This window comes from Pinus tabuliformis, chromosome 6 (genome assembly GCF_031772625.1).
Source record: "Pinus tabuliformis cultivar Carrire ecotype Pingquan chromosome 6, CPIR1, whole genome shotgun sequence".
In the NCBI taxonomy this organism is placed as follows: Eukaryota; Viridiplantae; Streptophyta; class Pinopsida; order Pinales; family Pinaceae; genus Pinus; species Pinus tabuliformis.
The window spans coordinates 63,966,679-64,038,767 of NC_142292.1; the positions used below are offsets into that span (position 1 = coordinate 63,966,679).

At 37.8% G+C, this 72,089-nt stretch overlaps 1 pseudogene across 1 annotated transcript; it reads left to right on the top strand.

Annotated features, from left to right (window-relative positions):
- The first annotated feature begins 801 nt into the window (after nt 1–801).
- Nucleotides 802–56,845, top strand: LOC149257246 (putative LRR receptor-like serine/threonine-protein kinase At2g16250; annotated as a pseudogene). The gene is made up of 4 exons (XR_016256693.1): nt 802–4,009; nt 18,895–19,023; nt 32,055–32,077; nt 55,403–56,845. The product of XR_016256693.1 is annotated as a putative LRR receptor-like serine/threonine-protein kinase At2g16250 (transcript).
- Nucleotides 56,846–72,089: the final 15,244 nt, after the last annotated feature.

The window sequence follows — 72,089 nt, forward strand, 5'->3', positions numbered from 1 at the left end:
TAAACTTGTGATTTCAAAAATTCCTACAATATTTAAAAAAATTAAATTAGAAAAACTTAAAAAAAGAAAAAAGAAAAAGCCTCCATAACTATGACAACCATAGGAAAAATGAGTAAGTGCCACATCAGCAAAATAACTAAGTAACCTGCTAGGTTAAGCATTTTAACCTTTTATTTGACTTTTTGTGGCAATGGGAACGCCGAAATTTATATGGACTCGAGTGTTAAAATGGTTACAAGCAACTATCTAATAGTGATGGTGGGGATAGGTCCCAGTTCCTTTGAGTCACACTTTCCAAAACCTTCTTCTAAAGTTTTGGTTGGTGGTACACAACCAATAGTGTTTTTCCACGTGTCGAACACACGCTTAGAGTGGGAGCAAGTGGTGGCATTGGATCTACCGCCCAAAGTTTAATCACATACCCACTTCTTAATTAAACCTTTTCACACATTTAATCGCTTCCAATAAACAATTCAAATTAATTTTTCCCAAAAAGATCCTGTATACGCCGTATATACGGTCCTCAGGATTTGAATCTAACCGCGGTTTGGGGTTGGGGTAGCATTAACTTGGGTTAGGGTTCGGTTTCACTTTTAGTCAACTCTGACGGAGGCGCGCGCTTGTTACGGCTCGCCGGACGGAACTGCCAGTTGGGGCGACGTTAAGGGAAAGGAAAGAGGACGTGAAATTCGGGATAACGAGAGCCAACGGGGTTTTTTTTCCCGTCAGTTGTCGGAGCAGATGGAGATAACAGAAACAGACTTTTAAGTGCAGTAGTATTTGAATCGCCATGCTCGTTTACTTTGTGGTTTCACATTCCCGACATGCTCGGAGAATAGCAATACCCTGGTGGAATGACACATACAAAAATAATTTCAAAAAAAAAATTAATAGGAAGGGAGCTGGAAAGATGGGAATTGGGAATGGAATGATGATTGTATTGATGCTGGGAGCTTGAGGGTGCATGGGAGAGCTACTTAGCGAACAAAAGGGTGCTGGAATCTGGTCTCAAAATTACGTCTTGTCCTCTACTTTTGGAATTACAGGCCGCTTTGTGGGTGTGTTTTCTCTGCCCTTTTTCACTGTACGGTGGCCTATTAGTTGCGTTTGGATGGGCATTAAACAGAGGGTGTCCTTGTTTTATGATGCGGTCAATGAGAACCTACATGCTGGTGTAGTGGACTGAGTTTAGTGGAGAAATTTAAGGCAGTGAGGCTAGGAGAACAAAACATTACTAGAAGGCTTCTTCTTCATGTTTGAGTTTGTTGGGGGCACTAAGAATAGAGAAGGAATGTGGACATGGAGGAGTCAGGGTGTGGATGTATGCAGGGAGCACTAAATTTGGACTAGACGATCTTTCTCTGCGGCTCCTGCCGAAGAGCAATCTGCATCGTGTTTGTTTCTGTATGTGGAATGATTGAAAGTCGATACTGGGAAGTGTATTAGCCAGTGGGGTAGAAGATTATTTTAATTCAATGGATCTGAATATTTTATTGCCATGGAATGGACAAGTCACGAGGGCAGCTGTAAGTCCATTTGGATCGTTGTTTAGGCAATAGCTTGTTCAGCAGTAACTGAGCAACCAATACCCACGAAGTAATTTATGGTTTGTGAAGCGTCAGGAATTGCAACAACATGAATGGCTTCTTGGGGTAATTTTCTGGTAGGTTTGGTTCGCAGGAATGGCCTATGTAGCTTTAAATCTGATGGAAGAAAACTAGGACGATATATTTCTTTCACAACTGGATCAGATTGATTAAGGTTGCTCAAGGCATAAAGGCGCTCTGCAGAGGAACAGATGGCGTTGTGGTCACCAGGTAAACTACCAATGTCTGATCTACCAGCAAAATGCCCACATTTATTGTCATTAGTAGTATTGCAATGGCAGTGGCAGTTGTTATGCGCGATAAACAAGAGTAATAGTGCTGTAAATGCTGCTTTTTAGAGCACATAGGCAGAGTAGGGGATCAGCGGCTTTCCTCCTACTACATGGTTTCTATGGCACGTTCAAAATGTTGGAAATGGGCTCTACTGTTATTGTTGCCTCTTTTGATGAATTTGGGAGGTGAATGCAGCACCTTCCATTCGACCCCACAATGTTTTTGTTGGCAGAAGGAGGCCCTAGCCAACAGTCGGTCTCAATTAACAGGTCAGAGCTAAGTTCTCTTTTCAGGTTGAGGGCTTCCTTGGGATTGAGGAGCAAGGAGTGGCCTAAGAAGGTCAATCCCTGCCAAGTATGGAAAGGGATTGCATGCAGGGAAGGGCATGTTATATCTATAAACTTGTCTGGATTCAAAAGGACAGTAGTAGGGTCACGGAATCCACAATTTGCCGTTGATGGTTTGCAGAATCTTACGTTTCTGGAGACCTTCAATGCTTCTCGCTTTCACTTGCCTGGCTCCATACCGGTATGGTTTGGCGAACTAAGTGCATTAAAGACTCTGGATCTCAGCGCAGCCTCTGTCAATGGTGATCTTCCTATTTCACTTGGTAGTTTATACAATCTGAATGTTCTAATGCTGTCGCAGAACAATATCACAGGACCCATTCCTCCAACGCTTGGGCAGCTATCCAGTTTGACAACTCTGAATTTGTCATTCAATAATTTGACCGGACAGATACCTAGTACTTTATCGAATTTGGCAAATCTGACTTATCTCGATCTTTCTGCAAATAACTTGCAAGGTCCAATTCCTGAGAGTGTTGGAGGTCTGTCAAGTCTGACACAGCTGAAGCTGGACAATAACTATTTCATTGGTTTGATTCCAAGTCAGTTGGGCAATCTCTCTTCGTTGAATAACCTTGATCTGGGTTCCAATGACCTCTCTGGTCCTATTCCAAGTGATCTGGGGAGACTTATCAATTTGAGTAATTTGGTTCTCGCAAACAATTTACTCAGTGGCGTTATTCCCGCTGACATTTTCAAATGTATTGCACTCCGAGCACTTAATTTGGCTCATAACAATTTGTCTGGAAATTTGTCCACATCTCTTGGTTCACTGATTAACCTGCTTTCTTTAAACCTTTCATACAACAATTTGACACAGCCATTGCCAATTTCCATCTCAAGTTTGGTTAATATCACGGATATCAATCTATCTCATAATCTATTTTATGATTCCTTGCCATCTGGACTTGCAAGGCTCCCTCAATTAGTTGCGATAGATCTGTCATATAACTACTTCGAGAAAAGAATACCTACCTTCGCCTCTTCCACACAAGTGGTCGATGAAGAAAACTGTTTACAGGGACCAGCGAAGCAGCGGACGCTTGTCAAGTGCACATTATTCTATGCTAGAAGGGGTCTACCTTATCCTGGGCCTGGGCCTACAAGTGCTCCAGTTTCCCCTCCAACTCCATTGGAGAGCCCTTCTACAAAAAACACACGGCTGGGACCAATATTAGGAGGGGTGTTTGGTGGCTTGGGCCTCGTCCTACTTGTCATCGTGTTTGTTTTCTTTGTCCTTAAACATGAGAGAAGGGTTGTCGTTGGACACACAGAAAGAGATGTAAATCCTCCAGTTCGCAGAGGAGGCCAATCAGTAGTTGGAATTTCAGTTAGTTTGTCAAGCCTCAGAGAGTCTTTTTCTTATGAGCAGTTGCTTCAGGCTACAGAAGAGTTTAATGCTTCTAATCTCATAAAACATGGCCACTAAGGAGATCTCTATCAAGGGTTGTTGGAAGGTGGTGTTCCTATTGTTGTAAAAAGGATTGATTTAAAATCATTCAGAAGAGATGGATATCTTGCAGAGTTAGATATATTTGGGAGGGCTTCACACACAAGGTTAGTGCCTCTTTTAGGTCATTGTTTGGAACATGAAGATGAGAAGCTTCTTGTGTACAAATACATGCCAAACAGAGATCTTTCTTATGCCCTTTACAAAAAGGGTGGCTCACCTGAAGACACTTTACAGTCACTGGACTGGATAACACGTCTCAAGATAGCAATTGGAGCAGCTGAAGGTCTCTCATTTCTCCATCACGAGTGCTCACCACCCCTTGTTCACAGGTTTTTTCCACTTGTTCACAACCTTAATTGGAGGATAAAATGCTTGCAGTTGGTACTGATATTTTCTGTTGTTTGGAAGATGCTCAATCTCTGCTCTGCTATGCCTATTAAATACTAAATTTGGAAAGCAATTTGTGTCATTTTATTCCTAAAACTGTATACATGTGTTTGAGTTTAGTACGTTCCCAAATCTTAAAGTCACATGATTGCAACTATGTCCATTTATTTGAATGCGGCCTATGGGAGGATTTCTGTTGTTTTTACTTATTCTAGAATTCCTTCTTGTTCCTTTTTTCTGCATATCTTTAATTGCAGTGCAAGCTGCCATTCTTTTTCATCTTTGAGGTAAAATATTATGCCCACAGATTATTGTGCTCGAAAAAAAATATATCTGATAATCGTTGTTCTTTTCTATTCAATATTAGTACATGCGTTCTTTATCTGATTTCTCAAGTATTGAGACAACATTGAAATCCACATAATTCTAGTATTTGCCAATAGTTTTAGTTTTTGATGTACGTTCCCTGGAGTTGCCAATCAGAAGTGACCAGAACATAGGAGTACTATACCATGCATACATGTTATTGTATTGTACAGGATTCTTAGAGAATTCAGCTGGAAAAAATATTATGTATTGTTAGAAAGGGCCCTACAATACTAACAATCATGGAATTTTTTTTTGAATAATCTTGCAACTAATCCTGTGTTGGAACTTTTATTTCTTTAGAGAAGATCCATTGAAAACCGGAAAAATTGTCCTTGTTGATTATCTATTCTACCGTTGATGTATTCAATGTTCATGGTCAGGATCTGCATAGAGGAATCATATCTTATGAATGTCAATTATTGGTAGTGAGAAGTGTTTATCACAACTATTAAAACTTGAATGTAGGACAAGGTGCAATTAAATTTTGGGATTCATGTCTGTCAAACCTAAGGATTTTTTTTTCCGCAGATAAAGATTATATTCAAAAGAAATAATATGCAGGATTATGTCATACACACAGCTGTTACTTGTCTTCTGTAGTGTCTGATATTGAGATTTTGACCCTTTAGCTTAGATTACAAGAGTGAAACATTTTTTCTTTGCGTACTGTTGACAAAAGCTAGAGCTGCCAAACAGCAGATGACTAGTTATAATGTTGATCTAAAACCCCACATTATGCATGTTTTAGAACCCACCTTTTTACTTTTCAGTCTTCAATGCTGGGTAGAATTGTTGTGAAGATGATCATTTTCAAGGACTACTATTTTCCTTGAGCAGAAGGTCATATAATGCAGCATGAGCTCCTTCCCTCCTTCTCTTTTCTTTTCTTCACTGTAGTCTGACAGTCCTGGTTGCTTCACACAAATCATTTTTTCAGGATAGATTGTCTCCTTTCCTTTTCTTCTCCCACTTGAATCTTCAGCTGATCTTGCACCTAGGTATTAATGTCATGGAATTCCTTCATTAAATCTTACTTATTGCTTGATGCGTTCCACCAAATGACGATGGTCCTTAGCACCTTGCCATCCAGTGGGCTTGCAGCTATTTCCACTTTCTGCACCCACCCAAAAGATTTATGGGGTTCTTGATATCCTAAGGAAAAGATTAGGACATGAAGATGCTAAGTGCTGGTAGACAAAACATTATCTACATGTGAAGGCAACCTGTTCATAGTCTAGTTTCCATATTTCTTTGATAATCCATATGTGAAATCCACTTTGAAGAATATCTTGACATAGGTTTTGATATGCATTTTTAGAGTTTTAGGAGATCCATAATGGTTTTTTTCCCAAGTATTTTTAATGGAGGCCAAAATTGCAAGTGTCTAGAATTGTAATGGTAGGTTATGAATATGAACCACATTATTGGAGTCAAGGAGTTTGCAAATGAATTCAAGGTAGTGGTACTCATGCATAAGTTGACATGCCCCAAAGACCAAGACATGAAGTGAAGAATATGCTCCTTGCCTTCAATAGAGTTAAACTTCACCATGAAGAACCCATAAGCACATAGGTAAATGTAGGCTTCTTCCTAAATAAGTGGTTTCCACACATGTGAAACCCAATGATGTAGGTTCAAGTGTTGAGGTGAATGCCATTGGAGTGACACATCAAATGATGGGAGGTATCCTTGTCAACTATGAAGTGTTTATAGGATGAGATTGAGATGCATCAACACTTTTAGCAGTGGGTAGAGCCTTATTAGAAGATTTACCCAAGCTTGCTAGATGGGAGTCCCCTACGAGGGTTGATCAACCTACAAAATGGGTGGAGAAACTTCGAAATGTTCTTAGGCAACAATGCATTCATTCTACTAAGATTTTGAGAAACTTTCAAAAGTAGAGCAATCAAGTTCTTCAAAGGAGTAGCTACTTCCTTACTGGTAGAGGGGGTTGTGATCCTGATATCTAGAGTGCCTTTGAGGGGTCATTGGTCTCACAATATTCATTAGGCCTTGGGAGGAAAGACAAGGGGATGCCATGAAAGCAAAATACTGCATGGGGTGTGCGGGATTGTGGCTAGGGCAACGTCCTAGCCCAAGTTAAGGATTTTTAGAAATAACTAGATATAAATAAATCCTATACATGTATGCATGGCCAAATATTTTATTAGAAATCAATAAGATAAGAGGTTGTAGTTCATGATTGGAACTTTTTTGTTTTTGTTTTAGAAGGTAGAGCAATTGAGTCCTTCAAAGGAGTAGCCAGTTCCTTGGTGGTATAAGGGGATGTGATCCTTAGATCTAAAGTGCCTTTGAGGGGTCATTGATTCCACAATTTATTAGGCATTGAGAGGAAAGAGGAGGGGATGCCATGAAAGCAAAACAGTGGGTGGGGTGTGCGAGATTGTGGCTAGGGCAAAGCTTTAGTCCAAATTAAGGTTTTTTAAAAGTAACTAGATATAAAGAAATCCTATACATGATGCATAGCCAAATATTTTATTGGAATTGATTATATGAAAAAATGTTCATCAATCGATAAGATTGGAGGTTGTGTTGAAAATTCGCAGCTAAGGGATGAATTTCCTTGAACAAAATCCCATTTCTTGCAATTCTAGAGTGACTTTCTAAAAATAGAAAGTCATGTCTATCATTTCAAGCATGAATTTCCAAAATTAGTAAATATCCTTGCTTCAATTGGTAATTAAGTATAGATGATGGAAAATCACTTAATTTATCCTTAATCAATCTTAATTGTTCAATTTTTACTTAATCATTAATATTAAAATTATTATCATTATGATACTATAATATTATTATCAAAATGGAAATACATGTCACATTTCTTACTTAGCACTCTATCATGCCACTTCGCACCTCTCTCTCTCCTTGATGGCACTCGTTCCCTCTCTCTCTCACTTAATGATGTGTTACCCTCTTTCTGTCTCTCATAATGGATTTGTTGCACTCCTATTACACTCTCTTATGCACATTAAAGACTCGTCATAAAAGATTCCTCTTACGCACTCTTCAATGCATAAGTTACTCTCTCTTCTTCAAGGCATGCGTACTCCTCTTTATGGCATGAGTTACAAATGCAAGCGTACCTCCTTTATGACATGAGTTACAAAGGAAAGCGTACCTCCTTTATGGCATGAGTTACAGAGGCAAGCATACCTCCTTAATGGCATGAGTTACAAAGGCACGCGTACCTCCTTAAATGGCATATGTAACTCTCCCTCGAGGCATGCGAGTTACTCCTTCACGACTCAAACTCGTTGCTCCTCCTATATATGTGCCTCTCATCTTCACTATTTACTTGTGCATTGTGAAAGGAGACTTCGAACTTGTGAAAGAGAGAGTTGGAGAGACTAGAAAAGGATTGAGAGAGTGAGAGAGAGACTTGGAGAGTAAGAGCAGAACTTGGTGAGCCAAAGTGATTCAGCGTTTGCATCAGCTGTTGCTATCAAAGAGCTTCTTCAGATTTGGGTGAACTTCTTTAGTCTCTCATTGTATTCTGTTTCTCTGTTGAACAATTGATTTCTAATAAAAGAAGAATCTGGTTGGGTTTTCTCCTTGTGGGTTTTGCCCTGGTCATTGGACCTAAATTCTTTGTGTTTCATTTTGTTCTTGGCTGTCTTCTAGTTTTCATATGGTTTATATGGTGTATGCTCTAGAGTCTATCTACAATTGCTTAACTGATATTGCAGCTTGAAGGAGTTTAATTTTTGAAGTAATTGTTTCAGCATAGACATCAAGTTTCAACAGGTTGCAGTTCATGATTGGAACTTTTTACTTTTAGTGTTTTAGAATAGTTACCTTAGGGTTTCTAGAGAACTTTTAATTTAGGTATTATACCAAGTTCTTTTACTTTCCTTACTAGTAGAGGGGGCTGCAATTCCCAAATTTGCTGTCACCCCCTTCAAGAGGTCAATTGTTCTCGCAATATTCAATAGGCCTTAGTAGGAAAGATTGGGGCTGCCATGAAAGAACATAGGTTGTTGGTGTGTCAGATGGTGGCTAGGTGAAGTCTTAGCCCAAATTAGGATTTTTCAAAGTAAATATCTCTAGGTAATTCCTATACATGTATTCATGAGATGCCAAATATTTTATTAGATTTGATTATTATGAAAAGATGTTCATTAATCAATAAGATCAGAGGTTGTTGTTCATGGTTGGAGCTTTTTACTTTTAGGGTTTAAGAATAGTCATCTTAGGGTTTTAGAGAACTTTTAATTTAGGTTTAATAATATGTTCTTTTTCTTTGAGGATTTTTTAGTGGTGTGATTTAAGACCATATATTGTTTATGACCTAATCATTATGAACTTGGCATTTGTTTATGACCCACTTTGTGAAAGGGTGTTTGTGCTTCATAAGAGAATTGATAATTAAAAAACTTGGGTAGATTTTGTTTAGATTGGTGTGTCAAAAACTATTTGTTTGACTGGTTTGACCCTAAAAGAGGACAAATTGGCCCATGAGCTAGATTGATCAATAGTTTTATAATGAATTGGTTAGTTTTGTATGGTAGTGGTCAAACTGAATTGTTTATTGTTTGTATGGAATTGGTTAGACCAATCAATCCACTGGTTTACATTGATGTACACATATATTTATATATTATATTTAAATTATTTATATTTTATGTGCTGGTTAGTAAACTGGTTCATAAATCAAGTTGTTGGCCAATTTTGAGTCGATTCTAATCTGACCTACTCTGACCTTCAATTGTTTCTGAGTTTGATTTTGACTTTTAGAATATTGATTTAGATATTGTGGTTGGTTTGAAGGATCTTCTAAATTGTATTTAAAGGATAGTTGAAAGGCATTTTAGATTTTTCTAGGTTTAATGTGGTAAAACCCTAGTAAGGTTTTTATTAAATCACTGAATATATAGGCACCATAGGTAACTTCATGTTTTCACTTGAAATTGGAATTTGGGACTTGTTACTTTCCTTTATCATTGCCACTACCTCACTTCTTTTCTAATTCAAGTAATTTGCTAATGACTTTTTATATATTCATAATGTGGATAGGTTCAACTAATTGAGTAAAGTGTTTTTCTTTACCACCTTATACCATAAGATATTACAATTGCCTTCGTGAAGGATCTCCATAGAGTCTCCAGGGTTGGAAATGATGACTAGAGATTAAGATTTCTTCAATTAGTGAGGGGCCTGAACTACTTCTTGAGGCCCCTTTAGGGAGCAGCTTTATTCAAAGAGACTATTCGGAACTCTTGTTCTGAACCCTAGATTAAATGTCATAGGACCATTAGATAAAGTATCTCTAAGAGATCACAAAGCCAAAGATAGTTTCTACCTTTTCAGAGTACTAGTCCCTTGCACTTCGTTGAGTATACTATCATTGGTTCAAAGTCCCTACACTTCAAATAGTTCCATGCTCCAATCTCGATGTCCAAGACTTGGCAGTCTTTTGTAATGACCATATCAAATTTTTATTTTATATATATTAAAATTTGATATGATCATTACAAAATACTGCTAAGTCTTGGAGGTCGAGATTGGAGCATGGAACTATTTGAAGTGTAGGGGACTCTGAATTTAAAATATCTATATATATATATATATATATCTATATATATATATATATATATATATATATATAGTTTGTCGAACTTGATGCTGAATTTCGTTACCAAAATTTGCATTGTTGAATTTTATTGAACTTCATTTTTGCCGAACTCAAACTTGAATATGAACCAAGTGACTTGGCTGCAGTACCTCCTATCAAAGTCTTTCAAAGGATGTTCTCACGTTTGTACTCATTTCCTTTCATCTTAGATCCTTTTGTCTTTACTTATTGTTGGTAGCTTAGATCTAGGAGTTGCCACAACACCATTTTGTAATATACAGGGTGTGCTCTTTTAGCCCCATCGACCTACTTTTGTGGTTATTTATTGGACATAAATAATATTACTTGTCTCTCCATAGGGATGTTGCATGCTTTTCAATTGCTTTTCCACTGTGCTTTATTGTTCCATTTGATTCCATTGTTCCATCGTACACTAAAGTCAACAAGAGAGAATGTCTGTACGTAACTTCTATACATGTTTACAATACATAAATAGGTTCAACATATTGGCTTTAGATTTTTTCCCCTGTTTATGGATGCCTTTAAGCCTCAAGGTCATACCTTTCTATATGTAATTCCTCGTTTTTTTATTCGTTCTCTCTCATAATCCAAAATCTTGCTGCATGCTATTCAATTGTCTTTCCACTGCTCTTCATTTTGGCTTCCTTGGGTCTATTAATATGCTGGCTTTAAGATCATGGAAATTTGTGTATATAGGTTTACTTCTCTTATCCTATTTCAATTTAGGTCTGCAAAGTACTGACAAAAATTGTATTTGAGATAGTCAAAATATTGCTTTTTTACCTTTCAAGGAATATTGCTATCCACATCTGCCTATAAATTTAGATGTTTTTCCTTTGTTATTATTGCCTGATTGTGTTCAGGTTCTTTAGGCTATCTTGATGAACTGTAAACAGTTGATGTGTGCTTCATATCAGCAATATCATGCAATCAATATGCACTTGATTTATATCACAATGCTAAAATATTCTTTACACCTCTCTTGTCTGCATTGACAACTGCAGTAGTTTTTCAGGGTTGCTATATTTTGAGGGAAAACCAGTATTAGGAGGACCATTCTGATTTTTTAAAATTCAGTGTTTCTAACTAATTATGAATTCTTGGATGCTAATCTCACACCAAAATTCAACATATATATATATATATATATATATATATATATATATATATAGTCTATTTAGAGTCTTGGCTTATAGCTTATAATATTATTTTGAAGTATGCAGGATTTATCCCTGTAAGCATGGTACCATTTTTGCCATGTCAAGAAAAGGCAGTCTTTGGTGTAAAATTTCCTATATACAAAATAAATAATTGATTCGAACTACCTTTTTTCATAAATATTTAGTTCTTACTTCCACGTATTCAAAATATTGCCTTTTATCTTTCCAAGGAATATTTTAATCCAGATCTGTCAATAAAGTTTGATTTTCCCTGTTGTTATTGCCTAATTGTATTCAGGTCCTTTAGGTTATCTTGATGAACTGTAAGCAGTGGTTGTTGTGTGCTTCATTTTCAGCAATATCCTGCAATCAATATGAACTTGATTTAGATCACAATGTTAAAATATTCTGGACATCTCTCTAGTCTGCATTGAAAATTGCAGTAGTTTTCCAGGGTTGCTATATTTCGAGTGAAAACCAGTCTTAGGACGACGCTGAATTATTAGAATTGAGTGTTTCTAACTAATTTGGTGTGTTCATTATTCTCAAGGTGGATATCTCTTTGGGTTTTGGGACCAATACAAAAGTTATATTATAAATTATTCCAATTTATTATGGAAAATTAGAAGAGCAGATTTAGCTATTATTCTTGTAATAATTCAAACTTGAATAGGAGAAAAATAATCTCAGGATTAACTCTGTTATAGTTTAACTGCCCAAGATAATAGAATTTATAAGCCCCATTATACACTTGCAGTCAAAATTCCATTTGACTTCTTTTTTCTAATATATGGCAGTGCTTGCAGTTCTAGCTGATGGATCAACTCTATTTTTTTTAATATGAGACCAAATTTCTTCATTCGATCTAGTTAATAAGAGAACCAAAATTTGAGATTGGTTTTACTGCATGAGCTTAACCAATGATAAAAGGTCAGCCTTGTGGTAACATATTAAAATGCATGATACTATTAATAAAGAGTGAAGATTTTGTATATTATTATTGTGTTGATTATTATGTGTGAATGATCTGATTTATTTTCTGAAGTTAAGGATTTCTCTGCTTATTATATTTCAGCTCTAAGGTACATAACAAGAGAAATCCTTAACTTCAGAAAAATAAATGATTCACACATAATAATCAACACAAGAATAATATAGAAAATCTCACTCTTTATTAATATCAAACCTGTAAAGTACGATAACACCTCACTATTGATCCTTTTATGGAAGGAATCCACTCCTGTTCACTTGCTTCTTCAAGGGGGTAACCCCTTAATGAGCTAATGCTACAATAACAATAGTTTTCCACACGCCATGTAAGTGTTGGAATATGTAACTAGGTTCGGTCTTCATAAAATTCTATGTACTATTGATTTTATGTATTTGATGTAAAAGAGAGAAAATTTATTATTATTATTTTATAGCATAGGTTTCATGCTCTAGGTCAATTTGTTTTAGGTCAAAGCACCCGTTGTGTGATTCTAGGGTTTGTCATAGAGTCAAGGAGTCAAAAGAATCATTGTCATATGTATTAGACCTTATTGGGCATTTTGTATTAAGTCAAAGAATTATTTTGAGTCAAAATACGTCAAAATATCCCTCCAATACCAAGTCAGCCTGCAAAAGAGGATGTCGTCCTCATTAAGGGCAATTCAAGCCTCATGGAAAGGTATATATAAGAGCATTTGACCTCATTTGAAGAAGAGCATCCAAGTAAGTTCGATCACAAGCAACAAGAAGTCTAAAAGGTAAGAAAAGAAGAGGAAAGAACAAGGAGAAGGAGCAAAGAATATGGGATAAACAAAATTGAGTTTTTGGGTCTCTCTCTCACATGTGCGAAGGAAAACTAGTGTTTCTGAAACTATTAGGACGAAATTGCAGATCTCCAAAGAAAGCCGAAATCTTTGATAGAAGAAAGCAAGACATATCATCCATATGACTAAGGAAGAAGAAGCAAGTTAAGCGAAGCAAGAAGCCTAAAACAACCTCTCTATCCGACACGTGTGAAATTGTAGTAGTTGCAGAAAGGTCAAAGTTGCAGTAGTTGTAGAAGGGCGAAGTTGCAGTAGTTGCTGGAGGACCGAAATTTGTTGCTGGAAGCTGTTTGACTTGTTTTTGACTTTGAAGGAAAGCTCGTCAAGAAGGAAGGTTGACTTGGTCTTGGAGGGGTCTAAGTCTTGGGTCTATAAGGTCTTGGAATTTATCATTTGAAGATTCTATAAGAAGAGAAAAATTTCTTATGGGTTTTCCTCTCTAGGAGAGGTTTTGGCCCTGGCTAACAACCTATATCTTGTGTCCATTTGTTCTATCGATCTTCATGGTGTGGTAGCTTTGATGATAAGAACACTATAATAATCAATAGAAGAAGTCAATTATAAATACTACCAGTTAAAGTACAAGAATATCACAGGGTGTTATCAAATTAAAAACAAATCTCCCTAACCTAGCTGCCCTAGATTTATCAACATGGTATCAGAGCAAAGGTGACGAGAAAGGCAACTTGAGGATCATAAGGGCTAAATATAAGAGGAAGAACGTCAAGGAGATCTAGTCATCACATCACAAAGACCCTATCATCTTGAAGGAAGAAATCTTGGAAGGAGAAAAGAAGACTTCAAGGACCCCACCTCCATCTCAAAGAAATAAGGACTCTACACATTTGAAGTATTTTGGGAAGCCTTCACATTCTTTAGCATCTTTGAAGGAAGAAGAACATCTCTCCTTATCTTTAAGAAGAAGCTTTACCATTTTGAAAACCCCTCTCTCATTCTAAAGTTCACACTCTAGTGGAAGACATCATCTTCAAGGAGGCATCTTCATTTATCAAGTAAGTACTTTATATTTATGTCTCAACCTACAAACCAAATGACTACTTTCTGCAAGGAGAACATTAAACTTGTTGATGTCAAACTACCTTGCATGGAAGAAAATAATAGATTTGATTCTCACAGAAAATGAAGTTTTTGATTATGTCAAGGGCTCCATCACAAGCCTCCTCAAGAACAATCTCAAGCATTATCAAAATATATGAAAGGAGAAATAAGGGCTCAAAGAATCCTCATTGAATCTATCAGGATTCTCTCATTCCCTTTGTAGCAAAATTGAGACATCAAAAGAGATTTATGATAAGTTGTACTCTGTAAGTACAACTGGGGAAATAATATCATTAAGAGCTGAATTATACAAAATGAAAGTATCAAAGGTAGAAGGGGTAGCTTCATATCTCATGAAGATATCTCAAATTAGAGATCAATTACAAGAGCTAGGAGAAACATTATTAGATCATGAGATGACCACTTGTGTACTCAATGCACTACTAGATCAATGGGGCAACATTGTATCAAGCATCTATGGAAAGAAGGAAGCTACACCATTCAGTGATCTATGGGCATTATGTAAGATTGAAGAACCCTGATTAAAAGCAAAGAATGAGGTTGGATCAAATGAGCAAACAAAAGCTTTTACAACTATGACTAGGAAGAAATTAAAGTTTGGAAGATTTGAGCCTCGGAAGAAATTTCAAAAGAAAATTGACACATCTAAAATTCAGTGTTATAAATGTAATGAATATGGGCACTTCAAGAGCAATTGTCCTTAACTCAAAAATGGTAACTAGAAATGGAAAGAAAGAAGCGAAGCCCATGTCATTGAAGAAGTAAAAGAACCGAAAGAGAAGAAATCTAATAAGGAAGGAGTAAAAGACCTCTACTATTAAAGGTCTCTCATACATTAAGCTTATTTTCAAGACAACAGTCATGGTAGAAAGCATTGAAGAAGAGGTGGGATGCATTGCAGCAGTATTGGGATGGCATCATATTAGAAGCACATAAGAATAACATAAGTAACAATTTGTATGGTTGAAGTAAGTCATCTAGCAAAATTGGAAGATAAAATAACACACAATTTGTACGGTTGAAGTAAGTCATCTAGCAAAATTAGAAGATAAGAACTCATCACACCTCATCATCATTAGAATGAAGTATTTGCAGAAAAGGATCATCAAGATCCTCCACAAGAATCTTTGTTGAAAAAGGTTCATCACTACTTGAAGAAGCAAAGTGTTACATAGATAGTCTACATTCCACCTAGTGTGGGATCCACAATTTAGAAGGATGAAGGTATGATAACAGAATGTGCAACATGATAATTGAAGTATTTTTCCATCTTCAAGCAAGGGAAAGGAAGTTGCTGAAGGAAGTCTAGATGACCACATGAAGAAAAAGGTATGCATATATTTGGTAACTTTAAATAGATAGATAAAGTCATGTCATCACTAGTTGCAGATAGAATGGTCAGAATGCTCTATCTCATGAGCATGATTGAAGAAGAAGGTACTCTTCCATATGAATGATACATAAAGGCATGATGGAATCAACATACTATATGACCTCTTGAAGAATATAAGGAGGTGGGCCATAAGGTTTCTAATAAGAAGGAACCATGTAAAGAGATGCTGAAGAAAACAATATGTGAAGAAGTTGAAAGAAGAGTTAGTGAAAATACAACTACATAGATGATATGGATAATCAACATCTGATGTTAAAAAGGATTAGCTATGACATCTCCATGAAGAAGCTATGAAGACTCTGATAAGTATAGTGAAGAAGGAGAACCTTGGTAATAGATGTCTTGGAGATGGATTCATATAGTATACAAAAGGATGTTGATCTTATGACGAAGGGCCATCATAAAGAGGTAATTTTTTTTGATGTTCACTTTTGATTTTTGAAAGCAAGCATCTAGTTGGATTGGAATAGGGCTACCAACAAGAAGGTTGTTGAAATTCACCTACAACTAGTACACATAAAATTGAATGGATGATTCTGAAAGGAACATGACTTGGAAAAGGTAGCAGTATGAAGGATAACCAGATGATGACAAAGAAGGTCACTTTCCAATGATAAGAAGGAAGACATGACTAGCAACAATTGGTTCACCACTATAAGAAGGTGATGAGAAAGATGGCTGAAGCCCTACGAAGAAGTTATGGAAGAAGATGGCTCCATGATGTAGAAGTTGAAGTTTACTCATAATATAATGATGCAGAAAGAGGAGCCCTACAAGCAATTGATAGTACCATGATCTCCACGAAAGAATAGATAGCTGTTGTTGAAAACAAGTCCCTAGTTAAGAGGGAGCTTGGGTATATTCCTTTCATGTAAAGGAATGAGTAGATCCTCCCTAGTTGAGAGGGAGAGATAGGCACATCATTCTTGTCTTCACATCGTGAAGAAAGAATGGAGGATTCGGTAAGCATTTGAGACCTATACCGATCCTCTTTGAGGATGAGGTAGGGTATCCAATAGGCAAGAGTAGTCGAAGAGGAGATTCCTTGAGGATGTGTAAATCCAAGAGGGGAATGGTCTAAAAGGACATACTTTGTGAACATCAGGATGGGGTATGTGCCTCGAGAGACAATGATGAGGGTGTCTATAAATCATTGTCTCCCCAGCATTGTGCTCTAATCTAGTGGAGAGATAGCGCCGTTAGTCAAGGCCTTGCTATATGACAATGCTGGTTTATATGATGAGATGCACTGATATATGCTGAAAAGATAACTTATGAGATGGCTTACCAATCCGACTCTTCTTATGAGAATTCTTCAGTATGAGAATGTCCATGTACCATCTTTGTATTATTAATACCTCCGCAGTTAAGAGGGAGTGTTGGAATATGTAACTAGGTTCGGTCTTCATAAAATTCTATGTACTATTGATTTAATGTATTTGATGTAAAAGATGGGTTTCATGCTCTAGGTCAATTTGTTTTAGGTCAAAGCACCCATTGTGTGCTTCTAGGGTTTGTCATAAAGTCGAGGAGTCAAAAGAGTCGTTGTCATATGTATTAGACCCTATTGGGCATTTTGTATCAAGTCAACAAATTTATTTTGAGTCAAAACATGTCAAAATATCCCTCCAAGACCAAGTCAGCATGCAGAGAAGATGTCAGCCTCATGGAAAGGTATATATAAGAGCATTCAACCTCATTTGAAGAAGAGCATCCAAGTAAGTTTGATCACAAGCAACAAGAAGTCTAAAAGGCAATAAAAGAAGAGGAAAGAACAAGGAGAAGGAGCAAAGAAGCTAGGATAAACAAAATCGAAGTTTTTGGGTCTCTCTCTCACACGTGTGAAGGGAAACTAGGGTTTCTGAAGTTGCTAGGACAAAATTGCAAATCTCCAAAGAAAGTTGAAATCTTTGATAGAAGAAAGCAAAAGATATCATCCATTTGACTAAGGAAGAAGAAGAAGCAAGCTAAGCGGAGCAAGGAAGAAGCCTAAAACAAACTCTCTATCCCACACGTGTGAAATTGCAACAGTTGCAGAATGGTTGAAGTTGCAGCAGTTGTAGAAGGGTCGAAGTTGCAATAGTTGTTGGAGGACTGAAATTTGTTGCTGGAAGATGTTTGACTTGTTTTTGACTTTGAAGAAAAGCTCATCAAGAAGGAAGGTTGACTTGGTCTTGGAGGGGTCTCAGTCTTGGGTCTATAAGGTCTTGGAATTCATCATTTGAAGATTCTATAAGAAGAGAAGAATTTCTTGTGGGTTTTCCTCTCTAGGAGAGGTTTTGGCCCTGGCTAGCAACCTATATCTTGTGCCCATTTGTTCTACTGATATTCATGGTTTGATAGCTGTTTGAGATAAGAACACTGTAATAATCAAGAGAAGAAGAAGTCAATTATAAATTTATAAATACTACCGGTTAAAGTAAAAGAATATCACAAGTAATTATCAAATTAAAAAGAAATCTCCCTAATCTAGTTGCCCTAGATTTCTCAACACTAAGGAGTTCTCCATCCTTACTTGTAGTTATCAAGAGAACTCTAATCATAATAAACTTCTAACCACCGAATGGACCTAAATGAATAACATCCCATTACATTTGTCAATACCAATTACTATAGTGGCCCTATTTAATAATATAGTGGATCTAGTCCACCTCACGTGAATGGCCTCCACTATTATTAATCTACTATCTTTCTCTAGTTATCCCATATTATCCATGTGAGTACACTACAAATACCAAGGGAATTTGGTTTCTATGGTGGCTAGGGTGATAGCCCTTGGAGGGTAGCTCACTTGGAAAAACATGTAAACATGTTATGTAAAATATTATGAGTCTCTGGTTCGATCCTCCCGATTAACCTATGCCCATGCCAGGGGCTGGCGTGCTGCACCTAGTGGTTATAGTGGTAGTGGACGGAATTGATTTTGTGTCACGCGAGTACGAGACTGCCCTAGTTGCCGATTTCACTAGCCACAAAAAACATAAAAAAATGAACAGGGTCATAGCCAAACTTCAAGTCACTTGTATACTACAGATATGTTAGTAATAAAAGGATGTCCTGTAAGTACATTGTTGCGTTTACACTTCTGCATGTAATTAGCTTATGGCAAAGCTTATTATAATCAATATCAATGAAATTCTTGTGTGAGACATATATATTAGGTTATTTTGAATTCTTTCATTCTTGTAATGGTTGAATGAATCTATTGAATGGAATGCTTAATATACACTCAGACCAAGTTTGTCTGCTGGACCTTCACAAGTTTTGTTACGTTTTTGCATTATTATCTAGCTACCAATTGTTCCTTTTCACGGGATGCATATATTTTAGGGGAACAACTCTTATACTCTCACAGTTTATTTTAGAACAATTAACGATGAGTACTTTTGTATCACAGGGATGTTCAGGCAAGTAGCATCCTTTTGGATGACAAGTTTGAAGTACGGCTTGGAAGCTTGAGTGAAGTCTGTCCACAGGAAGGAGAAGCTCATCAAAGTGTGATAGCTCGGTTACTCAGGATACCGCAGTAAGTGTTTTTTTGTCAATTTCAACATTTATGTGAGTTTTGGAAGTTTTTGGTATTACATATTGTCAATGACCGTATGCATTAATATATATGTATCATCTATCTACAATATTATAGTCCTGGCTTGAGTTAACTCTACATAACTGTATGTTAGAACTGCTTAGGTGATGCTGTAGGCGCTCCTTAATGCCACTGGCAAAGGTTGTACTTTGTAGTCTCATGTCCCATTGACGTATATGATTATTCATGGACATTAATTTCGTTTCTCATGCCTGGTCATTTCAAGGAGTTTTGAGTAATACTGTTTCTGTATGCTGCAGTCCACTACTACGCTATTATAACTTTCATATTTCTATATAAAGTGCTTATGATGCTCTTTTCAAATACTTCACATGAAAAGAGAACAAATAACATTTTTCTTTAGTTAGATATTTGTTAGGTTTCAATTATTCTAAACCATTTACAAATGGGCTTTAAGGTTTGGTTGTAGGTGTGAATGGTTTATAAGAGTCTCAACCAAATTTCTGGTAATTTATCTTTAGCGTTGGTTGCAAATTGACATTATTCAACTTATTGGATTATAAAGTAACTACTATAATATTTTAATATACAATAACATGAACTGAAAATGCAAAGAGAGAAAAGATGTGTAACATGCGTTGTTTTTAAGTTACAAGGCTAGAGGCTTCCAAGGTTCAAATAATACAGAGAAAGAGTTAACAAATACCATATGCAATGTTTCTTTTTAAAGTTCTGATTTAAAGTTCAATGTTTTTCTCCGGCACTCCTTGGAATCCTGAATGCATATTGGATCCGGTTCTTCTTGAATACCTCTTAAATACATCGTGGTTCCATATCCAAAATGGATACAACATGGATTTGTACCAAATCCATTGTGTTATTTATACATCTGGGGTAAATTCATGGATTTGTACCAGATCCATTGTGTTATTTATACATCTGGGATGGATTCCCAAGTTGCTTTTCCCTCCCCCCCAAAAAGGTAAGAGAAGAGGAGAGAAAATTAGAAGAAAAGAAAAATAAAGATAAGGAAAACATTAAATAAATCGACATTGAACATTCACAACAATTTTTGTTAGAGCAAATAAGGTCTACTTTAGATGGGTAACCTAGTTTGCTGAAAGTAAGAGTAGGGTTGATATACGATTAGACATACAATATTGAGATAAGATTTGTCTATTCTGGGTTGATTTTGTGTTTGGCTGAATGCCTCTCTCTATCTTCATCAACAAATTTCATCTACAGATCCTTGGTATTAAGCAATGCAAAAGGCATGAATTTAGCATGTGAAAATTTTCCATCGTGTTTAGTATTGTGCATGTGTTCTGAAATCGAAAATGGTATTAGAGCTGTAATTGACTTTTAGTTTGTGAGAAAATTGAATTGGGCTTGACGGGGACAAATCAGCCTTGGAGAGCACTCCAAGGTTCATTGCTGTTAATAACAATAGGTCAGGATGGTGTTACTACTTGGTAGGCAATCCGTTTAGCTATTTTAAATTGATCTTTCTTTTCTGAAGGCAAGTAAAGTTTTAAAGCAGTGTGGGTTTGTAAGGTCACTTTATTACAGGTTCACGTCCCATGGTCAAATTTATTTGTTAAAAAGGTGTGCCCAAGATGATAATTCTTTTATAAAAGCAAATCCCATTGTAAATATTGTTGTTATAGCCAGAAGTGGTCAAGCATTATATTAATATACTTGCATAGGCTTGATTGCAAGAAATACGTTGTCTTGAAATTTAATTCACAAAATATTATAGCGATCAACAAGAATGCTAAAAGTTTACATTCATTTGAATGTTTTTTGACATTTGGTTGTTGAGAGGAAACCAATAAAATTGGTGTGGAGTAAAACTGCCAAACTGTAAGAGTTTGTGGGTTAGAACACTACTTTCTTGTAATTTACTCCTTATAAGTGTATGCTATGAAACAACTTATATATGTATGTATTTATAATTAACATCCACTAAAACTAAATATGGTGTATCAAGCCTTAAGAAGGTAAAAGATTATTCTGAATTTTATTTCTATGCTCGAAAAACATTACGAGAAGTATTCTAAGATCACCATATTATTGTTGAGTTAAAAGGTTGAGAAGGTTGGTAGTGTGACAAATATTTGAAATTCATATTATTGTTGAGTGAAAAGTTGGTTGTGTGACAAATATTTGAAATTTGGATATAATCTGAGTATAAACTAGACAATCTAAGAGAACATGCTTTTCATTTTCAACCCTCTTAGTATCGCAAAGGTGACGGAGCCTTTCATCCAATGGTGTTTTGAGAATTGAACAACGCCCAATTTCACTATGAAGCTCATGCAAATTTGTTTTTACTTTACAATGCTTATTTTTTCTTATACTAGTCAAGATAGAGAGTGAATTTTGATTTTCGAGATTTGGATTGATCTCCTCCTTAAAATATCTTAGTTTTCTTTTTTCCCTCTAACTCTTTATCACCCCACAATTTCTCCTTAAATTTTGACATAATAATATTTTTTTATTATCTATATTCTGTACAATGATATCCTTTATCACTTAGTGGTCTAGCTAAGACTGTGCATACTTATGCCATCCCAACTTTAGCCGAAGGTGGCTTTGGCTAGAGTTAGAAGCAATTTTAGGAAACCTCTTGTCTTCCATGTTGTTTAACCTCTTCTTATACATAAGATACCTAGTCATAGCCATGCTTTCAATAGGGGGAAGGCTTGCTTTGATGAGGAGGATAGGATAGGGTGTATTTCCTTTAATTTTGAGATTATAAGTTATAAACTATTTTTGGATATCTTCTGTCTTCCTCCACAACTCTTTGGAGACACTGTATCTCCAAATCTCACATCCATATAAAATATTAAGGGCGATGAGTCTCAAAAAGCAGTTTATTTTATTCCTTATTAAAAGATCTATTGACTTACATTTGTTTTGAAGTCCATAATGAGCTTTTCATCCTCTATTTTTTTTCTTAATGCTATCTTTGCAATTGACCTTGTGATGGATATCAATTCCAAGATATTTGTATGAAAGAACTGGCTCCAAGTTAGTGTCATATATGAAGGTATCATATGTGATCTTTCTGGATTTATTTATTATAACTTTCGTTTTGTCAGTATTAATAGTCATGCCCATCTTGGAACAAAGATATTGGAGGATTCCTAGATGTTTGCCAAGATTGTAAGTACTCCTCATGAAAAAAACAATATCATTAGCGTAAAGAAAAAGAGTGTTGACTATATGAATGAGTGGGGCCAACACACGTTTCTTCCAATATATACATATAGACACACATGCCCTAGTCATTTACTCTTTATAATTGTATGCCATGAAACTATATATATATATATATATATATATATAACAAATTAGTGAATTATTACACATAACAAAATGTAATGTTCACGAAAAATTAATCGATCAAGAGACGAAATAGCCTATCAATCACCTATCAATCCCCATAGGTTATAGTCCTTCATAAAGGGGAAAACTCAAAATTCCCACTGTTGGGCAAGTTCTTGGGGCAGCGGGGCGAAGAAACCCAAAATTGTGCTTTGGAGTAAAGCTGATTCAATCATTTTAGAAGAGATCCCTCTAGGAAATCTATAAATATGGGAGGATTGAATTCATTTGGAATCATCATTGGATTGGATCAATTATCTCTGTTTTCTTTGAGCTTGAGGCTCTGAGGGTTTTAAGACCCCTTTTCTCCTATCAATTTCGGTGGTGAAAGATTCCACCCTAGTTGATAAACTCTTTCTCTCTTTTTATTTTTCTATTTTTCTACTTCTGTTTTGGCACAAGGGTAAGGGTTTCTGGTTGGGCAACGATTTCTGGGCTATTGGATTTTTTTGAACAGGAACAATCTGAAAGCAGTATGGGTCCTTTGTGCTCCTGGAGAAGCGAAAATTTGAAAAGGGCAGCGAAATTCCTCTGTGAGCATCTTGGGAAGACAATGGAGGCCTTTCTCCCTTTGTGGGGGCATGATTATATTTTAATACAGGCAGCGAAATTCTGGATTGGGTCTTGGTCCAGGGCAGCGGAATTCCCGACCTGGTTCTGGTCCTGGCAGAGAAGTCACTATTTGTTCTTGGTAGGGCAATGAAACTGTGGCACAACACTTCTTTGAAGGGTCTGAAGTACACACATAGCCTGAACCTTAATTTTTGGAGCGGAGCCTGTTGGATAACCAGCGAACAGGGTTTCAAGACAGTGACAACCTGTTAACTGTTTCTGTCTGGGTACGCGGAGTGAAGAAGAACTACTGCTATTTGTCTAAACTCAAGGCAGCGACAGCAAGGACCACTGCTATTTGTCGACACTCAACTCGTGGAGTAGCGTCTGAACAAGCCGCGAAGGATACCCTCTGTAATCCAACGATTCTCTGCAATTTCGGATCCTCGTACAAGCGAAGTTTGGAAGAATATAAAGGCTCGGATCTGGCACAAAAAAAACCGAAGTTGTAGCATATTAGGAGTTGTCTCTGTAAAGGTCTAAGGTTCAGAAGATTATAGGAGTGGAAAACTCGTTTAAATCTGAGGTCCCTAGTTAGGGTAATTAACGTTGTGAAAAGATTTGAATTTCAGGATCTCCCATCTGTGTAAATTGGAATCTGTACTGTTGGCACTGGGTTTATACGTTCTTGAATTGTGTATTTGTCATCACAATTGTCCGAGCTGCAATTTCTAAATTTCTAGCTTGATCTGTAATTACTTAGTATAGTTGATAAATGTTAGAGTAACAGATTCTGTTAAGCTTAGGCTTCAAGAACAATTGAACCTTTATACAAGAGTGGTTGGAATATCTGGATACTAGACTCAGTTAAGATTGTATGGTTTTGCTATATCATATTGTTGATTGTTGTTGCAAGAGATATATTCTGTTATGAAGTTGTGTTTCTTGTAAATTGCAAAGAAAAATTGTTGAAATAAAACTAGCATTACAGGAAATCCTAGGGCAACAATTACCCTAGCACTATACAAAAATGAAATATAGATAAATATTCAAATCTTTTTAGAATTTAGAAACAAAAACATTAACAATTTTACATGAAGATGATACAAATTCAATCATACATCTAGTGCATATAGCCAAAATAACACCGAGTGCAATGTATCTCTGAACCAAAAATACATGAACAAAGAGGCTCTAAATGGCTGCGAGAGTAAAAAAAATCATGCTACAACAAATAACTAATACTACATATAATCAAAATCATTGCCTATATCAATATTATCATCATTAATATCACCTTCTAGGCATTAAAATAAGATATAAAAAGCTTAACATGTCAAATCGAGATTTTGAGTGATGATACATTTTTCCTAGGGCCATGATAGAGGAGTTCAACAATCATTGCCATCAACATCGAGGTATTAAATGCTAGTTCCATACCCTAATACATGACAAAATTGATTGGAAATCTTGTGATCCTTTAAGTCCTGAAATCTTGAAAACTTTTAAGTTTGTTGGATTTTGAGAGGGATCTAAAATTCTACTTTCTCCACATGATATCTAGTGATATTGGAACCTAGAACCACTCTCAAACATCCTGAAACAATTTATTGTAACATTAAAAATTTAAGTAAAAGGTCACTTTTACTTAAGAAGGGCTAGACAAATTACCATTAATTACATAACATTAGAAGGGCTAGACAAATCCACTTCCTAGTGTTTGAAATCCTTTCTAACACTTCTTGATTGCCCTTAGCTGCACTCTAACACCTATGAAAGCTCTCCAAATTTATGATTGAATTGCATGAGAAAGAGGCCAAAAATTGATTTTAAGAAGCCACGGACGTTTTTTCGTTGAACATGTGTTCGAATTTTGGAGCACAAATAGGCTAGTGTTTGACACTAGTCAAATTTGTGTTGGACACATGTCATGCATATGTCGCGTGACACTAGACAGGGGGGGGGAAAGGATGTGTTAGGTGACGTAGTATATGTGTGTGTATGTGGGAGAGGGATAGAGAGAGTCACGCATGTGCCGTGCCCAACACGAAATACGTGACACCATGAGGGGGGTGGGGTAAGGACGTGTCAGGTGACATAGTATATCTGTGTGTTTGAGAGAGAGAGAGAGAGAGGGGTAAGGACGTGTCAAGTGGCTTAGTATGTATGTGTGTGTGTGTGAGAGAGAGAGAGAGAGAGAGAGAGAGAGAGAGATGTTGTCGCATTGTATCCAAACTTCTCCAAAAAATTTGATGGATATTTTTTGGTATGAAAGCCTTAAACTAAAACTACCACTCGCAAGTCCCATGAACTGTTGGTTTGATGATGAGTGCAAATCTTTCCATAAGCGTCTACGCCTCATTCTTATGCATGACCCATCTTCCTCCTCTAGCCTCCACAAAGCTTCCCTTAGACTACTTCACTGAAAAAACGAACATTCCTCTCCCCATGAAGATAAGAACTTTGTGATGCTCTCTGCCACTCCTTGAAAGCTTTTTGGCGGGCCCTCTTTCCTAGACATCATGCCATCTCTCTCAGCCTTGACCCCCATACCATGTTCTCCCACACCACCTCCCTTTATGACATCCTTGGAAAACCCCCTACTTGTATCCCCTCCCCTTCCACCTTTTGCCACCTCTTCTCTGAACTGGCGATCAAGTGAGCAACTAGAGCTTTGAGTACCAACAAAGTTACTAATGAGGATGGTTTCAGGTCGAATTTCTCAAGCATGTCATCCAATCACTTGAGTCATATATTGCAAATCTTTTTAATCATGTGGTTTGTTTAGGCTTCCCCCCTCTTGGACAAGACACATCATCCATCCGATCCACAAATCTGGGAGCAATGCTAATCTGAATAACTACAGAACTATCATGGTAGGCCACACATTCTCCAAGCTTTATGCCATAGTTCTACGCCAATGGTTTTCTGAGGAACTAGAGAATCAACATCTCAGAGCTAGAGGACGAGTAGGCTTTTGACCAGACTACCATACGATTGATCACATCTTCACCCATAGAGCCATCATTGAGGAGGCGCGCCATTGCTCATCGCGGATTTATAATTGCTTTGTTGATTTTTAGAAATCTTTTGACATAGTTCCGAGGGATGCATTATTCTAGAGACTTCGTGACATTAACATATCAGAGACCCTCTTAATTGGTATCATGAGACTTTGTAAGTTTCGTGATACCAATTAAGAGGGTCTCTGATATGTTAATGTCACGAAGTCTCCCTCTTAATTGGTATCACGAGACTCTGTAAGTCAGTGCTATGGCATATCAAGATGGCCCATGGTCTTTCAGACTTCATTCAAAGTACCATTGGGGTGAAGCAAAGATGTCCCCTCTCTCTGACTCTCTTTGGGATTTATATTAATGAGCTTGAGTTTTTCTTCCATGAGCACATACACGAGGGTGATGGCTGCTTATTGCACCATTTTTTGATCTTCTTGCTCCTCTTCGTTGATGACTTGGTCTTGTTGGCCTCCACTCCCAAGGGATTGCAGAGACAGATTGACGTGTTGGCCAATTTTTGTGACCTTCGACAATTGAAGGTCAACTTGGGTAAAACCAAGGTTCTAATCTTCAATGCCTCAAAGAACTCTATTACATGCAGAGAGTGAGATCGTCACATCTTACACCTACTTGGGGATACAATTCATAGGGCTCAGATTTGGTATGTGGTAGGCACTCCAAACTCAGCTTAGTAAAGGCTACGACTCCCTAGCCCTCATCGAGTGACAATGCTTCCAGCACAGTTCTAGGACATCTCGTTCAAGCTCTTCCTCAGTCCTTTACGGTTTCGAGATATGGGGACCTAATTTACTACAGTTAGATTGGGCCACAATGGAGAGAGTCCAAACCCTACTTCTTTGATGTATCATCTGCTGCAAGCACACGGTTTTGTAGCCCATTATTCAGGCAAAGTTTAGGGTCCACCCATTTTTTGTCTTGAGGTTCTTTTCTGCTTGGTCTCTTTTTCCATAGAGTCATGGCTTACAAAGACTCTGCTTTTGGGAGAGAGAGATACTCCTATCTTGCACTTTGTTCTTTGAAGCTCATCGCGTTGGATACCTCCTCAGGTCGTGCTCATGGATGGTTCGTAGAGGCACCTCAACTTCTTCAGTTTGATGGCCATATTCCCAAAGCGCTTTCCTCCATTTAGTTTCTCCCTCGATGGACCAACACATCTCTTTCCAACTTGACAAATATTGAATAAAACCATTAGAGAGGATATCTACAGATTATACATTCAGATCACTTGGACATCCCCCTTGGTGAGCCTTGGCTCAAAGATGTCCTTCTACCTAGAGAATTTTTTGGAGTTGCAGGATGGCCTCATCGTCTGCCCCCCTTATACTTGCAGGAACTGCACGCGCTCACTCAGGATCCCATTAGAGTAGCTTCAAGTTTGGTCCCATCGACTTCGGGTGTAGACAATCACCATATACCACGATCTGATAGGGTTTGCCAGTTGTGCCACCTACAGGAGCCAGAGACAAAGATGCACCTCATTTTTGGTGCCCCATATACTATGAGATCAGAGGACAATATCATTTCCTATATAGAGAGCCCAAAGGATCTCTCTCTACCTTCTTTCGATATTTTGACCAAAGAAGGCTAGCCCTCTTCATCTAGGAGATATGTAAACACAAATATTAGATCCTACATACCTCACCTCACTCAGGGATGATTTAGATGATCACATCATACTTATAAGTTGATCTAGCTGATTGGAGCGATGAGTTGAGTTCCAAGGTATTTTAGATAGTAGAGTAGTGAGACCTTGAGTCTCTCAAAAAAAATCAATCCCAGATCAATCAAAATCAAGGTCAAGCTTTTCATTATCATCAAACATGTAATGACCAATCAATTCAAGGGGCTGTGAGCTTAGGAAATAGCCCTAATCTTTCTAGCCATTTCCTTTTCATAGATCTTTCAACTTTCCATATGCTTATTGCCACGTACCTTGTGACAATTGAATGAATTGATTAACATTTATTGAGCATTAGAATATTAAATCATATTTGGAGCATTGGGAACAAATATGGTCTATGTAGAAAGATTTGACAACTAGTTGGTCTACCATAAACCTTATTTCTACTCTATTTCAACAACTATAGTTGTGTGCTCATACTTTTAACTTTTGCATACTATTTCAGTAAACAATTTCATTTTTAGATTTTCGGTGAAGCTAGAAGTTTTTTTTTAGTAGTATGTAGGAACATCAAATAAGATAAGATAATTTTATTAATGTCTAACAAATGGCCACAAAAGTAGGTCAATGGGATTGCAATCAATATGGATACAATGTGGGAGTGCAAGCACAAATCCTAGAAAATGTTGAAAATAACATAAAAAAAGAAAAAAAAACAACTGGTAGTGTTGCTACGACACACATATAAAAGGCCATGGCACGATATGCAATAATCAATAGCTTACCAAGAAGAATGAATGAGCCAGGAAGATTTGGCAAGGGAGCTAAAGATATCAAGGGCTATTGAATTTGATGACCGATGGCGAGGGATGCGAATTGGGCATTGGCTTGTTGTTTTCGTCTCTTGGAACCAGTGGTGGGCTCGACTATATGATCTCGGGGGGGATGTAGGAGCGAGGGATACTCCTACAAATCGAGGTTGAAAGAAAGAAGCTTTGAATAAATCTCTGGTTGCTCCTATGGAACTGGGAAGTAAGTAGACATGTCAGGGATGCCCTGCTTCGGGGCTATCTGGGGTTGTTCCCTTTGGTGTTTTGAGGACATGTGAATTGATGTATGGTTCAACATCGTCGAATTGGCCTTGATGACGTCCATCAATCCCTTGGGGGAGGCTGATAAGAGATCCATCATCCGAGATCTCACCCTTCTATTGTTTGGTGCACCTTGAACTTCTGCACGTTGCTTATGGTTTTGATCTGGCGAATCCACATGAAAGTATGAGGTGATCGTCCTAGTCATCCCAAGTTGGCGCATGGTGTGTAGGGATAGAGATCTTTGGTTGAGAATCTCTCTGATTAAGAGGGCTAAGCATCAATAGCCCTATTACCTCAAGAAGGTAGAGATGGAGCCTCTCGAATCTTGATATAGGTAGTAGTATTGTCCTTTCATATCATAGTATAAGGAGCACCTAAAAATGAGGTGGCTCCTGTAGGTGGCACATTTGATAGATCCTATTTAACCATGGTATATGGTGGCTAGTCTTTATATAGAGTCTATGAGAGCCAATTCAAAAAGAGATGGGTCAATGCATCAAGGGAGAATTTGAATGGGGGAAGGCACTTTGGAGAGATAGTTGGACGACTAGAGAGGCCAAAATCCCTTCGAGGACCAACCTCGACCATGACTTGTTGGGGGGAGGGTTGAGGCCAAAGCCTTCAATGAGTAAAGAGCGAGATAGGTGTACCTCTTTCTCTTAGTGGTAGAGTCTTTGAAAAACCTGACTTTATGAAGGAAAGAGACCAAATAGAAAATGACCTCAAGCCGAAATGGGTGGACATTGAACTCTGCCTGAATAATGGTTTTCGGAAGTGTTCGATTACAATGGATGATGCGTCTAAGAAGCAGGGTCTAGATCTCTCCAAGCTGGCTCAATCTGTCTTCAACAAGCTTGGGCCCCAGACTTTGAAGCCATAAAGAACCATGGGTCTAATAATCATCTTCATGAGGTGAATTTTGGATGAATAGGTGTAAACTATGGTGATCTCAATCTCGACACCTCAGTTGTAAAAATGTAAAGTCTGTAAGAGATCTCTTCGATGTAGAAGGCCTTGGTTTTATTTAGGTTGACCATCAATTATCGAAGGTCACAAAAGCTGGATAGTGCGTCATTCTGTCTCTTCAAGCCCTTAGAGGTAGAAGCCAACAAGACCAAGTCTTTGGCAAAAAGGAGCGATATACCTGGTGTAGAAGACAACTATCTCCCTCTTGGATAATATCATGTAGGAAAGGCTCTAACTCATCAATATAGATCTTGAAGAGGGTTCGTGAGGGGGGGCATCCCTATTTTACCCCAATGGTACTCAGGATGAAATCAGAAAGGCCTTTTGCCATCTTGAGTTGTCCCAAAACTGACTGATAGAGTCTCATAATGGCAATTGGGAGGGTCTCAGATATGTCAATGTCACAGAGCCTTTGGAACAATGCCTCCCTTGGAACTATGTCAAATGCTTTCTAGAAGTCTACAAAGCAATTATAAACCTTTGAAGAGCGATGATGAGCCTCCTGAACAATGGCTCGAAGAGTGAAAATGTGATCATTGTTTGGTAGTTTGGCTGGAAACTTGCTTGTCCTTGAGCCCTAAGATGACAACTCTTCAACTCAGAGAATGACTGATTTAAGATTGTGGCATAAATATGGGAGAATGTATGACTGTCCACGATAGTTTGGTAGTTGTTCAGAATAGAGCTAGCATTTGATTTATGGATTGGATGAATAGTGTGTCTTGTCAAGGAGGTGGGGAAGCTTAAACACACCACATGATTAAATAAATCAGCGATGCAATACTTGAAGAGTGGATGCCATGTTTAAGGAATTTGGTTCATCAACTGATTTGTTTGTACTCATAGATTTGATTGTTGTCCTGATGTCCCTCTTAAAAAAAAGGTGGCATGAGGAGGGAGAAAGGGATGTAGATAATAATTTGTCTAAGAATGTTATAAAGGGAGGTTGTGTGGGAGAACATGCATTGAGGGTTAAGGTCAAATGAGATGATTTGATGCCATGTTTAAGGAATTTGTCTTGAAGCCCTTCCTCATCAGCTGCTTTGTTGGTACTCATGGCTCTCACTGTTGTCCTCATGTCCCTCTCAAAAAAAAGGTGGCATGAAGAGGGGGAAAGAGATGTGTAGATAATAGGTTGTCTGGGAATGTCATAAAGGGAGGTTGTGTGGGAGAACAGGGAGTGGGGGTCAAGGTTAGGTGAGATGGCGTGGTGTCTAGGAAAAAGAGTACGCTAGAAGGCTTTTGGGGGTGGCAAAGGGCCTCACATAGTTCTTGTTTCCTTTGAGAGAGAAAGGTTCACTTTTTAAAGCAAAGGAGTTGACGATAGGTTTTGCAGAGGTAAGGGGTGGAAGATGGGTTATGCATGAGGGTGAGATGGAGCTGTTTGTGAAGGGATCTACATTCATTATTGAACCAGCGGTTCATGGGACATGAGCCAGGGGGAGCGTTATGGGCGTGTTGATGAGTAGAGTAGGGGTAGGAATCAAGGGCTGCCTCCACGAGGACAGTGGAAAGTATCTTGTATTTGGCTGTGGTTGTGCCTAGTGACCTGATATCGGGGATGGAGGGGAACAACTCCTTGAGGCGGGTGGATTAGGGGGTGGGGAGAGATGCAGAGGAGGTAGAGAGGGAGAAGGTGATGAGGGCATGGTCTGCCAGGGGGAGATGAGATACAGGTAACTGCTGGATATGTGGGAGAAGATCTTAGTTGGCTAAGACACAGTCAACAACACTGTCCCCTCCACCATGGGAGAAGCAAGTAAAGTCCACCAGAACCCGGGAAGAAAGGAAACCCATTCAGTGTCAATAAGCCATGGGATTCGCCTAGCTGCAAGAGATGTCTCCCATAATCTTTGAGGGGTCCATCACTGTCCTGTGAACTCCTATTGAGGCCCACTGATTCTGGTTCGAACACCTGGAGGCAAAGTGTGTCCTCTACTCTGTTATGTAGGGAAACCTGAAGGTTTCTGGCACGAGTGTTGAAGTCATCTAGAATCCTAATATAACTACCTTATGAGACAGTAACAGTACACATCTGTGTTCCTTTTCTTTTGTGAATGGGGTGCTGAATATTTTTCTTGGTTGTCTTAAGTATCTTTTGAACCACCAGGCCATGCACTGCATTCCCTTTCATTGTTGATGTTCATACAGTCTCTTTCTTTCTTCTGTGTTAATAACAATTGCATGCTTTATTTCCTACGAAATTTTTGTTTGATAATATATAGTTATAATTGTCAACAAATGAAATTGAAGATTATATGTTTTCATTTAAAAACTTTCATTGCCACTCTTCTGATTATCTACTTTTTAATGATTTCTTTGTTTTTATTTTGCTTTCTTGATGTGCAGAACTTCGGAGCAAGGCGCTACAGGTAAATACTGGAACTGCCCTAACATTTATATCACGGTAGCTGAAATTTACTTTTAGAAGATTAAGTTTGATCTGACACCAAAGATGCTCATACTTCCACCTATTTCCTGTCAGGGTAGGTGCAAAAAAGCAGCAGTACAATAACAATATTTGAACAGTAAATGGCTGTAGAATATTTTATATTCATGTAGTCTCTCACTTACCTCATTTTCCTAGTGGGCAAAGTACCATAGGAGGGTAGTCACAAAAATGCAGCAGTCCAATAACAACATCTGAACTGTAAATGGTCATAGAATATTTTATTCGCATGTGGTGTCTCACTTACTAACATCATTCTTTTAGTGGGCTAAGTACCATAGTAAACAACATTCTGTATATAGCACAACTGGAAACAAAAATCATACAGTTATAGCCTTTTGTCCCAAGCATCGCAGACCATGGAAAAGAAACAAGAAAATAAGCAAAATATAATAAGCGTATGAATCAGCAAAACTTAGTGCATAGAAATAGAGAGTAAATGCTTGTTTAACAAGGAAGTTACAAGGCACCTCTACTTCATGTTTAAATGCTGTCAACAAAACCAGTATTCCTATAGGGAAAATACAAATTAACTGGTAGTGTTTCTTTTCTGTATTTACTTGTACAGTTGATGCCAAGATTAAATTTGATATTAGAAATGCCCTGTTTCCATTAACTGCTGTAAAATCTCCCAAAGTGTTTAATGGAGCAGTGGTGTGAAGCTGGGCATTGGATGCATTCATGCTCTATCATTCTTGGAGGCTTCCTATCAATTATTGCACTGATGTCTCTCCTATCACTAAGCTGATAGAAGAAGCAACAATAGCCACTGCATTCTGATCATAACCTGCAGACTATATTTATCATCTGTTAGATCCTTAATTCTTGAAACAAAGATGCATCCCCAATTACTGTGTCAAACCTGGTCTTGCTACCTAGCCTTGTCTGTTCTTTCTAGTCCTTGATATTAAACTTGCATCCTGATCTTCCATCTTAACAGTAAAGCTGGCTCCTTTAGATTTTTCTATTCTTCCTAATCCTTGATAAATAACTTACATCCTGATCTTCTACCTCAACACTAAAGCTAGCTCCTTTAAAATTACCACACGCTTCTCTCCAGAATCCAAATTTGATCCCTCGAGTGTTCTTGCATCTGCACTATATGAAAAACTATCATTTTGGTCAATGTCATACACAGATACTGCATTGTTGTCTTTGAAAAAAGGATTTGTTTTGTATTCTGGGCCTGCAGTGCACCTAGGGTTTATTCAACGTAGATGAGAAATGGTTTGAATACATAGGTGGCATGATTATTTTTATACTAACTACCTGGGTAATCATTCTTGCTGATTACATGTACAGCTGGCATGCAAGCTATATAGTCCGTCTAATTCTTTTTTATGAAGCCTTGGTAGTTTGACCTAGTGAATCATCATGTCTTTTATCTTATTGTTCTTTGATTCCTAGATTTTGTTTGCACCTGGATCACTTGTTTGCATTTAATTTTTCTACCACATGCCTTTTGATCTCCTGTCAGCTTCACATTCTGTAATAATAAAATCTCTACCTAGAAGACTTTTCATAGAAGGCAGGTAATGTCATGGCCATTACATAGAGCAATTTAAAGCAAATACATAGTGCTTATTCTCTGTTGGTTAATGTCGTCCGACACACTACTTTTAGACTCACTACCATGTGTGACCAAAAGTATCCAAAGTCATTGGCCTACTCTTAATTATTCTACTTTGCACTCTTTTTGCTTTTTCACCACATGTACATTTGGGATGTTTAACTTCTGTTTCAACTTAAATTACATCATCGTGTACAATTTGAGCAAATGTATGCTAGACTGAAGTTCTTGCGTCAATTCTTTATGCCAGGAGAGTTGATTTTTTGATATTGCAAGAGCAGTCTATGGTTGATTAGGTATCATCTAGGGCCAATTGTGATTTACCTTTGGTGGAGCTTTAGATGCAGTTGTGCTTATTATGCTTGGTGATTTCTGTCAGGTTTTGGCATTTGTTATTATTTTTTGGAGAATTTTTCATACGATAGCGAACTTCTTTGCATGTAAGGAAAAAGTCAACAATTTAGTAAGTTTTATTGTTGTGTCTTAGCAAAACTAGGACCTATGCTAAGTATTTACGCTTACCTCTTAAGATTTATATGCTGTTTAAGTAAAACCCTTTGAGTTTGACATGCATGCTTTGTATTTATTGGACATTCTCATGGCATGTGATGCGTATAAATAACATTTCTATCCATAGAGGGTATTTTGAGTAGTATCTTTGAGATCATAATCCAAAACTATAGATATCTATAGATTTATATATATTTCCCTGTCTTGGACTATAACAATATGAATTGAATTGTATGGTTGACCATAAAAACATAACCTTGAGCCGTGAATGAGTTTCTCCTATTTTCTTGTTTTTAATGACCTAAACATAGTTTGTGTTGGATTTATATATTGAAAATTCACATATATAGATAACAAAGATATGATAATTTTATTAATTTCCAATGAATGACAATAAATAAGTCAATGGGATTGAAGGATACAACTAGTGTGAGTATAATGCGGGAGTGCAAATGCAACTCCTAGAAAATGCCAAAGCTAAATCTAGGGTAAAATGAAGTAAAAATAGGATACAATAATAGGACAACCTCATAAACATCTATATAATCGGATCTTGTAGAAGGCTAAGTGAATAAGTCGAGGGTTGGAGTTTGATGATGTCAAAAATGCCCGAGTTTGATAACCAAGGACAAGGGGGGGCGACAAGGGCGCTTGCTCACTATTAGAGTTCGTTGGATCCAATGAGGAGTTTGGTCGCATGATCCTGGCCGTGGGGGGGGGTAGTTGTAAGAGCGAGGGATTCTCCTAGCATGTGAGGCCAAAGGAAAGAAACTCTGGATAAGTCTTTGGTTGCTTCACTGAGGCTGAGGAGGAGCCTGAGGGGGGCCTGTTCGTGAACCGTCTAGTACTAAACCCTTAGACGCTTTAGGTGTGACTAAATTGATGTGCTATTTGACACCTACATAACAGTCTCGAGGGTATTGATTGGCTTCCCAAAGTGGGTGGAGAATGGGTGTTGAAATTTTGATGCTCTATGCTGTTACAATCACTTAAATCCAGAACTTCTTTATGCTGCAAAATAAGTTAAGTAATTCTAGATAGAACATAAACCATATAAACCATATGCACAATGGAAGACAACCAAGAACTCAATGAGACATAGAGAAGTTAGTTCAATGACCATGGCGAATCCCACAAGGGGAAAACCCAACTAGATTCTTCTTCTATTAGAAATCAATTGTTCAACAGAGATACAAAGTACAACGAGAGAATGAAGAAGTTCACTCAAATTTGAAGAAGATCTTTGACAACAGTAGCTGATGAAAACACTGAATCACTTTGGCCCTCCAAGATTTGCTCTTGCTCTTCAAGACTCTTTCTTTGTCTCTGAATCTTCCTTTAGACTCTCCAACTCTCTCTTTCTCAAGTTCGAATTCTCCTCTCACAAGCACAAGTAAGTGTGTTAAGTGAGGATGAGAGGCACAAATATATAGGAAGAGCAAGGAGGTCGAATTCATGAGGGAGTAACTCCTATGCTTTGAGGAGGAGTTACATATGCCAAAATAGGAGTGTAACTTATGCCATAAAGGAGAGGAGTGTAACTTATGCATTAAAGAGGTGTAAGAGGAATCTTTTTATGACGAGTCATTAAATTGTGTAAAAGAGTGTAAGAGGTGCGTAAGAGCATTAAAGAGAGAGGAATGAATCCATTAAGAGAGAGAGGGAGAAACATATGCATTAATTGAGGGAGTTACATATGACATGATTGAGTCTCATGATTGAGAGACTTGAATTTCTTTTTAATAATAATATAATAATATCATAAAGAGGATAATAGTAATAATAATAATAGTATTGATGATTAAGTTAAAAATTAAACAATTGAGATTGATTAAGGACAAGTTAAGTGATTTTCCATCGTATATATATGATTACAAATTGATGGAAAGTGATTTACTATTTTTGGAAAGTCATGGTTGCAAAGATAGACATGAATTTCTATTTTTAGAAAGTCACTTTAGAAATGTCAGAAATGAAATTTTATATTCAAGGAAATTCATCCCATAGCTGTCAATTTTCAACACTCCCTCTTAGTTAGGGAGGAATTTCTTTTTGATACAAGGATCTCTACTATCTTTGCTTTGGAACAATGATGTTACAATCTAATGAAGAAGAATCATCATAGGGGAGATATATCCATCACCCTATACACGCTTAGGGGGATCCACTTATATGACAAGGATCTTGCTCATCCAAGGCTCATCACAACTTGGGGGGATCCACTTGTCAACACATGACAAGGATCTCACTCATCCAAGGCTCATCACTGCTTGGGGGGATCCACTTGTCAACACATGACAAGGATCTCGCTCATCCAAGGCTTATCATCCATGACCACCCTCTCTAGGAAGGGTCACATATGTCAGTCCAAGCTGCTCTCTGAAAACCAAGAACTTTCCTTTCGGCAAAGGCTTGGTAAGAATGTCAGCGATCTGGTCATCAGTCGATATATGATGAAGTCTTTCTGCTCCTCTTTGCACCATATCCCGAATATAGTGATATTTGATCTCAATGTGTTTGGACTTGTCATGGAACACAAGATTTTTCAGCAAGTCAAATCTCGCTCTTATTATCACAGTAAATTACTGTTGTATCTAGTACTTGCTCAAACAACTCTCCAAAGAGCTTCCTTAGCCATATTGCCTAACAACTAGCCATGCTAGCAACAATGTATTTTGCTTCAGCCGTGCTAAGGGCAACAAACTTTTGCTTTTTGCTCATCCAAGATATCATGACAGATCCTAATCTGAAGCAACACCTTGATGTGCTCTTTCTGTCAGTAGAGTTACCAACCCAATCAACATCAGAGTATCCATGTAGCCTTACATCTTCAACAATATATCTCAATCCAAGATTGATGGTCCCATGCAGGTACCTCAACACATGCTTTGCAGAAACCCAGTGTGCATGAGCAGGCTTAATCATGTATTGACTCAGAGTATTGACTGCAAAGCATATATCTGGTCTAGTGTTCACTAAGAACATCAGTGCCCCAATCAGTTGATGGTACTCAGAAGGATTAGCCAAATCAGGTCCTGCAACTTTACCACAAAGCTTCTTGAAATTCATTTCCATTGGAGTATTCATGGACTTACACTTAGTCATGCCAAACCTTTCTAGTAGTTTGACAACATATTTTCCTTGAGAAAGGAAAATCTCACCAGATTTCTGCCATACCTCCAAGCCCAAAAAATAGTGCATCAAACCAAGATCTTTCATTTCAAATTCAGAAGCTAACTCCCTCTTACACTGGAGAATAAGAGGTTCACTACCGGTCAAAAATAAATCATCAACATACAATACCAAAATCAAAGGCATATCTTGGACTGTCTTAAAGTAAAGATTTGGATTTGCATTGATTCTGGTAAAACCAAGCTTTATCAAGAAGCTATCTAGTATCTATGCGAGCATACCAAGCCCTTGGAGCTTGCTTCAAACCATTGAGGGCTTTCTTTAGCCTACACACATGAGTGTTTGGATCCTGTACTTCAAAGCCTTGTGGTTGCTCCACAAATACTTCTTCTTTAAGGAAGCCATGCAGAAAAACAGTGTTCACATCCATTTGGTGAAGAGACCATCCTTGGCTAGCAGCTACAACTATAATAGATTTGATGGTGGTGTAGCTGGCAACATGTGCAAAAATTTCGTCATAATCTATTCCCTCTTTCTGAGAGAAACCTCTAGCCACAAATCTAGCTTTATATTTTTCAATACTGCCATCAACACCATGTTTAATTTTATACAACCATTTAGAAGATACAACAGATTTACCTTGGGGTCTTGGAACCACTTCCCATACATCATTATGAATGATGGATTCATATTCTTCAACCATTGCATCTTTCCACACTTGGGCCTTTATAGCTTCTTCAAAAGTGCACAATTCAACTTGAATAATGTTGCTCATGGCTACAACATATCCTTGGAATCGACAAGGTTTCTTGCTTTCTCTGAAAGTTCCTCTGGGGGCAACATGTTTATCAACATCTTGAAGAGTGTCACGAAGCCATAAAGGTCTCCTTTTAGAAAGAGGATCACATGGAGGAGGATTCAAAGGATCCATGGGCTCCATGGGTTCATCAACAAGATCAATTTTAGCTTCAGGGTCTTCTTGTATTTCAAATACATCATCTTGACTATCAACATTAGCAGGAGGAAGAGGAGTGTCTCTTACTTTTCCAAGAGCTGCATCTTCATCAAATGTTACATCCCTGCTAAATTTTATATTTCTTTGACCAAGTACGTATATTCTGTAAGCTTTAGAATTCTCACAATAACCAACAAACGTACCTTTCTTACTTGAAGCTTCCAACTTGTTCCTTTTCTCTTTTGGGACATGAAAGTAGACAGGACAACCAAAGATCCTTAGGTGCCCAACTTCAGGCTTCTCGCCAATGAAGACTTCTTCAGGAGTCTTGTTGTTTAGGGCACGATGAGGAGATCTATTTTGAACATAGACAACTGTGTTCACAGCTTCTCCCCATAGAAACTTTGGCAATTTCTAATCATGCAACATAGCTTTGACCGCTTCCATGATAGTTCTATTATTTCTCTCGGCCACACCATTTTGTTCTGGGTTATATGGTATAGTGGTCTCTTTTCTTGATTCCAACTTCTTTGCAGAAGTCAATGAAATCACTAGAAGTGAACTCTCCTCCATTGTCAGATCTGAAAATTTTGATTTGCTTTCCAGTTTGTTTTTCTACTAGAGCTTTGTAATCTTTGAACATGTTAAAAGCTTGACTTTTATTTTTCAGAAAATAAATCCATGTTTTGCGTGGAAAATCATCCACAAAGATAATATAATACAAGTAACCACCAAGAGAAGTTATAGGCATTGGTCCACATAAATTAGAATGTACAAGATGCAATACCTGATTGGTTCTACTTTTGCTTGAAGGGAATGGTCCCTTCACTTGCTTTCCGCTTGCGCATCCTTGGCAAACACCATCATGATCAGATCTGATTTCCGGCATTCTGGAAACCATCTTTCTCACATGAGGTAATGCTTTGTAGTGCAAGTGAGCGAACCTTCGGTGCCAAAGTTCACTTTGATGATTGATGTCATGGATTAGTGCATGAATAGGTCTTCCATTGATTTTGTATAGACCTTCACATCTAGATCCTAGAGTGAGGGCATCTCTCATGTTGGATCTCGATGGCCAAGTGAGAACTTTACCATTTATGAAAGCAACTTTCATTCCTTTATCTTCTAAAGATGATATGGACACAAGATTCTTTAAACCAGGTACATATAAAACTTCTTGAAGAGTCAAAGTTTTACAAGGATCCAGATGGAAAGAAACAGAACCAGATCCCTTTATGGGATATGTAGAGTTATCTCCAAGAATGATCTTCAAATCTGTCTCCCTCTCAACCAGATTAGAGAGTACTTTGTAACCAATAAAGTGTCTTGAAGCACCACTATCAACCAACCAACTATCACAAGAATCTGCAAGAGATGAATTAGGAGGAGTAGAAACAAGAAAGTACTATGATTGAGTCTCAGTTGCATTATTATCATACCTTTGGTTCCTTGAGGAACGCAGTTTCCTCTGCTAGCGGACGAAGCTTCTCTTCTTCTTCTATAGTCAGATTTGTTGGAGCGATTGTTGAAGTTCAATTTTGATGCTCTTTTGTGTTTTGAACAGTCACGAGCATAGTGGCCATGCTTGCGACAATTGTAGCATTGGACTTTTGATAAGTCTCTGGTCCATTGAGAGGCACTGTTGGGAGTAGACTTTCTTGAATAGTGCATTTCTCTTCTTCCTTTCTTCTTTTTGCCTTGTACAACAAAGATAGTAGGTTCTCCCTCCTCATGCTTGGTAGTTCTCCCTTTGGAAATCATTCGGGTTTCTTCTTGACTGCACTTTCCTAGGAGCTCATCAAATGTAGGAAACTTGTCATTATTATTGATGGTAGTAATAAAACTTTCCCAAGAAGAAGGAAGACCTCCAAGCGAAATCAGTACCAATTCTTTATTGGAAACAACTTCACCAGAAGTTGACAACTGATCTTTGATTTTTGATATCCTCATGAAGTATGCTTGAATGGTTTCTCCTCTGTTCATCTTAACATCTTTGAGTTGATTCTTCAGAGAAAGAATTTGACTCAAGTTGTTCACTTGATACATTCTAATCAGCTTGTCATACATTTCTTTGGCTTTCTTCAAATTGAAAACATAAGTGATGAGGTGGTCTCCAAGAGAGTCAAGGATAATCTTTTTAGCCTTGACTTCTCCTTTCTTGTATCTGGCCTTGATAGCAGCATTGGAGTTTTCAGCTAGTTCTGCTACCTCTCCTTCAACATACTCTAGAACATCATGTTCTCAAGAGTAATATCCAATCTGGCCTTCCAAGGGAAGAAGTTTGAAGCATCAACCAACTTCTCTTCATTCTTAAAGTAGGAGGAAGACATCTTGATCTACTCAAAATTTCAGCAACAAATAGAAAGGTACAATAAGAGATATTTCAACTATAAATGAGACATTTCAACAGCAAAATGGAATATAAATTTCAGTTGAAAATGAACAGTATGTAGAAGGAACAACAAGAGATATTTCAGCGAAAGGAAGTTGCAAATGGAGCAGACAACAAGCTATATTTCAGCAGAAAGAGAGCTGCAAATGGAGAGGACAACAAATTATATTTCAACAGAAAACAAGCTGCAAATGGAGTGGACAACAAGCTATATTTCAGTGAAAGAGGGCTGTAAATGGAGCAGACAACAAACTATATTTCAGCGAAAAGAGAGTTGCAAAGGGAGAAGACAACAAGCTGTATTTCAGCAAAAAAAGCGCTGCAAATGGAGAGAACAACAAGAGATATTCCAGCAGAAAGAGAGCTGGAAATGGAGTTGACAGCGAGAGATAATCCAACAGAAAGAGCGCTGGAAATGGAGTTTGTCTTCTTGAGCTTGTCTTCACCAAAGCTTTGATATCCTGTTGAAATTCTGATGCTCTACGCTGTTACAATCACTTAAATCCATAACTTCTTTATGTTGCAAAATAAGTTAAGTAATTGTAGATAGAACATAAACCATATAAACCATATGCACAATGGAAGACAACCAAGAATTCAATAAGACAGAGAAGTTAGGTCAATGATTAGGGAAAAACCCACAAGGGGAAAACCCAACAACATTCTTCTTCTATTAGAAATCAATTGTTCAGCAGAGGTACAAAGTACAATGAGAGAAGGAAGAAGTTCATCCAAATCTGAAGAAGATCTCTGACAACAATAGTTGATGCAAACAATGAATCACTTTGGCCCTCCAAGATCTTCTCTTTCTCTTCAAGACTCTTTCTCTCTCTCTCAATCTTCCTCTAGACTCTCCAACTCTCTCTTTCTCAAGTTCGAATTCTCCACTCACAGGCACAAGTAAGTATGTCAAGTGAGGATGAGAGGCACAAATATATAAGAAGAACAAGGAGGTCGAATTCATGAGGGAGTAACTTATGCATTTAGGAGAGAAGTGTAACTTGTGCATTAAAGAGGTGTAAGAGGAATCTTTTTATGACAAGTCATTAAATTGTGTGAGTGTAAGAAGTGCGTAAGAGCATTAAAGAGAGAGAGGAATGAATCCATTAAGAGAGAGTAACATATGCATTAATGTTGATTTAGGGTAGAATCATATTTTGTGCTCTAAGCCTCAAATTTTGCAGGGAGGCTTGGGCACATGTATTCCAAAGAACCCAAAACGCGTTTTGGGAAATTCCACCCAGAAGTGATTTTATTAAAATAATTAATATTTTTAATGGGGTTCCCAAGTCTAAACTTAGGAAAATTAAAATATTAATGGGTATTAATCAATCCAGAAGACGGGGATCAAGCCAAAACGATCTGAGCCTTTGATTATGATTTAATCTAGGTTGTTGGTTGTCTAATAGGAAGATATAAGAAGGGGCTTGGGGGTCATTTGGAAAATACACAGAGAGATTGAGAAAATCGATTTTCTGAAGTGAGAAGTTCTCAGGAGGAAAAATTGATTGAGGAAATCTCTTGCAGTTGAGGGGTAGGGATAATAGCTTCCGGAGAGAGAGATTCTCAGTCGAAGATACATCAACAGAGAGAGGCAGTGAGTGATCCAGTAGCCTTGATGCAGAGGCCGACGCAGGGCCACACAGAACCAGTGCAGAGGGAGAGAGAGAAAGTCGAAAGTCAGAGTAGAGGGTCAATTTCAACTCCTGGAAGCCCGGGTGTGAGACTGGGAAGCTGAGAGCAGTGACTCTGGGCTACTGATCAATTCCCCAATTGGGTGACGCTGTGCTTGAGAGGGTTGACTCTGGGACAACGTAGAGGCAACGCAGTGATAGTGCAAAGCTTGCCAGGGGCACCTCATCCAGCAGCCAGAACAACCGAGACTTTTTCTTAGTGATTGTGTGAGGTAAAACTCACAAAGCTTCTGCCAGTATTTCTCTCTGTAACTGAATAACCCTGTGAGGTATTCAGTGATGTATTCAGAATTTGCTACTGCTTAATAATAATAAACCCTCAGAGCTGCTGCATCGGTTTTCCCGCATTGGGTTTTTCCGGGACTTTTGTCCAAAAATAACTGTGTCCTATGTGTTTTTATTTTCCTTGCTCAGTTTCTATGTTTCAGAATCATATTTAATTGGTGTAGGCTGGTTCAGTTATTTACTTCAATGTTTCAAGAAGAAATCTGAAATAAGCTTGTAATGTAATTTACAATCTAGGTGAAGTAGATTCCGTTGGTTGCAGTAGGATTCTTGAGATTGTTAGATCTAGGAATTTTCACATGGTATCAGAGTTGTTGATGTGAAACAGGGAGAGCAGATCTAGCACTGAAGCAAGGGCCAACTTGCTGCAGCAAGCAACAATTCGAATCCCCTAAGGGAAAACACAGTTTTAGCGAGGAGGGCTATATTTTCGTGGGTGTCTCTCTCTGAGTGAGCCAATGGAGAGGTAAGACTGCCATATTGAAAACTTGCCAAGGCAGAGGAAGCTACGCAGAGCCACACAAAGCTAGAGGAACGCAATTTTTGCAAGCTGAGTGCTAGGCAGAAAAGCCGTCAGAAGGAGGAAGCAGAGCGTATAGTGAAGGAATACTTCCTCAATGATTTCTTGTTGAGGAAATCAATATTTCTAATTTGCTGAGTAGCAGAGGAGCAACAACTTGCCAGCTCCATCAGGGAGTGCGTAAGGCAACCTAAGAGCTATGCAGTAGGGAGAAAGAGGGAGCTATTCGATATTTTTCGAAGGATATGACAACCAGTGGCTTGAGGGATCAGGAGAGGTTGGACGGAGCTTCCAACTATGCCATTTGGGAGGCTAGATTGTCCTTCCTTCTAGATGAGCATGCCCTCAAGACGTATGTTGATAATGTGGTAGTTGAACTTGTAGATGCAAATCCGTTAAAGAAATACAAGACTGAGATGTCAAAGGCCAAGAGGATGATCCTGGATGGAGTCAAGGATCACATGGTGTGCCACATTACTAGCAAAGGAGTTGCTAAGGAGATGTGGGATGCCTTGGCCACATTGTATTAGGGATCTTCCGAGCAGCGGAAGATGTACTTAGAACAGAAGTTGAGATCTGCTCAGATGCAAAAGGGAGAATGTGTGGATCCGTTCCTCATGAAACTGAAGGAGACTCATGATGAGCTGTCAGTTGTAGGACATACATCTCAGGATTCAGAGTTAGTGAGATTGGCTCTAAATTTCGCGTCGGATGATTGACAAGTATTTGTCCGGAGTATCCTGGGTAGAGAACCATTGCCAAACTGGGACAAGATTTGGGCACATCTGAAACAAAAAGAGCCGAGGGGAGACATTCTCAAGGTCAAACTTGATGAGAGCAGCAATAGTAGTGGGTCGAAGCCCAAAGTAGAGGAGGAGGATAACACAACCCTTGCATCGAAGGGACAACAGGGGCAACAGAGACGAAAGGAGGACATCTCCAAGGTGAAGTGCTTCAGATGTGGCAAGATGTGCCACTATGTATCCCAATGTCCTTTGAAGAAAAAGGACAAGGATGAGAATCATGATCCTAAGCTTGGAGCCGCAAAGATTGAACATGAAGAGGAGTTCACCATGACAACCATATTACCTCCATGAGGGAGGTGGGCTGATATAGAACTGTAGTTCGATAGAGCTACAGATGGCCAGGATCCTTGAGGAGCCAACCTGTCGAATCATCACCTTGCTATGGGAGCCCATGATCAGTAGTAGCGGGATGGAGGAGTTCTCAGTTGGTGCCATGGAGTGTTGATTCAACAGATGTAGTAGTTAGTGGTGCTAGAACGTGCGCTGCACAGAGTAGAGAGACAATAATGCATGGAGGCACAGTGCAGAGCTTGAGCAGCGAAGTGGCTTTAGAAGACAGCGTGGGACTAGCATCAGTCAGGATTTCAGCACTAAGTTGTATCCACTGGATACTTGTCCAGTTTTGGGTGTTTTCAGTTGCTTCTCTCAACAATTGAGTTGGAGTACAGATGCAGTGTTAGCAGTGCCAGTGTTAACAGCATAACAAATGCAACATTTGAGAGGGAGCTGTAGTACAAATGTAGCATTGGCAGTGACAGTGTCAAAGGTAGTAGTACAATAGCAACAACAACAACGCAGTAGTTGGTGGACAACATGTCAGACATCAACAATCCAGAGGACGATGCTTCAGAGTCAGAGCAGTATGCAGTAGCAGTGTATTACTAGAGCACATTCCTCATTAAGAGGGAGTGTTGATTTGGGGTAGCATCGGATGTGATCCAAGTCTCAAATATTGCAGGGAGGCTTGGGCACATGTATTCCAAAGAACCTAGAAAGCCTTTTCAGAAATTCCACCTAGAAGTGATTTTATTAAAATAATTAATATTTTTAATGGGGTTCCTAAGTCTAAACTTAGGAAAATTAAAATATTAATGGGTATTAATCTAATCAGGGGTGAAACTTCTAGAAAAAGACATGGATCAAGCCAAAACGATCTGAGCCTTTGATTATGATTTAATCTAGGCCGTTGGTTGTCCAACAAGAAGATATAAGAAGGGGCTTGAGGGTCATTTGGAAAATACACAAAGAGATTGAGGAAATCGATTTTCTGAAGTGAGAAGTTCTCAAGAGGAAAAATCGATTGAGGAAATCTCTTGCAGTTGAGGAGCAGGGATAACAGCTTCCAGAGAGAGAGATTCTCAGTCAGAGCTACATCAATAGAGAGAGGCAGTGAGTGATCTAGTGGCCTTGATGCAGAGGTTGACGCAGGCCCAGAGGGGCCACGTAGAACCAGTGTAGAGGGAGAGGGAGAGTCAAAAGTCAGAGCAGAGGGTCAATTTCAGCAGCCGGAAGCCGGGGTGTGAGACCAAGAGGCTGAGAGCAGTGACTCTGGGCTACTGATCGATTCTCCAGTGGGGTGACGCTGTGCCTGAGAGCGTTGACACTGGGACAACGTAAAGCTAGTATAGGGCCTGCCAGGGGCACCTCATCTAGCAGCCGGAACAACCAAGAATTTTTCTCAGTGATTGTGTGAGGTAAAACTCACAAAGCTTTTGCTAATATCTCTCTCTGTAACTGAATAACTTTGTGAGGTATTAAGTGACGTATTCAGAATTTGCTCTTGCTTAATAATAATAAATCCTGAGAGCTGCTGCACCAGTTTTCCCGCAATGGGTTTTTCCGGGGACTTTTGTCCAAAAATAACTGTGTCCTATGTGTTTCTATTCTCCTTGCTCAGTTTCTGTGTTTCAGAATCATATTTAATTGGTGTAGGCTGGTTCAGTAATTTACTTCAATGTTTCAAGAAGAAATTTGAAATAAGCTTGTAATGGAATTTACAATCTTGTTGAAGTAGATTTAGTTGGTTGCAGTAGGATTCCTGAGATTGTTAGATCTAGGAATTTTCACATAATTGTGGGGAGTTATATATGGCATGATTGAGAGACTTGAATTTCTTTTTAATAATAATATAATAATACCGTAAAGAGGATAATAGTAATAATAATAATATTGATGATTAAGTTAAAAATTAAACAATTGAGATTGATTAAGGACAAGTTAAGTGATATGTGATTACGAATTGATGGAAAGCGATTTACTAGTTTTGGAAAGTCATGGTTGCAAAGATAAACATGACTTTCTATTTTTATAAAGTCACTTTAGAAAGGTCAGAAATTAAATTTTATTCAAGAAAATTCATCCCATAATTGTCAATTTTCAACAAGGGGAGACCCAAGGTCTCACTAATCTACTATTTGAACTATCATGGAACTTAGCTCATCGCTTGTTGCTCCGACCAACTGGATCGATATAAAAGTATGATGTGATCGTCTGATTCGTCCTCGAGTGAGGCGGGGTTTGTAGGACTTGAGATCTGTGTCTAAAAATCTCCCTCATGAAGAGGGCTAGGTATATCTAGTCAAGATATTGGAAGAAAGTAGAGAGGGATCCTCCAGACTCTATATAGGCAATGTTATCGTCCTCTAATCTCATAGCATCTGTGGCACCAAAAATGAGGTGCTTCACGGTCTTTGGCTCTTATGGTGGTGCAATTGGTAGATTTTGTCAGACCTTGATATATTGTTATCTGTCTCCTCTTGGAGTCATTGGCATCCAACTCGAAGGTGCCCCTGTGGGATCCTTAATGAGTGCATCCAGTGCCTGCGAGTTTAAGGTGTGAGTTATTACATATGCATAGCATCAATGAGGGAGATTACGTTTCATAATTTCTATTACCTAATTATCAACATGTGACTTAATTACCTTAGGCTTCAAGCTGTCATTATATAACTTTATATCATCACTTTATATCATTAACTTGAAACTCTTATGACATGACCATTATTACATTTATTCTAACACCCTCCTTTAACATGGCCATATTAACCACAACCACCTTTCCAAAAACATAACCAATTTATTTGGACCAAGCATGTTGTAGATGTCTGCAATTTGCATTGGGTAGTGGAATGGATCAACAACAAAATATGGTTCATGATTCGACATCCCAGTGCCCACTATCTTCTTTATGCACCATGTGCTGAAGTTGACTGCAAGACTTTTATCTAAGATTGTTGATTCTCAGCATGCCCATTGCCACAACATTAACCGTTTGATCGCCAACTCCATAGTTGGATTGGAGTTAGTGAATGGCTAAAGAATTAAACCCTTCTACCGTTGATCTGTAGTTTTTGTTTTTTCCATAGTAAACATAACTCTTTTACATGTTGGTGACACACTATACTAATGCTTAAGCACTAGGGATTCCAATGTGGCACTACTTATAAAGAGCCCAACTTGTACAATGCATCTCTTGTAGAGGATATTAGAAAATTAACAGTAGGGATTGTAGAGTTGTGGGTAGCTTCCTTTGGCTCCATTAAGTGTCAAGTATTAATCTCCTATCAGGAGGTGGGACATAGTTTACACATTTTTGGTGTGTGATCTCCCAACTTAATGATTGGGATGACTCACCTGCTTATCAATGGTTCCCTTACAGGAGTGCATTGGCAACTTTTTGAGGAATGAACCGCATGATAAATATTGTTTGACATCAGTGTTATCAGAATTGGACCAGGAGCAGTGGAATCGACTTGTCTGACTGGTTTGGGGGTCAAATCTGTCCAGTTCGAGGTTTGAAACCAGAAATGGTTGGTTCGGTATCGAACTGGCCGGTTTAGTACCGAATCGATCAGTTCTATAATGGAATCAGCTGGTTTAGTACTGAACCGACCCTTTTTTGTTGAACCGACTGGTTCCTTACAATTCGACCAGAGATGTTCCATATGCAATTTTGTTTTAAAAAAACAAGAAATTTTGAGTGGGGCAACCTAATATCGAAGGCTCAAGCCTATAGCCCTAGTATTGCTATGCACTTCATGGTAATGTTAAAGAATTTAAATAAAAGTAACATTCTCCTTTATCTTTATTTTTCATCCTTTAACTTAAATTTTTAATATTACCATGAAATGACTCAGGATGTTTGGGAGTGGTTCCGACCTCTTTGGATTTATATGGAGAAAGTAAAATTTTAGATCTCGCTCAAAATCCAACAGACTTAAACAATTTTTTAGGATTTCAGGATTGCAATGTTTCCATTGGATTTTTTCATGTACGAGGGTATGGAACTAATATTTGATCAAGAGCACCAAGCCCTCTGTGTACCTTTATGTTAGTGACATTGGTTGTTGAACTCTGTGATCACGACTCTACTAAAAGTGTACCCATCACTCAAACAAAATCTTGACTTGACATGTTACGTTGTTTCTATCTTATTTTAATGCTTCGAGGGTGATATTGATGACAAAGATCCCAATATAGGTAATGATTTTGATGATAGGTAGGTATTTCTTGTAGCATGATTTTTTTTGGATGTTAGAGGCCTTATAGAGCCTATTTGTTGATGTATTTTTGGTTCAAAGATTGCACTCAATGTAATTTTGCTTATGTGCACCCTTACATGATATATAAATGAGAACTTTTGCTTATTTGTGCATAAACGGTTTGGATTCATATGGATGGACACAAATATATATGTTTTTTTTTTTAAATTTGAATATTTTGCATGTTTTTTGGTCTAGTTTTTTTACTGGTTCCAGTCGAATTCCGACCGGTTCTCGGTTCAAACGATTTTCCAGTTTGATCACTCGTTAGGTTCCGATAACATTGTTAGACATATGACTATGATACAACTCCAAAAGTAGCAATTCTTAAGTAACAAGTCCGAAAGACCTCTACATGTATATCAACCTATATAGAAAAATTGACATTGGCAAAAAATCGCCAAGGGTCCAAAATAGAACTTATTGGCAACATCAATGAAAAAAGTGGCAAAAGTTGATGATTTGTGGCAACTGTTAAAAATACAATTTTTTTTTTTTTTTTTAAACATATAACAAAAAAATGCAATAAAAACCTTAGCACATAAATATGGAAAAACCACCTATATATATGATATAGTAGATGCCAAACAAAAACTTGATACATCAAAGTCAATATTGAATCCTAAAAGACTATAAGATGGACAACCAATACAAAGTGGAATAAAATATAGATGTGACGTAAGTCATCTATGGGGACAGATCTAACAACTAGCTATCTAGAACCAATTCATTTTTCCCCCTTTTACAAGAGAAGGTTGTGGATCGTTTGTCACTAGAAAGTCTTTCGTCATCTGTCTAACATTGATTGGTGGGTGTACCTTTTTCAATTTGTGAGAAGCTAGTGTTGATGCTACCATGTCACCTATATCAATCTGAGTAGAAGTTAGTGTTGATGCTACCACATCACCCTCCATTCTATCAAAGGCCTCCTTGCCCCCCACACTTATTGCTACTTGCCTACACCTTACACTTGCTGCTCCTCTAACCATGCACGTGCCTCCTCCATAATAGGTACTCCACCTTCCACATAGACAATATGTTAATGTTGTCCAAGGAAATGGCATCCATATAGATATTTTCTCAAGATTCCTCACCCATAGTTGAAGATTGTAGTGGATATAAATCAAATCATTAAGACATTGGAAATCTAACATGCAAGAGGGTCTTAAACTATGTAATTGTAATTCGATGACTCTTGAGGGTCATAAATTATATAATTGTAATTGCTTAGTTGAAGTTCTAACATGTTGCGCTTTTTGTTAATTTTCTAAGTGCAATATAAACTAGCACAATATTTCTGAAATACTGATAATTACTTTTGATGTTGATTTTCTTTTAAATTATTCCAATATATTATTTGGTAATTATACTTAAGAAATTCAACCATACAAGAACAAATAGAACAATAGAGATCACAATTTGTAAAGAGAAGACAAGATTTACCTTGGAAAACCTACTGAGGGGAAAACCCCAATAACCTTTTCAATAGAGAAATTTTTTTGTTCAACAAAAGACACACATAGACCTATGGTCAAACTTGGTCAAACCCTCTAAGTCAAGCCTCCCAATCTGATTTAGAATTTTTCTCTGCCTGGTTTGACGCAAAATTTTGGCCCTCCTGTAGTGGCTTGTTACCCCAGAATTTTGGCCCCTGCAACTGTCCAAAATTTCAACCCCCTGCAACAAACTGCCTAGAAAAACGCGAACCAGGAGATGAAGAGACTATGCACACATGCGAGCTTGAGAGAGAGAGGGAGAGAGAGAGATAATTCGTATTCTTTTTTTGTCCTCCTTGATCTTTGCTAGGATGCCTAAAAACTTGTTTTCAAGAGTATGAATTGGTGCCCAAGAGAATGAGGTTGAGCTACCTTTAGATAGTGATTTGCAGGGTCGAATGGGTGTGTCCTTTGCCCTCGGACGACTTGACTTAGAGGGAGGCTGACTTGACAACTTTGGAGCCAAAAATTTCAAATTCAAAATTCAAATTTTCTTCTTTAAAAGTCGCAACGAGATTTTGACTCAAAATAATTTTTTCTTTCAACTCTAGCATTTAAATATGCTTTACAATAATTAATATAAATACATCAAGTGGCCAAATATACATTATGAAGGCTGACCATAGTCACAAAATTCAACACTTATTTTAGTATATTTTTTTCAAATACACTCCAAATGTGCTTACAAGCTGAAGCACTAAAGGTTTGGTGTAGGAATTGAATGGCAAAGTTTTGTTAGAGTGGTGTTTTTGCACTCTAAATCCACCTAGTTTGTTTCTCAAGTCATCAACCTCCAGTTTTGATGAAATTGAGTAACCAAGTGTTAAAATGAGGCAGAAAGTTTAACATGCCTAATCATTGTTTTTGGCTCGAGTGAATGATACATTTTACAAAGCTCATGCTAGATGAGTTCAAAAGTGACACCACCAACAATGGGGTACATAGAGGGCTTGGTGCTATTGATTAAATGCAAATTCGAAATGCTTGTATTGGAATCACTTGGGGTACATAGAGGGCTTGGTGCTATTGATTAAATGCAAATTCGAAATGCTTGTATTGGAATCACTTGGGAGTGCAGTTGTAGAATGGGAGCACTCCCAAAACCTATGTTGCACGGGGACTCGTCCCCACCAAAGTTCAAGGCATTTCCTTTGTCTCGATGATGCAGGTACTTTGGAACTCGTCAAAAACTTCCCCAATTGGCCAGGGACTCCATCGGGGGGACTTGGGGACTTCCAGGCCATCCCTGAGCCATCCCTTGATAAATTGGGGACTTTTCGGGGGACTTGGGGACTTCCAGGCCATCCCTGAGCCATCCCTTGATAAATTGGGGACTTTTCGGGGGACTTTAGGACATCTGTCGATATCGTGCACATTAAACTTTAAATAAATTAAAATTAAGAAAATATTTTTTTAAAACTTTAGATCTAAATTTTAAAGTAAAAAAATATAAAAAACAAAATTTGAAACCTAAACCCTATCACAACCTAAACATATCGACTAAACAAAACCTATCACATACACACCAAACTAAACCTATCACATACTACACACTACACTACACGGTGACGATGAAGGTAAACAATGTTACAGAGACATAACAACGAAGGTAAACACTGGTTGTGAAGGTTGTAGGTAAACACTGAGCTCGAGCGAAGGTTGCAGGTAAACACAGGGTGCAAGGGTTGCATGTAAGAGTTGAGTGAAGTCTGAGATGGCAGGCGAAAGTAAACGCTGAATGGAGAACTCCATTCACGACGACAAAGGTAAACAGAGCTGAGAGAACTTGAGCGAAGGTTGCAGGAAAGGCAAGAGTCTAGCAACAAGGCGAAGTCTCAGACTTTTAATTAGTTTCCAATCACTATACTCCATGAATTAATTTGCCTTCAATTTGAACTTGTCTCTTTCTCCATGTCTGTGACAAACTTTTTCTTGGCATGAATCTGTGAATTTTCCCTATGCCACAATCACCATGACTTTATATCATGTTAAATATATGCAAGAGACAAGCAGGAGATACTAGATGATATATCAATGTGCTACTAAATTACTAGTGGTGTTGTCTATATACGTAACAAGTTGCATTATCTATTTTAGGAACCAATCAACTAATTCCCTGGGTACATTAACATAAAAATCATTTATTATATATAATTTATTTCACTTTATGACATTATTACTTTTGTACATAACATTTGTTAGTCCTGAAATAAACATTACAATGACTAACTCATATTTAACGCTTAATGTTATAAGGTAAATAGACGGGATGTTTATACTCTTTGAGCTTTGTAAATAATAGTGATTCTGAATGATTATGATATACATTACACTGATGACAGGTCCTGAAAGGTTCTTAATTTCTAGACCCTTAATTTGGGATTTATAATTAAATTTTAATGACTTATTCATGTTTACAGTGTTATTAAATTTTACTTTTAGTCTTTAAAGTTTAACTGCTACTTAAATTTTGAAATGAATCATCATGCATCGAATGATCATGTAGACAGTAAAATGTAGGTTGTAGCAAACTAATAGTACTTCTTAAGTTCTTCAAAATGGGCAATGATAGCGAGATTTGTTTTTGTGATGCACAATGATTATTAGATAGTATTAGCCTTTAGTATTTTATTTTGTAATTTGAATTTCAAAATTAGTAATAGTTCTAATTTTTATATTTTAATTTATCATTCATGTTTATGCTGAATTACTAAATTTATTTTATTTTTTATTTTTTGATAAATATAAAAATTAGTTGCTGCCCTTGCCATCCCCTGAAAATTTGGGGGTGTGCTCTAGCTGTCCCGGAAACTCGTACCCCGTATCCATGTCTCCACAACCATTGCAACATAGCCCAAAACACATGCTTCTAAATTCTAATACCCCAATTATGATAATCTCCCTTCTACCAAAATGCTTGACTTATCGCATTTTGTGTGCATTTGTAAATACTCCATTGTAATTGTATGAATCGTTAAACGAATGCGTGATTAAAGTCCTACAAATAGCAAATGCGTGATTTTGGTAAAGTGGTAAACGAATATTGAAATATTCAGATAGCAAAGTTGCAGGATTCTATCTTAACAACAACCATAAACTTGCATCTTTATATAGGGACTCACTGGTGATATTGATTTTGAAATTTATTTGATTCCATCATTATATCAATGCTGGTAGTAAGCTATATAAGCATCTCTAATTTAGTAAAAATCAGCTTCAATGTTAATGATGTCATCTATTTATCTAATATTGCTGATTAAATAAATTCAGAGAAATGATCTCAAAAAAAGCAAATTTCAAGCTGGATAATTTTTTCTTGTATATTCGTGACTTCTAGAAAAAATTGTGAAGTCTGATTTTTTCCAAAGCGATATCTTGTTTTCTGTTTGGCATTGCGATTGTTTGGTGATTTTTTCATCTATGATATTTTAAGCCCCCCACCCTACCACCAACAAAGAAGGAGAGACAGGTGCAAGGCACCTACCAAACATGGGCATTAAAACTGTTGTTAGTGATACCCCCCATTATAAAAACAGGGTACAAGGCACCTACCAAACATGGGCGTCAAAACTGCTGTTAGTGATATCCCCCATTGCAAAAACATGCTACATAGTATTCTTGCACACATTATATAGATATATTTGTCACGGTTAGAATGTTGAGCTAGTGAGCAAATATTTTTTTAGGAAAGATGGTGCCACGAGGGTAGTGGTTTGGAGAGGGGTGACCAGACATCCCCAAGGGGCAAAACCATTGAGGGACATCTCCTACACTACCCTGCTTCTGGTGGGAAGCATCTAGGGGATGTGTAGGAAGTCCTGTAATTCCTCGGGGACATCTCCTAAACAATGCCCTCCCTTCCCTGTCCCAAAGTTCTTGGAGATGGGAGAATGTAGGGGATGCATCCCCTAGGGGTGAGATGTGTTCACATGCAAAATTACTTGTAATTTGTTAATCTGCAAAACTTAGAGCTGTATGATAGAGATTGTGTCAGATTGAGTCAGATGATCACAAGATGCAGACAACAAGGGTGCCAGGAAAAAACGCTAGCATATGGGCCTGGATTCCGGGAGGGAGTGGACTTAGGAGGCTCTCCTTTTAAAAATATATTCTTATAAAGTATATGATAGAGAAGTGAATGGGAATCATGCTGTGTATGTTATATTGGCTAGGATTTGGTTCTCTGTATAATTGGTCTGTGGAGACACTCTTCTTGAAGGTGTCTGTAAGAGTCAGTGTGAACAGTGTGCTATCAGAGCCTATTCCACTGTAGTGCTCCGTGATCCATCCATTGGGGGTGCCCATGTGATTGCAGCTGATGTTCTAGGTTCCATGTTGGAGGCATCCAGAATGTAAGGACAAATCAGTAAAATAGAAACATGTTTTCTATTTCATTGGGAGAGAAAGCTAGTTACAGCTTGGCATGTTATCCAGAGATGGCCAAATAAAATCTGTTTTTCATATACCAGAAAATAAGTCACAAGTACACAACTATCTGGGCTTGTGGGAAGAATATCTCTATTTTGTTGAACGTGCATATTATAATTCACATCACACTTCTATACGAATAATGCCTCCCTAGGCTGCCCTCAAAACATGTGTCCACCACCCATTAACCAATTCTACCTGTCAAAATATGAGCTAATCATGGTAATGGAAGGGTTCGCCAAACAACACAAGATGATGTGAAGAGTATAGGAAACAAGCAAAGGAAATTTTACAACATACACGGTAGAAATGAGGTATTTTTACCTGTAGCATCATGCCATTACACAACCACTAATTCTTGATATTTCAGTTTGAAGATTCAACAGTAGTTTTATGGGTTTGGGACCATCCAAAGCTTGTGACAAAAACTCTTGTACCACTAATGAATTATCATTACTTGCCACGGAGAAATGTGAATTCTATGTTTCAGCTTTGTCGCTTAATCTGTACAATATAGTGGACGATTTTTCCCCTATAAACATACAATATGGCACTCATATTACTTTGAAGAAAATATTTTCATGTTATCTCAACCAAGTTAATCTATTTTTATATGAACAAGGTAGTTTTGTAACATCAAGTTTGGTTACTTGAAGTCCTTGCATGTTCAATTCTTTATTTATTTTACACTGAACGTCGAATGCAGGGTACTATTTGATGTAGATAGAGAGTTGCTTTGTCTTTGCATATCCTAGTCATTTCTTCCTTTGATCTTAAATGTCTTTCGAAATTAGAGAAAATAATTTAAATAGATCGGCTTGTTATTTAGGAACTGTGCATGCGAGGGTGGTCCTATTTTTTATCTCATGAATTCTTTGTCAGTGGTTCATCTGTTGACATTCTGTTCTGCATTTATCAGGTGCGCCTGTGGCAACGTGTGCTTATGATGTGTTCTGCTTCGGAAAGGTCTTAATGGAGCTGGTATCTGGTAAACTAGGGATTAGTGGATCTACTGATCCAAGTGCACATGCATGGTTGGAGTCGGCATTGCCATTAATTAATATTTATGAAAAGGATTCTGTGACAAATATTGTAGATCCATCTCTTATTGTTGATGAGGATCTTTTGGAAGAAGTGTGGGCCATGTCTATTGTGGCCAAGTCATGTCTGAACCCCAAACCTTCAAAGCGGCCGCTTATGAGATATATCCTTAAAGCATTGGAAAACCCGTTGAAGGTGGTTAGAGAGGATGCGGCAAATGCCTCTGCAAGATTAAGAACATCATCTCGTGGTTCGTGGAACGCAGCTCTTTTTGGTAGTTGGCGGCATAGTTCTTCTGAAATTGTGGCCATCCCTGGGCCTCTCAGAGAGGAATACACTATGAGAGGTGCTTTAAAACAGCAGGGGACTGCTGGTTCTCAAGGTAGTGGTCAAGCTGGTGATGTGTCTTCACATAAAAGATTGTCCAATGAGATTTGTCCAGAACCTGTGGAGGGAGCTATAGTCCCAGCATCAAGTACAGATCCAGAGAGACAGGACGATTAGGAAAATATTCTTTTGAATAATTCATAGTAGGCTCCCCATTTGAGGGCCTGCTGTGCAGGTAGAGGATTGAAATTGATGGACATGTCAGTATTCTTCCATTGTGCATTGCAGTGGAGAGATTGCAGATGTCGTCCTGCTTATTTTTTCTTTCCTGTATCAGAAGTTTCCAAAATGCAAAGCCAGGGCAGTTCCATGAGGTTTATCTTTTTACATGCGAGATTTGCGGAATTGACATGCTCTGAAGGTGGCAATTTGTGAAATGCAAGATGTTACACCACTCAATTGCATTCTTGGCTTTTATAAAACCCAAAACTTGTCAGTATAGTTTAGCACATTTCAAGTCTTGTCCAGGGCTTTGTATCTGATTGATGATTTGCCATTCTAGATTACTTTCTTCCTCTGCCTGCTCTCTTTGCCAGATCATTGTTGAATTTTTATCTCATTATATTATATCCAACAGCTCAGTCTGAAAAGTTTTGTTGTTCCATGGGTGATGTATTTAATGTGTCGAACTATAACCCAAAAAACATGCCCAAAATCCAACTTGAGGCGCATTTGGTTTGTTCCTATCTTGAGGATTTATGGTGATAAGGCTGTAGTCGTTGTTAAACTACTGCAGGTCATGGCATCCCCCTTTACAAAGAGGACGAAATTTGTTAGGGGTGCTATTGGAAAAGTAATTTTGCAGATACACATGCAGAGCATTTTGATACGGACAGCGCATAACTGATTCAAATTCCAGTGTAGTGACAATTGTAGGTTCCACTTATCGGGAAATTTTGCTGGCACACATCAGTGAGCTCCAAACTTTGGGTTATAGACTGGGTGCATGTTATGGTATTAAATTTTGTGTTGCATTTCTGTAATGAAGGTATAGATGGTCCAGTAAGTGCAACCCAGTGCATTTGCCCTCGTACAAGAGTATATTTAGCACACAGATGGTTGGTCTTTAGTTTCTGTTCGCATGTAATTGCCACTTAAAATTATTAGTTTTTGTTTGATTATGTCACGCTGAAAATATGGGCCTGTTGTATTTGTTTTTGAGATGCAGAATAAAGGAGGCATTGCATTCCGTGTCATTGAATTGTAGTTATCGGTCACCAATTTAGTAAGATTGTTGTTTTTAGCAGCTAGACATTGCTTTTCTGTTTTGCTTTAGTCCAGCGAGAGTATATATATCCTTTGGCAATCAAGATTCCTAATATTCATTGAAATTTTCTTTTGGAGAGTCTGATTTTATACTCATTATACTTATCATCTCCAGATGTTTGTGCGCTTGGCGTACAGAATCTGGTTTTCTGCCATCACTGACATGAGTTCAATGCATGGAGGATCTGAGCTCCTTTCTATGTAAATCATTGTGGGGTGCATCGACATATTTAAAGTAAAATTTTTTCGCAGTGCAGTATGGGAGAGATTGTATTATCCATTTGTTCAAAATCATGAGAAAATAAAGTATAGGTATATTTTTACTAAAGTTCAATGAAACATGAAAAGAAAAGTACCTCTAAATTGAAATTTACAGAAAATATTTGACTCTTTACGAGATTTGATCATTTTCGAGGCTTAGATATTGGAGCTATGATATATCTAAACACAATGGGATATATCATCGGAATATCTCGAATGAAATGAATCTTAATAATAAAAGATGATTACATTTCAAAGCAAATTACCATGTAAGTGTTAAATGTTAGATGTTTACATGGTAAATATTACACTTGTGAAGTTGCTAAACCAAGTTTCCCCTTGCTTCTGCCCTCAACAAAACCCACACATTTGCTTCAAACTTGTGGAGAAGAGATATTGTGGAAAACCATGAAATATGGAAAGAGGAAAAGTGGCTGAAGTTTAGTTCTTATTTTCTTTCTTTCTTTCTTCTTTTTTTCAAATGAGAATGTAAAAATGTGTTTTTTTGAAAAACTAAAGAATTTGGAAAAATAAAGAATTGGAAAAAAAAAGTTAAAATTATTTTTTTTTACAATTTTTTTTTATATAATGTCATGTTCTTTAAGATTTTTAAGGGAAACTATATATATATATATATATATATATATATTTGGTGAGGTTTGTAAATTTAAAATTTGTGCTTATAAACTAGAATTACATGTAAATGTAATATATACAGAGGTTGGTTTGAAATGTCATTACAAAAAATATGAATGCGATGACTCCGGAAGATATCGCCACATAGAATACAGATTGCAGAAGCCTCAAATCTATAAGATAAGATGTATTTTGAGGATGTCAGTGATGACATATTATTAATAGAAAAATGTGAATGGATACTATCAATTGTAGACAAAATCTCATACAAGTAAAATAAGTAAAACCAAATGTACAAATATGATTTGTTGGAATCCACACACTTACACATGCATTTGTATCACTATAGAGGGTACAACATTATGGAAGAGTGATTGAAATGTTGATGAAGTCTATAATAGTTGCAATGAAGGTAGCTTTTAAAGAAATGAAGTTTCTAAGATGAGGAATACACAAGGAAATTTCTCGAAGAAGGAAGCTTGATGGATCTCCGTGATGATGTTGAAAATGACATTTGGCTTAATAAGAAAGAAAGTTCGAGGATAAGGGCTTATGCATCACAAGATTTGTTTCATATTCATCATCAAAGGTCTCCCATATTAAGTTGGAACATGTTAGAAAATGAAGAGTGCAAGCCTTGATCTTTAATCAGATACTCTCCTATGAGCATGCACCCTTAAACATACACAAATCAAGAAACACAAGCACCAATATTTATAATGGTAAAACCTCCACAATGTGTAGAGGAAACATCCAATGTTGAAGATGAGTCACTATTGCGTTGAGAAATCTATAGGGTAGTAGTTAAGATGATTTCTCTTTTTATGATAATTGTTTGTGATATCTTTCTACTTTTTCTTATTTATTAACTTCTCTTATTATTATGTTTGTTTATCATCAAACAATTACCAAAAACAAGAACAATAGTACACAAGAACATAGGATACAGGGTGCAAGCAAGGGCCAAAACCTCTCCACTTGAGAGGAAAACTTGTAAAATTCATCTTCTTATAGATTCTTCAATTAATGAATTCCAAGGCCTCTAGACCAAGACCAATACCTTTCAAGACCAAGTCCAATATCTCTTGATGATGTGCTTCCTTTGTCCAAGTCAAACCCAGTGAAATCTCTTCCAACAACACAACCTCGACCCATAGCTTCATAATTTCAGCCTCTATTGCATGCCTGAAATTTTCGCCCCCCAGCAACTGCTAACACATCCACACGTGTGAGCTTGATTTAGCCTTCCAAGGCCTCTTACCAACTTCACTTGTTTTGCTTCCTTGTTTAGGGCTAGAATGTGACCTAGTAGGTCTTTCTTCTAGTAACTTTGATCCTCTTTCAACAGATAAAGAATCTAGACCTTGAAGCAACAAACCCTAGCCTTCCTTCTTTGCACATGTGAGAGAGAATTAGCCCAAAAACTTCTTCCTTCGTCCTCTTCCTTCTTCGCTAACCCTTTTCTGCTCTTTTGCTTGAATGAGATGTGAGGAAATGAATGTGTCTCAAGGAGGTCGAGTTCCCTCATATAGGCTTCTCAAGGTGGATGTGGCTCCTCAAAATAGGCTGCCTTCCTCGCTGCTAGGCCCACTTTGTCTTGAAGGGTATTTTGACACTTTTAATTACAAAAGTAATTTTCTTTACAAGTTACAATGTGCTCAATGGGGCCTTCAACTTATGACAATGACTCCTGACTTCTTTACCTAGGACAAACCCTAGAAGCACTCAATGGGTGCTTGACCTCTAAAATAAAAGACCTTGAGCATGAAACCCATGCTCCAATAACAACAATAATATTTTTTTTCATTTTACAAAATGCAAGAATCAAAAGTACATTTCATATTTATGAAGATCAAACCTAGTCACACATTTTTCCACATACAATTTTCCATAAATTTGTTACAATAACCTCAAAGATTCCTCAAACACTGAGCCTAGGTTGGCATGCACAGAAATGGATGATTTGTCATTGGATAATGAGAATAACATTTCTCTTGATGAATGACGGGTTAATAAAAACTCACACACTAAGCTCATATAAAAATGAGTTGTATAAATGCTTATTTTTGTTAGAAAATCAGAAAGGCAAGATTTTCTTATCTTGATAATTACTTGAGATTTCTTTGCAATCTTATTAATTTATTTTATGTCTTATTTTATCTTTTTATCATCAAGCAACTACCAAAACATAAATGCATGAAGATCAAAACAACAAGGACACAAGATGTAGGTTCTCAGCCAGGGCAAAACCCCTCTTCTAAGGAAAAACCCAAAAAATTCTCTTCTTCCTTTAGAACCAAATCAAATGAGACAACCAAGAACCTTTGAACAACAATGGGACCTCCTCCAATCCACCAAGTCAACCTCCCAAGATAGTCCTTCCAAGATGACAAAGATCAACTTCTAGTCAACATGAGTGAACCTTCTTCAATACTACATCAATCACAAATTTCAACGTCTACTACAGACTTGGAATTTCAGCCCCTTCCTGCACACCAAAATCTTGCATGTGTGAGCTAGAAACAAGAGAAAATGAGCTCCTTTCTTTCTCTAGGGTTCCTCCTTTCTTTGCTAGCGTTTCTACTTGTTCTTCAAGTCTTTTTTTGCTCCTTCTTTTGACCTTCACACTTTCTTTTGATTACAGACTGAACTTTGCTTGAATGAACACTGCTACTACTCAAACTAGCAGGGGACCCAAGGGGAATCCCTAGAGGGCAAATGCTAGGCCAAGGCCCACTGTCACCTCGGCTAATGCTCCCTTCTATTTACAGACTTTCACCGATGGGAGGAGACCCAATATGTGTTGAGTCACCTATGAAGGATAAGTCAATAGATATGAGTGATTCAAATAACCCTTTCCCAGAATTTGAAGGATAAAGATTGTTTGTTTTGTAAGCAAGGCACTAAGTAATCTAGAGAAAGGAAGAGAAGATTTGAGGGCTAGGTTTACAGGATAAGACTTGTGAAGGAGTTTCCCAATCCCTAAAATCCTTGTTAAAATTGGTATCTAAATGGTTCTTGAAGAATGGTCTTTCAAAGGAGTGGGACTACATAGGGCCAAGTGGCCCCAATCTATGGTACGAGGAAGGAATGTAGAAACCAATGATATTCTTACCCTAGACAAGGTGTAGAAAGGATCAAAGAAATATAATTACTCAAAGATGTTCGTTTGACCCTGGGAAGTGCTAGCCTTGTGGATGGCAGGGCAAGTTTTGGTCTCGGAGCCAAGGCTTGGCTTTTCTCCCAATTTTACTGTTGGAATGTCTTCAAATTTGGAGGAGGGCTAGAGGAAAGGCTAGCGCAGGAGACCCTAGGAGATGATTTTTTTCAGTGACTAGCTTGTCGGGAATTTGATGCCCTAGGCACTCCAATGTGGCTAGATTTGGGAGAAGGTGAAAGAATAAGAGTTTTGGTGACCACCCTTGGTAGATCAGTGCCTTAATCCTTGGGAGAATGGAGTCTATGTTGATTATGTGTAAGATTTCTTCGTTCCCAATCAAGGAGCCTCAAAATTACTTTACAAACCCTATAGGTCAAGTGAAAGCAATCTTGCAACTTTTATACTTCAAATGCACAAGGATGGCTTATCAAGGTCAGATTTTACCCCTAGGATATTTCGCTCACACTACATGCCCATACATGGAGAGAACATTATAATAGAGACAATCCCACAATATTAAGCAATAATTTGCATGTAGCAATTAGCGATAACATAACGAAATCCCATCCAACATATATGACAAAAGTAACAAGAATAACATCAAAATTTCATACTTACCTGCAGTAGAGTATATCCAACCATTCACAAATGACAATAGAGAAGCTCCAAGAGAAGATATACCAATAACCATACAACAAAATTCATCTATAAATGCTCCAATTCATCCTAAAAAAAAGTGTGAAATTCTCTAAAGAGGAGAGTGATCAAATCCAAAGTGATATTGAGAAATGATCTCACCTCACTTGTATTTATACACATCTTAGGAGTCCGAATTAGCCTCCTTGGCCTACATAAGCCCCAAAAATAAAATAATGTGCTAATAATACAACTATTAGGGGAATTTTGAGGTTTAAAATGGGCCTCCTAAGAAAATGTACAACCAAAATAAACTTTATAAGGACCAATAGGATTCAAGATGATAATGTCAACCATGGGGGATGATTCTCTATTTTTGGAGTAAAAAAAAAGGTTAAAAAATAATAAAAGAATAAAACTATTTTTTCAACTTGTATTTTCAACTTATTTCTCTAAAGTTTCACTTAAATTTCAAGCGGGAGTACTCATTGGATGCAAAATTTGATTCCTCATTCAAGGAGTACCCATGTTGCATACTTTCTATGGACCCCGCTACACGAAAATGAGAAACACATGAAAAAATGTGTTGCAATCACATTTTTCATGTCTTTCATCAAAAGTATGCAACATGGGTACTCCTTGGATGAAGAATCAAATTCTGCATCCAACGAGTGTTGCTGCTCGAAATTTAAGTAACCCCATAGGGAGATAAGTTGAAAATATGAGTTGAAAAAATAGTTTTTTCTTTTTTCTCTCTAAAATTTGATGATGTAATGTAATCTTATTTTATTATTTCCACTACCATTTTATAATTTCTTTAGGAGGCCCATTAGACCTCAAAATTCCCCTAATGTTTTGGTGACAAACCCACCAAACTTTCTCATAAATGAAAAGGTAAACCTCTCAAGAGGTCAAATAATAATCTATGTATGTCGTAGGGCCTTCTAAGAGGCCTAAAGAGGTCCATGGGTGCCACCATGAAGAGTAAGACCCCCAAAAGCAGTGGACAAGGGGTTGGACCCTTGTAATAACCCGTGGTTTTCCAAATGACATGTGGGGGCACACAAGTGTCCTCATGGGTATACAAACAAATCGAATATGCCTGTAGGTGGCCTGCAAGGGCTAGGATGATAATGTAAGTGATGCCACATCATCATATAAGTCTTGGATCATCTGCCAAGTGTATGGTGTAGATCTAGGGCCAACTGGGCATGATGGATCAAGTGCATCCTCCTCATTTAGTAAGTGAACCATGAACAATTTCTAAATGGATGTGGGGATCCATGAAGTGCAATCTGCTACTGTGGAAGCCCATGGCTCTCAATGATCACTCGATATGTGCCAATGTAGCCTTCTAGAGGATTAGGGCCCCGTATAGGGAGACCAAACCCAAATGGAAACCATCTTCAATCCTGTATAAGAAGTAATGCGTCCCTTAGCTTTCCAGTACAACAAGTCATTAGAGAAATTAAGTAAATAAGCTTACCTAATCATGGACTGCAAGTGGGGACTTCATAATGACCCGCCCTTCCATAATGGGCTTCAGGGTTTGCTAATGTCCCTTAAACACTAAATGGGGTTAATCAAGTTCTCTATTAGGTGGTTTCTACTTTTAAAGGGGATAATATGCTCAAGATACATTCTTCAAAAGGCGGTGGCATGTGATGGATAGGTGAATGAAGTAAGGGATGAGGAGGGGCAACCCTGGGTCACATGCTAGGGTACAAGGGTAGCTAATAAGAGGGAAGCCCACACTTGGGTTTATAATGTGTAGGAGAGAGGAATCGTGGTACATGAGATGCCCTGACCTTAGTTTTTCCACCTTTCTTTATATAACTTTTGCCTTTTTATGATTTTCTTTGATTAACTGCTCGAGGCTCAAGGGGTTAGAGCATGATGTATAAGATATAGTAGTGAATTCCCCCCTTTAAGGTGGGGTGGTTCATCACCCCCCACGGTTTGGGACAATCATGGGTTCCTATATGATGAAGTAGGCCCATAGAACTTGTAGGAACTAGGGTGATGGCCATGATGATGGGGTGGAGCTCACGTATTGACTTTTTTCCCACATGCTAAATGTTTTTGTCCCAACCATGTTTTGCATTTTGTGGTACTTTTCCGGTTAAAAGTGGCCATATATGCTTTTAACTTTATTTTCAGTTGCATCAACCTTCAGTTTTCATTCCAGGCCATGACCCAAGGTGTGGGCAAGGGGAAGGGGCAAGCAAACCGTATGTGGACCCAATGGAGGGATGTGGACACAGGTGGGAAATATGATGAATGGGGCAATAATTGATGGAAATAGGGTAATATAAACAAATAAGGGAGCGGGACCATGCAACCAAAATCAAGGTTTCCTGTCAAATACCATCCCTGGAACCAAATGATCAATAAAAGAGATCCCACGTGACTAGAATCCAAGGTCTAGGGGACATAAGCACAGACCTAGCCCATTCTTTCTGAATCCCCCCATTAATCCATGCCCAGAAGTGTCGATGATAAGCAAACTACAATACTTAATTTCAAAATGCCAAGGCATACCCTTAGATTCGGGAGGCCCACCTTCAAACATACGATCATGGAAAATGGGCAAGGGACCACATGACTGGCTCAGGTGGCAGAGAAATGGCACAATAAGCTAGCTGATAGGTGCAAAGGGTTGCTAATTGTCCACTGAGGACCATCTTGGAGAAATTTTTTTTCCTAGGGATATTACCACAAACTGGTGGGTAACAAATACCACAATAGGTCAAATGCCCAACTTTTTTATAGTCTCTTCAAGGTGGTCGAATCCCTTCAATGAGGCTGACTTGATTGGACTTGACGCTGGCTTAGTGGAGGAGGCACAAAATTCATTTTTGACACAACAATAAATTTATTCTTTGATACAATAAGCCCAAGAAGGGTTTAATACAAAGATGACAAAGACTGTGATTCATGACACAAACCCTAGAAGCACACAATGGGTGCTTAGACCTAGAAACAAAATAAATTGAGCATGAAACCCATGCTTATAAAAATAATTTTCTTTTGATCTTTATAATGATTTTTCTTTTTGACAAATACATAAGAATTACATTATGTCATGAACTAGACAAAAATTATGAAGATCGATACTAGATACATGTTTAAACAATTTTGTCAGGCTAGGAGGTAACTCCTCAAAATGAATTATATCTCTTCATATTCCAATTCTCCTTATTTTCTATTGACACTATTTTACGTGGATTTACTTAATCCCAAAGATCAGGTGTCAACATTCCCCCCCTTAATTTGAAGGGATTTTGGTGAGTTCAAGCATTATTCTGAATCTTTCGGACTTTTCTCTTGCAAGCGCTTTGGTGAAGATGTTTGCAATCTTCTCATTTGTGGAACAATGGCATAGGTGAATTGTCTTGGCCCCAACATGATGTCGAATCTGATGGTATTTTGTATTGATGTGCTTTATTTGATCACGGAACTTTGGGTTTTTGGCCAACTTTATTGTAGAAGTGTTGTCAATCAAAAGAAGAGCTAAATGCACTTGTTTCTCCTGCAAATATTCCAGAATTTTGCCGATCCACACAATTTCCTTTGTTACTTCCGCTGCTACCACATATTCTGCGTCTATTGTGGAATCTGCTAGAACTGATTATTTCTGTGACCTCTACGAGGCAGTGCTTGATCCAAGACTTAGCATAACCTAAAGTAGATACCCCAGTTTTTTTTTTTTTTTATCTTCATCGAAGTCTGAATCAGAGTATCTAATCAAGCTGAAGTCGCCCACCTGTGTATACTTAAGTCCAAAGCCTTGAGTTCCCTTCAAGTACTTTAGAACTTTTTTTGCAGCAGGCCAATATCCCTCACAAGGCTTTTTCATAAACCTGGAGAGGATTCCAACAACAAACGAAATGTCTAGTCTAGTAGTAGTTAGGGAGTTGAGACTTCCTACAAGTTTTTTATACTTTGTTGCATCCTCAAACTCTTTTCCTTTAGTGGATGTGAGTTCTAAGTTTAGTTCCATTGGAGTAGTCAAAGGATTGCACTAAGCCATGCCAAACTAGTTCAATAGATCTCTAATGTACTTCTTATGAGAGAGGAATATAAACTTCGGATGTTGAGTTACTTCAATACCAAGATAGTAGTGAACATACCCTAAGTCTGTCATTTCAAAACCTTTCCTCAATTCCTTCTTTATGGATGCAATATAGCTCTCATTTTTCCTTGTCATCAAAAGATCATCTACATACACCACAAGATATACCACTGTTTTGCCAAATTTCTTGACAAACAAAGTTGCATCATCAAGATCATAATGTTTGAAGTTGAGTTTCAAAAGATGCTCAATTAACTTCTCATACCAGGCTCGCGGTGCTTTCTTGAGGCCATACAAGGATTTTATAAGCTTGCATATTTTATGTTCCTGACCCTTCACAACAAATCCTTCTGGTTGGGACATAAAAACATTTTCTTTCAGATATCCATTCAAGAAAGCAGTTTTTACATCTATTTGATGGACTTTCCAACTGTTATGAGCTGCCAAGGAAAGGAGTGTTCGGATGGTAGCCCATTTTGTTTTGGGGGCCAAAGTCCCCTCATAGTCAACCCCTTCCTTTTGTGCAAAACCTTTTGCCACAAGCCTGTATTTGTGCTTGTCAAGTGAGCCATCAACTTTAAACTTGTTCTTGTAGACCCACTTGCAGCCTATTGGTTTGGTTCCCAATGGAGGATCAATCAACATCCAAGTGCCATTCTTTATCAATGCATCATACTCTTTTTGTATCGCTTTTTTCCATTTATCATGAGAAGCAACGTCTTTTAAGGAAGTTGGTTCAAAATATGAAGAAAAAATCAGTTCATAATCATAAGAAACATCCATATCATTAGGTGCATTAGAATTGTCTACATCATCTCCATTATATCTAGTAGAGCTCTTTGCTTTTTGTCTTCCCAATCTCATCAGGATGAACACTTTCAAGTGTATTTTTTAGCCATCTTGGAGGACCTTTTTGAGATGGCCCAGGCTGCTCAGTTGAGTGAGTTGCCGCTGGATCAAGATTTAGTCTCTCAATTCTGTGAATCACATCACTCAAAGTGTCATCTGGGTCAGTGGCTGGAGCTTCATGCGGGGGAGAAAGTGGTTCAAAATAATATTCCAGAGATTGATCAAGTGTATGAATCCCCCCTTCAAGATGTGGTATCTCATTGTCAAATCCTTGAAAAGACTTTGCATGTCCGAATCAATCTAAGCGATCAAGCTGCCGCTCAACAACATTTTCAACCTTGGAAGATTCAAGAAAGATCACATCTTTAGATGCTACAAAATTCTTATTAACTTCATCATAGAGATGGTATGCTTTGAAGATATTTGAATACCCCAAGAAGATACACCTACGACTTTTTGCGCCAAGTTTGTTTATTTGTTCCTTAGGTATCAAGGCATAACAGGTGGAACCAAAGACCCCGAGATGCTTTATCGAAGGAATGTGGTCATACCACATTTCATAAGGAGTCTTGTTTCTAATAGCATTAGATGGACACCTATTATTTATATACACACCACATATAACTGCATCAACCCAAAGCATCAATTTTACATTCTTGAAAAACATCATGGAACATACCATATTTAAGATTGTCCTATTCATTCTTTCAGCTACTTCGTTCGGTTGGGGATTATAAGGCACAATTGTTTGATGTTTGATCCCATGCCAGTGAAGGTAGTTTTCAAATTCATTTGAAGCGTATTCTTTTCCGTTATCAGTGCGAATAGAGCCAATATGAGATTGTGCATCATTTTCAATCCATGCATGAAAGTTATTGAATGTTAGAAAAACATCATATTGGCTGTTCTTGGATGTTCTCATCTCTAAGAAGGTGGATGGTTCCTTCTCTCATCAGGTGTACAGAAAGAAGACGCATACTGAGCAATACTTGCATGCTTCGTCGCATCATTTCCCTGCTCAGAAGTTAGGGGTTCTTAGCACGCTTGCCACCCGTGCTGTTAGGATTTCGGATGAGGAGAGCCTGGAAACGGAAAAGGCTCACCTCCTAGAAGTCTTTGAGAAGAATGGTTACAATAGGCACCTCGGTCAAAAAGCCTTCCTCAGGGCCAAGAAGGAGCCTTCAATCCGTAAGGTTCCTAAGGATCAATTTATGGGTGTGAACCTTCCTTACATCCAAGGAACCACGGACAGGATTGCGAGGATTCTGAAGAAGTATGGTGTTCCCGCTACCTTTAGACCTCTCAATACTATCCGTGGCTCCCTCAGGTCTGTAAAAGACCCGATTGACCCTAAGGACATGAAGGGGGTCTATGTTATTCCCTGTTCCTGTGGGACCCCTTATATTGGTGAGAGTGGTTGCTCTATCAATCAGCGGATTAGCGAGCATTCGGCTGACTTAAGACATGGTAGGATCAAGTCCTCGGCCCTGGTTGAGCACGTGGGGAAGACTATGCATCATGTATGTATAGAGGAGGCTCAAGTCATTGCCAAAGTTGCACAGTTTCACCATCGCAAATTTAGAGAGGCCCTGGAGATCGAGAAAAGGCCGAACAATCTTAATAGGGATGATGGTTGGAAGATTAGCAGTTGTTGGGTCCTTGCCTTATCTTCCTAGCTTTTTCGCTTTGTCTTAGGTTTTTGTCTTCCCCCTCCTTTGTTTTTTCTTTTGGCAGATTTGTACAAGTGTTATGGAGTGTTTAAGTCTTTAATCAGTTAGGATTAGTTTCGGGCTATTCAGTGTATTATCCTTAACCCGTTTTCGATACTATTGGGCAGGTTATAATTATATTTGATTCCCTCCATATTTTTCATTATTTATACTTTTATTATTATTTCTAGTATAACCTCAGAATTGAGTTTTTCCCTTTAACGTTGTCTAAGAAACCCCCTTTTTAAACCGTATAGAGAATAATACATTTACCTAATGTTGTAGTTACCTTTAATATATTTTTTGGAATAAACAAATACTAAATAAAGAATGTTTATTAATAATATATTTTGAACCATTAGGCTTTTAGGATATACCAATAATATTAGTTATTTTATTAGTAAAAAACTTGGGCTTTATCAACCCTATAGGTAATAATATATTTACCTAAGGGCTTAGTTATCGTTAATATTCTTATTGGAATAAAAAGTATTGAACGAATATTAATTATTGACCATTGAAATAATAAGGATAAATTATGATGTACCAAGAAGATTAGTTACACTTTACCCTAATTTTTGGTATTTACCTAATATAATAATATTTTAACATTTGTTTGGAATTATAAATTATTAAGTAGATTTTTTAATAAGCATATATTATTTTATATAACTTATTATTTTAATGAACCTTTATATTTAATATGAAATATGATATAGTTTAAATAACTAAATCGTGAAGATCTAACTTACCAATGGACCTTTAATTATTTATCACACAATGACCTAGGGTAACTAAATTATAAAATAATTGTGATTTATTACCATTCCTTATATTTGAATAATATTGGAATAATATTAAATATAGATTATTTATTATATATTATGGGATATAATGACCATTATAATTAAAATAATAATATTATGGATTCTCGTAAATAATATATCTATTTTAATTAACAATTGAATTCCTTTATTTACCTATTTCAGCTATTTTTAGAAATATTTATTAACTAATTTGACCAGGATCATTAGGTCAAATTAGCCGTTGGAATCTCTGCACACTCTATTTAATCAAGCATAAACCGGATCGGTTCTTCAACTTGTCCTGACGATGAACCACACTGGCTGGTTCGAAACGCGTCGACAAAAGATTAATTATGTGATTTTGCCGAAGATTTTCTAAACAATCATATTTGTTCTTCAATAAATAAACCAAACACATTTAGTCTAAATGAATAAGTTCAAGTTTTCTATGTTCTCTGGAGTGTGAATCATGAAAATACTGTTTGCTGTGCTTTCCTAAGATACAACCTTCACATTGCTTAAGTTTCCTAGGAATTCTAAGCAAACCAGTAACACCACTTTTCTTCAACATATGAACGATGTCATAATTCAAGTGTCCAAATATAACATGCCATAAAAAACTTGACGGAAATGTACCTTCATCATAATGAGAATTGTATGAAAAGTTTTGTGCACAAGCAGAGGTACCTTGCAGCGTTAGAAGAATTTCTTCTTCTATCCCCATCATGGCAAGTGAGTGATCTGAAGCTTTCCTGACCTCAACCTTGCCATAAAAAGTATGATTGGAGTGTCCTTGCTGGCAGATGTGGACCAAAGACAACAAATTTCTCCTCAGCTCTGGGAGATATAACACATCATGCACAAGAAAGTCTAGAAGACGAGGAAGTTTAAGTCTGATGGTGCCAAGCCTTGATGGCTTGAGTTTTGACTTATCTACAAAATATACTACTCCATCAACATTGTCAATGAATTCTTCAAAAAAATATCTCCTAAAAGTCACGTGGAAAGTTTCTCTTGAATCAAGCAACCAATCATCTTTCCATGAAGCTAGTGAAGCATTGAACAAATCTTCAGTTAATCCAATATTGCAATGTGCCACAGCATAGCGAGAGGATTTAGGTGCTTTTCCTTTCCCTTTGTCATTGGTTTTACCATTGCCTACATTTCTTTCCTGCATAATTTTGTCCCAAAGAAACTTACATGTGGATGCATCATGTCCATCTCTATTGCATCGTATGCAATGAAGATCAAACTTTTCTCCTTGGAACTGTCTGCCCCCCTGCCTCTAAAATTCCATCTTCCTCTTCCTCTTCGGCCACCTCTTCCTCTAGAAGAATCTTGTGCATGATTCTTCTCTCTATGTACAAGACACACAACTTCTTCAGAAGAATGAGGAGCTGTCTTCTTCCCAAAATCCTTCTCTCTCTCAACAAACTTCTTCTTAAGGGAGTCAAAGGTAATTTCCTTGAGGTTTCCACTTATTTGCAATGACTCAAGATAACACGAATAAGTGGGATATAGTGCCTTGACATAAGCTATGAGAGGAATGTCTATTTCAACATCAATGGTTTTTATATCACACATAATGGATCTTACTTATGATGCTAAAGCAAGAGGGTCATCATTTTTCAATTCAACACTGGACAATTTAATCATCAATTGGACAACTTCAAGTTCAAAGTATGAGTCATACAGTTCCTTAAACTTATTTAACGTGTAAAAATCATTTGAGAATGGTAAAATATGGCGACTGACCTCTTAATTTATAGATGCTGCAATCAAGGCATAGACCTTCATGTTCTTATTTTCCCAAGTGGCAATCTCCTTATATGAAGTGGGCTTTGCAAGTCATTATCTCTTTCGCCTTCACAAAGTCCTCTCCACAACTCATTGAAAATGAGAGTGTGTTTTATCTTCCTTGACCATTCAAGATATTTCTCTTTTCCAGAGAGAATAACTCCAACAATTGATATCAGTGAACACATTTTAAAATCTGTATACTATGTAAAAAATGTACTCCGCTGGCTATATATTGTGAAACAATGCACTTATGGTATATATTCTGTAAAAAATTGCACTTCTGGTATATATTTATATAACATAGTTATTACTTGGGGGAGGGTTATATGTGGGAGGGAGTATATGGGGGAGGCATCGTATGAGGGGAGGTGTTAACTGAGAGCAGGAGAAGAGTTATATGTGGGAGTCGCAAGAGGGAGACATGAGCAATGGTTTCATGCCACCTACAAATGAGTGGTGGTATGGTGTGATATGGTGGGAGGTATGACTGTCGTGGGGTGGTGCTATATGGCTGGGCAGTGGAGCATTATATGTATTCGCTGTAGCGGGGAGGTAGTATATGAAATATGATATACCAGAGGGAACACAGTATGTGGTGGGAAGTAATGTCGTTGGTTCGAATCCGGATTATGAACCAGTAGGAGGAGCGCAACACACAACCATGCTCTAGTGCACAATCATGCCGAGAGTGTTATGCTGCTGGTTCGTAAGTGGTATGGTGGTATGTATGGCGAAGGAGCGAGCAGTGGTATTATATGGGAAATGTGGGGAGTATTTTAAAACACTATGCAGACCATACCACCACACAACACATCACTTCAAACACAGTCATAGTCACGATAGCACCAATACACAAAGATGTGTGGAGGCTCGCTTATACAATGATGCCAACAAACACTGTTTAGAACGCAGACCATACCAGTATACAGTCACCGTCACACAGAGTGTAATATGAACCAGCCTTCAAACGAATACATACC